The following is a 70,646-nucleotide window of genomic DNA, read 5'->3' as shown; positions in this document are numbered from 1 at the left end:
TTGTTGACCTATGCCCTGCGCTCTCATCTCTCCCCCTCTCGTTGTTCTCTCGCTCGAGTGAAAGGCAGAGCGCCGCCGCCCCAGGCCGGCCCCCCCCCCCCCCCCCCCGTGCACTGCGCCCTCGGGCCGAGCCTCCCCGCCGCCATCCACCCCCAAGACGGCTCCCTGGCCTAGGCGAAGGCTAGCCCGCCGGCGCCGCCACGAGCAGGTCCCCGCTCTCCTCGTCGCTGGATCTGTGGCCGCTGCTCCTGGCTGTCTGGGTTCTCTTCCCCAGGCGAAGGCGACCCCAGCCAGGCCGCCCGTCTATGCCAGGCCGCCGTCGCCCGACCGCGCGTCACCAGGCGCATCGCGCCAGACCAACCCTGCAGAACTAAGGTGAGGCTTCAAGGCGCCCATATTTAGGATTGACTTGTGAATTCAATGGGTATAGTGTTAACTTAGGGTTTTACAGGAGTAGGAAACAGTGACTCTCTTATGTGCTTGTGCTATGGATTGCAATCGGAGTGATGTAGTTACCGGGTATGCATCATTATTTACTCTTTGTTGTATGGTATGCGTGGATCTTGTATGCGTGTAGTGTTCTAACTCTGTAATTGGTGTTTTTTAGGATCGATGCGGAGCCTGAGCTTAGTTTAGTGCCTGAAGATGGTGGCATTCTAGAACATCCACAGGGACATGTCGTTAATTAGGATGAATTACGGATTGAGGAAAAGCAAGATGATGAAGGGGAAGGAAGGTTAGAAATTTTCGATGAGGATGAGCTCTATCGTTTGCTGGGCCTGAGAACCGAGGATCATCATGGCTAGGGTGCTGCTGATGGTACTTCAAATGATAATCAGGCTACCGCAAACAATGGTAGTACAGTCCCTGATGTTGACACTAGTGGTGCAGCTATCCCTGTTGATGATGCAATACCGGAGGAGAGGGTGATGGTGTATGACCCTAACAAACCATGCATAGATATTGGCACTATGTATCCCAACATGGTTCAGTTTAGATTGACGATGAGGCAGTTTGTCATTAATAAAGAGTTTGCACTACACACTGTGAAAATAGACATAGAGAGGTTTATTGGGAAGTGCATGGCACCAGATTGCCCTTGGCATATTAATGGTTGAAAACAACATCATTCAAAAACTGTTATGGTATATAGAATTTTTTTTGTTATATGAATATGACTTCTTTTTTTAGTCATGGCAATGTTCTAATTTATGTAATAATGTAGGTTACAGCTCTGATTGATCAACATAATTGTTCATCCAGTGTAAGGAGACTTACTACTACACCCACTGCTGCCTGGGTTGCTTCAAGGGTATCAAGCACCTCAGGAAGGACCCAAATATGGGCCCAAAAGAATTGAAGAAGCAGCTGCAAGACGACCACAAATGTGAAATTCACTATGACACCGTTTGGAAGGGGAGACAGATTGTAATGAAAGAGTTGTTTGGTAGCTGGGAGAAAAGCTTCCAAATGCTCTACAATTGGAGGGCAAAGGTTCTGAAGCACTCACCAAACAGTGTCATTGAGATTAACATAAAGATGGTTGATGGCAAGGTACACTTTCACAGGTTCTTTTGTGCTTTAAGTCCTTGTATTGAGGGTTTTCTAGAGGGATGCAGGCCTTATCTTAGTATAGACTCTGCGTTGAATGGTAGATGCTGTGGACACTTAGCAGTAGCCACTGCTCTAGATGGACACAATTGGATGTATCTTGTTGCATTTGGCTTCATAGATGGTGAGACAACAGAAATTTGGGAATGGTTTATGACTCACTTGCATAAGGCCATAGGAGACCTACCTGTTCTTGCTATTTGAACTGATGCATGCAAAGGTCTAGAGAAAGCTGTTAAAAATGTGTTTCCTCATGCTGAACATAGAGAGTGTTTTAGGCATCTTATACAAAATTTTATTAAGAAGTTTGGGGGTGATGATTTTTCGAAGATGTATCCTGCAGCTTGAGCATATAGAGTTGAAGTATTTCAATATTTCTTCAAATTTGTTAGAGAGGCTAGCGATCAATTGACAATCATCATAAATTGTTGTGGATGAGAAGTGCATTTAACCCTGAAATCAAGTGTGATTATATAACCAACAACCTAGCTGAATATTTTAATAATTGGATCAAGGACTGGAATGACCTTCCTGTAGTTGAGCTTGCTGATAAAATTAGGGAGATGCTAATGGTATTGTGGAGGAATAGAAGACAGACTGGACAAAAGCTTAATGGGACAATTTTACCTACAGTCATACATCAGCTAAAAATGAGAACCAGAGGCTTGGGTCACTTGACTGTTATCACCTCTGATAGTGTGGCTGCAGAGATATGGAAAATCAATAGCATTCATAACAGGCATGTAGTGAAGACTTATCTCCGTGAGTGCACATGCCTTGAGTGGCAATATATTGGTAAGCCCTGTCAGCATGCTTTGGCTTTGATTACAGCCCAACAAACTATGGATGTGGATCTTGAAGGATTTGTCCATGAATACTATTCAGTGGAAAAATTCAGGAATGTCTATAAGAGATTAATAGAGCCACTCTCAGATAAAACTCAGTGGCCACATGTGCCACCCCATTTACAGTTGGGGCACCATTGGACAAAAAGGGTGCTGGGAGGTATAGGAAGTTACGGATAAAAGGATGTCTTGAGGGAGAAAGTGGTGGAAAAGGGAAAAGACTGCCAAAGAGGCTGCCAAGGAGGCTGATAAAGCTACTGAAGAGGAGGCTATGCAAGCTGCTAAACCTAAAAGGCAATTGGTAAAAGGGAAAAAGAATGTGCAAGGGATGTGGAGAATTGGGTCATGAAGAAACAAGCTACAAGTGCCGTCTAAATGGGACGAAGAAAATGTACTGATTTCTTTAGTTTTGTAACTTACATCTACTAAATGGGACAAACAAGCTACAAGTGCCTAAATTATTCTAACTTGCAAGAAAAGGAAGCCCAGGACAAATACAACCAAGTATGGGAAGAATGGTAAAAAAGCTGCTGAAAAAAATCCTATACAGTCTAATAATGCTGCTGTACAGGCTAAAAATGGTGATGTACAGTCTGATAATACTCCTGTGCAGCCAGAAAATGGTGCTGAAAATACTCCTGTACAGCCTCAAGATGTTGTCGTCCAAGCTGAACTTACTCGTGTACATGCTGAAAATGTTGCCACAGCTACGGCCAATCTTTTGTCAACAAGTCCATAAAGATTGATTAGAAGGTACTACGATTCTTTATTGAACCCATTATAATTCTTTCCTAAAGAAGCTGCCGTCCATTACAATTCTTTCATGCTGCAGCCGACTAACTGTACTACTTGGAGAAGGGCCAAGTACGTTGCTAAATAATTTATCGCCAAACAAGCAGGCTACAACTTTACCAAAACCAAAAAAGGAAATAGCGAAGAAGTTGATTCCAAAGAAGTTGAAGACAAACTGAGATGTGAATTTGAAAAACTCTATTGTAATGCCTATGTATGAGCTGGCATTCGAAAAACTCTACTGTAATGTATGTGGACATGTATCTCAATCATGAAATTATAATGTATACTGTTGTAACGTAAATGATACCTATGTATTGTGTGAACCTTTATAAAATCTACTATATTTTCTGGAATGTTATTGGTCCTTTATGAAATCTACTATAGAAAATGCATACCTGGAACATAAGTGGTCTGATGCATGCAAGTGATTTTTATAGATAGAGATTTTGATGCCCGCAAGTGTTTTTTATGTATCTCTGTAATGATTTGGATGCCTGAATTGTGTAAGTCTACATATTTATGCAAGTCTACAGATTGTTCAGTAAGGCTATAACTTCACCATTTATTCAAGTCTACAGATTTAAAGATCATCCTGATCTGAACTACTGGTTTGACATCTATGATCATTTTGATATGCACAGGTTCTAAATTGTGTGTGAATTTTAGGTCTTAAAATCTAGAACTGAATGTCTTGTGGTTAAAAATTAGTAGCTACTGTTTGTGTTCAATAGCAACAGCAACTTCATGTATCTCGATCAGTAGTCGCTGCTTTTGTTCAGCGGCATGATGTGCGCCAGGCTTATAGATCCAGTTCAAACACACTTACCGATTTTCCCCATTTCTGTGTTCCAGAGCCCAGCAACAAGATCGACAGAAAGTTGCAAGGTGAGCTAGGTTGCCAGAACATGTGTAGATTCAGTACCATTGTTAACTCAGATAACAAGGCTAGACAACAGGCTGAAAATGGTGCTGTACAAAATCATCTGTGCATATTGGTATCAAACTAGCAGCAACAGCTAACTAATCAGTGTTGATACAATATAGTTCTAGAACACAATCTTGCTTCACTTGCTAATAAGCACTACCACGCCTAAAAGAACTATGACAGTCATGACTAAACAGAGCATCACCAACAACTGGACCAGATTGATAAGCTTGTTTATCTTGAGATAGATTCTATCTTCATCAAAAATCCTGCTTTTAAGCTTCATTTATTTTTGACATTTAGTTTCACCATGACCTTCTAATGGCACTGCAGCTAGCAAATCTTCTTTAAGCTTCTTTGCGACTACTTTCTTGTACTCTTCCGACTATATAAAGAATGGACATTTTTTCACTGCATGTGGAAATGACAATACATAACACAGCTTATGATGTGACCACGCCAATGTCGGGGACCTCGGTGATCACTCCGACCACCTCGGCGATCTTTCCGACCACCTCGGCGAGCTCACCGACCACCTCGGCGATCTCTCCGACCACCTCGGCGAGTTCACCGACCACCTCGGCGACCTCTCCGACAATTTCACTGTCCTCTCCGACCACCTCGGCGACCTCTCCAACCACTTTACCGAAGTCGGTGACCTCTCCGACCACCTCACCGACTGATACACCACTCCAAGTCCCTTCTGGACCAATCACTCGTAGCCGTGCCAAAAAGATACAACAAGAGGTGCACGCGCTACTTTGTGAATTTCAATTAAACATTGATGGTAATTTCGAGCTACCTAAGTCGTGCATGTTGTTATTACTCAGGTTCTCCGAGAAGGAAGACAAGGATACATCAAGGATGAATTAGAGAGAAGAGCTACGTTCAAGTCAATCCAGCATGGCGTCCGACCAGTTTTAGTGTAGACTGCTTTGAAGCTCAACAGTCTGCATAAAGCTAAAGATCCCGTGCAAAACTGAAGGAGTTATGACTAAAATAATAAAGACTGCACAGAAGCCCAGAAGACACGCGGAAACTAAAGGCCACTTCATAAAAGCTCTAACCTGTTGACCTTCCACTTCTCCAACGTGGTTTCTTTAGTTCACATCTTTCTTAAGAGACTTCTCGTAGTATAAATACCACCTCTAGGCTACTAGAAAATGACTTTTTGATAATTTGATAATCCCAGTGATATTGCAGCCGAGCTGCCGAGTGCTTACTCGAACCCTTGTTCTTCCTAGACTTGTGAAGAGATTCCTTTGGAATCCACTAGTTCGTGCTCTGCGGGTACCAGTACGGCTGCCCTGCCTTGTGTGGATTAGCTCCGGTTGTGGTTCTGCGGTCGTTCGGAGAGCGAGTCGAAGTCTTTGTGGTTTTAGTGTCTCTCTCTCCGTCACTTGGTCGCATCCAACCTTGGTCAGGTATAAAGCTAGTTACTCCGCTATTCTTCAGCAAGTTATCCTTTTATCTCTGCTGCCTTATTGCAAGTTATCTTGATCGTGACCTACTGTCGTAAAGATCGGGCTAACTCCCGTACTGGAATAGTTCAGTACCTATCATCTGGTATCAGAGCCTTCAGATTGACACGGTAGGTCTTGCCGTCATCCACATCGTTATCCTTGTTTAATCTACTTCATATATTTGTGTTTATTCATATCCTATAGCCCAAGACCACACAAAAATACCTATAACCATTTCGCGGTACTGTTACGTTGTGTTTTGTGTTCATCGAGTTGCTAGACACCACTGTTTATATATATAATTTGAGTTGTTTCGTTCGTTTTTGCTGTCAGTGTTTAAAAAAATAGATCAAAAAAAGGAAGAAAGAAAGATGAGTTTCAAAAAAAAGAGAGAGAAGTAAAAAGAATTTGAAGGATCTGTGTGCGGTGTATTGCTGAAAATTTCAGTTTACATATTTGAGTTGGTGGTGATCTTGTTAGCAGCAACGTCGTATCTTTGAGCACATCAAACCACTCGGTTGGCAGTACCGTAGCCCTCCTTGTTAGCCACCTATAGCTCCACCAAAAACCTGAATCGGGACGTTCGATTCGTAATCCTTACGACCTCTCTACCACCTCCATTGAAGCTGCCACACCAGCACTGTCACGGTCCTTGAGATCAGGAAAGAACTTGGGTAAGTAAAAGGTGAGATCGAGTGTTTTCACAAATTTACCTATTCCACTTTTTTCTTGCAACTAGTCTAACATGGCAGAATCCAATTCGAGTATTCATAGCGGAAACCATGGAGATGGGGAGCCCCCTGTCACACGGGCTGAGGTGCGCCACATGGCAAACTCGCTGGTGGAGGCGATGGAGAGGATGCTTGACGCTCGTCTTCCCGCGAAGGGAGGCCGAGGACCACATCGTCGTCATGAAGAAAACCACCGGAAGGAGTCTGGTGATGAGAATTCTGGTTTTGGCCATGGATTTGATCGCTTCGGCGATGGCTATGGAGGACATGGTGATGGTCGCCGTGCTGGTTTTGATAATCAGCGTGGAGGCCGTCGTGCACATGGGCGTCGTGTACGATTTGAAGATGAAGATGAGGTTCATGATGAGTATGAGGCAGGATTTGATGATAATGAAAATCCTTTTGGTCACCGTGGGTGTTTTGGACAGCCACATGAACATCGTCGTGGTGCTGGTCCTGATGGGGAAAATCATCATGGTCGATGCAATAGAGATGATCCAGATAGCATTGCTCGTGTAAAGTTGAGTGTTCCAAACTTTTCAGGGAAAGAAAATGCTGATGCTTATCTTGAATGGGAGGAGCAATGTGATCAGATTTTTAGAGTGCATAATCTTTCTGATCAGAGGCGTATCAACCTTGCTTCTGTTGAGTTTTCAGGTTACGCTCTCATATGGTGGAACCAAGTTCAAGAAAATCAACGTGTGTTGGGACGTCATCATATCAACACATGGGCTGAGATGAAGAGGGTGATGAGAAGATGCTTTGTGCCATCAAGCTATCAGTGTGACCTCCACAATAGGTTACAAACATTGAGACAAGGATCAAAATCTATTGATGACTACTTCAAGGAGATGGAGTTACTCTTGGTGAGATCTGGAATTAGAGAAGATGAAGAGTCAAAAATGGCAAGATTTTTGAATGGTCTCAATGAAGAAATTTTAGGTTTTGTTGATATGTTTCCATATCATAATTTGCAAGACCTTGTTGATCAAGCTATGCGCACCGAGAGAAAAATTCAGCAAGAGGGACAAAGAAGGTCTTATGGGAACCAATCAATTTCAGCCCCATGACATCGGCAACAGTTCGGTACCTTTATTGGTGGGGGAAGATCACAAGGAGTCGCTACTAGGCCTTCTCCATCCATTGGTGCTGCAAAGACCACGGTCTCTACTACTTCTTCACCTACAGTTCAGCAAGAACAGTGACGTCCTGCTGCAAGCACAACAACCCCTTCTGTTGCATCAGCTACTACCTCTTCTTCCCATACCCGAGGCATTATTTGTCACAAGTGGCAAGGTCGAGGACATATTGCTGCTCAATGTCCTAGTCGAAGGACCATGATTATAAATGAGCAAGGTGAATGGGAATCTGAAAGCGAATCTGAGGAAGAAGCTCCAATATATGATGAAGAAATTATGCAAGATAAATGTGATGAAATTCAACCTGACGATGGAGACAACAATTGCTTCATTTCTCGCCGAGTGCTTAGTGTTACTACTGTCCAAGAAGAGAATAACCAGCAGCACAATCTTTTTCACACCCGGGGCATGATCAAGGACAAGTTGTGCAAATCATTGTTGACAATGGCAGCTGCAATAATATTGCAAGTCAAGAATTAGTTGAAAGATTGGGACTGAAACAGCGACGCCATCTTTCTCCTTACAAGATGCAATGGTTAAATGATTGTGGTGCGCTACGTGTAACAAATATTGTGACCGTTCCCTTCTCCATTGGGCGGTACAATGATCAAGTGGAGTGTGATGTCGTTCCAATGGAAGCATGCCAATTGCTGTTAGGAAGACCTTGGTTATATGACCGAGATGCTCAGATTTGCGGTCGCGCCAACAGATTATTCTCATGTACAAAGGAGAGCGCATCACTTTGCTTCCCTTGTCACCGGAGGAGATTGTGAGAGATGATTTAAAAAGAAAATAGCGAGAGAGCGAGAACCACCTACGAGTGACCCACAAAAATAGTGAGGGAGAGATTTCAAAGCCAAATAAAACTCCACAGCCTCAAAGAACCAAGACACCGAGAAACGAGGGTTTAGTTATGATGGCTAGGAAAGGGGATTTAAAAAAATTGAGTGAACCCAATGCTGTGTTCTATGTACTCCTGTACAAGGACAGTTTTCTTGTCACTAACGACTTGCCCTCTACTTTGCCTAGTGTTGTTTTTGATGTGTTATAGGAATATGAAGACGTGTTTTCAGATGAAGTGCCACCAGGACTACCACCTAAGAGAGGAATCGAACATCAAATTGATCTTGTGACTGGTGCTTCACTTCCAAACAGTGCTGCCTACCACGCCAACCCAGAAGAAACCAAGGAGATTCAGCGACAAGTGGAAGAATTGATGAAAAAAGGGTACGTACAAGAAAGTCTGTCACCTTGTGCTGTTCCTGTCCTTCTAGTGCCTAAGAAAGATGGGTCTTGGCGGATATGTATGGATTGCCGAGCAATAAATAACATTACCATAAGGTATAGACACCCCATCCCTCGATTGGATGATATGCTTGATGAACTTAGTGGTGCTATCATATTCACTAAAATTGATTTAAGAAGTGGTTACCACCAGATTCGCATGAGAGGAGATGAATGGAAAACAGCCTTTAAAATAAAATTTGGGTTGTATGAATGGTTGGTAATGCCTTTCGGGTTAACCAATGCACCAAGTACATTTATGAGATTGATGAATCATGTACTTAGAGCTTTCATTGGCAAGTTTGTTGTCGTTTACTTTGATGACATCTTAATTTACAGCAAGTCTCTTGATGAACATATTGAACATATCCAATGTGTGCTTGCTGTCCTACGTGAACATAAATTGTATGCTAACCTTGAGAAGTGCACCTTTTGCACCGACAAGGTAGTCTTTCTTGGATTTGTTGTTATAGGACAAGGAGTGGAGGTAGGTGAAGAAAAGATCAAGGCTGTCCGGGACTGGGCGCCTCCACAGAACGTGAGCCAAGTAAGAAGCTTCCTTGGAGTTGCTGGTTTCTATCGGCGGTTCGTGAAGGATTTCAGCACTATTGCTGCACCAATCAATGAGCTGACAAAAAAAGAAGTGCTCTTCAAGTGGGAAGAAGCACAACAGAAGGCATTTGAAGAATTGAAGATGAAGTTAACAACAGCCCCAGTCCTTGCACTCCCAGATTTTGGTAAGTCATTTGAAATAGAATGTGATGCAAGTGGAGTTGGGATTGGAGGTGTGCTTATGCAAGGACGAAGACCAATTGCATACTTCAATGAAAAGCTAAGTGGTCCAACTCTAAATTATTCAGTTTATGATAAAGAATTATATGCTCTTATTCGGAGTTTGGAAACTTGGCAACATTACCTTTTTCCTAAAGAATTTGTGATACATTCAGATCATGAATCATTGAAACACTTTAAAGGACAACTGAAACTGAATAGAAGACATGCAAAATGGTGTGAATTCATTGAATCATTTCACTATATTGTCAAGTATAAGAAAGGAAAGGAGAATATTGTAGCAGATGCGTTGTCTCGACGTCACACTTTGCTAACCCAACTTGACACTAAGATTCTTGGATTAGAAAACATAAAATGTTTATATACAACTGATTCATATTTTGCTGAACCATATTCCAAGTGTCGAGATGGCAAAGGATGGAAAAACTTTCATGTGCATAACGGGTTTTTGTTTTGAGCTAACAAACTATGTATTCCAGAGTGCTCTATTCGAATTTTACTTGTGCAGGAAGCCTACATAGGAAGACTCATGGGCCATTTTGGCGCCAAGAAGACAGAACAAGTCCTTACCGACCACTTTTTTTGGCCAAAGATGAGAAGAGATGTGGAGAGACATGTTCTTCGCTGCGAATCATGCCACAAAGCTAAGTCTCGTGTGAATCCTCATGGATTATACACTCCTCTGCCTATCCCTAGTGTGCCTTGGGAAGATATCTCCATGGATTTTGTTCTTGGTTTACCTCGAACCAAGCGGGGAAGGGATTCCATCTTTGTTGTGGTTGATCGTTTTAGCAAAATGGCACATTTTATTCCATGCCACAAGAGCGATGATGCTTCACATATCGCTGAACTGTTTTTCAAAGAAATTGTGCGACTACATGGGGTGCCACAAACCATTGTTTCTGATCATGACACCAAATTTTTGAGTTACTTTTGGAAAACTTTATGGGGAAAACTAGGAACACGGTTGCTGTTCTCTAAGACGTGTCATCCACAAACGGATGGACAAACTAAAGTTGTGAACCATACTCTATCAATGCTACTACGAGCTATCCTCAAGAAAAACTTGAAACTTTGGGAAGAAAGTTTGTCACATGTCGAGTTTGCATACAACAGGGCAGTACACTCGACCACTAAATTTTGTCCATTTGAAATTGTATATGGGTTCAAACCCACTGCTCTCATAGATCTTTTGCCTTTACCTATGCAGGAACGTGTAAACTTCGATGCAAGCAAGCGAGCCGAGTTTGTCAAGAACCTTCATGATCGAGCTCGGACAAACATTGAAAAGATGACAAGGATGCATGAGAAGCACGCCAATAAAGGTCGAAGGAAGGTGTTATTTGAACCAGGAGACCTGGTTTGGGTGCATCTACGCAAGGACAGATTTCCTGAACAACGCAAAAGCAAGTTGCAAGCCTGAGCTGATGGTCCATTCAAAGTGCTACGCAAGATCAACGACAATGCTTATGAAATTGATCTGCCTAGTACTTATGGTGTGAGTACCAGTTTTAATGTGGCCGACCTATCTCTATTCTTTGGATTGGAAGAGTCGAGGACGACTCTTTTTCAAGGGGGGAGGATGATGTGACCACGCCAACGTCGGGGACCTCAGCGATCACTCTGACCACCTCGGCGATCTTTCCGACCACCTCGGCGAGCTCACCGACCACCTCGGCGAGTTCACCGACCACCTCGGCGACCTCTCCGACCACTTCACTGTCCTCTCCGACCACCTCGGCGATCTCTCCGACCACTTCACCGACCTCGATGACCTCTCCGACCACCTCACCGGCTGATACACCACTCCAAGTCCCTTCTGGACCAATCACTCATAGCCGTGCCAAAAATATACAACAAGAGGTGCACGCGCTACTTTGTGAATTTCAATTAAACATTGATGGTAATTTCGAGCTACCTAAGTCGTGCATGTTGTTATTACTTAGGTTCTCTGAGAAGGAAGACAAGGATACATCAAGGATGGATCAGAGAGAAGAGCTACGTTCGAGTCAATCCAGCGTGGCGTCCGACCAGTTTTAGTGTAGACTGCTTCGAAGCTCAACAGTCTGCATGAAGCTAAAGATCCCGTGCAAAACTGAAGGAGTTATCATCAAAATAATGAAGACTGCACAGAAGCCCAGAAGACGCGCGGAAACTAAAGGCCACTTCATAAAAGCTCTAACCTGTTGACCTTCCACTTCTCCAACGTGGTTTCTTCAGTTTACATCTTTCTTAAGAGACTTCTCGTAGTATAAATACCACCTCTAGGCTACTAGAAAATGACTTTTTGATAATTTGATAATTCCAGTGATATTGCAGCCAAGCTGCCGAGTGCTTACTCGAACCCTTGTTCTTCCTGGACTTGTAAAGAGATTCCTCTGGAATCCACTAGTTCGTGCTCTGCGGGTACTAGTACGGCTGCCCCGCCTTATGTGGATTAGCTCCGGTTGTGGTTCTGCGGTCGTTCGGAGATCGAGTCGAAATCTTCGTGGTTTCGGTGTCTCTCTCCCCGTCGCTTGGTCGCATCCAACCTTGGTCAGGTATAAAGCTAGTTACTCCGCTGTTCTTCAGCAAGTTATCCTTTTATCCCCGTTGCCTTATTGCAAGTTATCTTGATCGTGACCTACTATCGTGAAGATCGGGCCAACTCCTGTACTGGAATAGTTCAGTACATATCAGCTTATTTATCTAAATCTTGACACACTACCTAGTTCATCCAGTTGTATATGACAATAAACAACATAGCAATATATACTCACAAATTCATTGTAGTTTACGCATTTAAAGAAAATTCTGTCGTTGTTCTTCCAGGATTTGCATTTTACTACTTTATCACCACATTCAGGGCATGGAATTAGAGGGATCCCACTAGGGCAAGTGGATACAGAGAAATGACACCTGTTGGGATGAACGACGAACTAGACGAACCCTCACCCATAGTCTGGCGTGACGCAGGGAGGCGCGGCGCGCCTGGTGACGCACGGTCGGGCGACGGCGGCCTGGCGCGGACGGGCGGCTTGGCTGGGCCGCCTTCGCCTGGGGAAGAGCACCCGGACGCCCAGGAGTAGCGCCCGCAGATCCAGCGACGGGGAGAGCGGGGACCTGCTCGTGGCGGCGCCGGCGGGCTAGCCTTCACCTGGGGCAGGGAGCCGTCTTGGGGGGCGGATGACGGCGGGGAGGCTCGGCCCGGGGGCGCGGCGCAGGGGTGGGGGCGGCCTAGGGCGGCGGCGCTCTGCCTTTCACTCGAGCGAGAGAACAACGAGAGGGGGAGAGATGAGAGCGCAGGGCATAGGTCAACAAGCTCAGGGGCAAAATGGTCACTGAAGGCTAAAATTTTGACTGAGTTTTTTTAAAGTAGACTTAAAGCTCAAAATGACATTATAACGTGTTGTACTCGTTTCATAAGGGCATTTCAGTAAAGCCCACAAAATTGATGACATTTGGACGAATCCCACTCCCGTAAGGACAAAATTTCTGATTTTCTGTCACTGGTCAGCCTAATAAAATTACACCGGTTTTGAGCCATTACAACCGGAAAAATAAAAACGTGTGAGCAGGTCACACTTTTTTTCCGACAAATATCGGGCCGGAGGTCTCGATCCGTATCTCACCCATGCGTCATCTTCTTCCAAGGCTGTTGAGATCTCATCCACACGGCGCAACGCCGCCGTAGGGGGCTCGACCCCGTCGGCCCCTGCAACCGAGTCCCGCCAAACCTCCTCCGCCTCCGAGACTCTGTCGGCACTCCAGCGACTGCCGATGGGGGAACACTGTCTACGGCCTCGTCACATACCTCTCAGGCGCCGAGATGTGGAACTGCGCTGCTTGCATCGCGCGTCGCGGCAGTGGAGATGCCCAGGACAAGGTGCGGAGCTGCAGGGACGTGGTCCTCGCCTCCTCTGGTGCGCACAACTTCAGGTGCGATACGGTAACGCCGCCTTTCTTCGGAGTTCCGGAGTGGTGGACATGTCGCCGACTCCTTGACGTGCTCAGCGCCATGGCCGGATGGCCCCTAACAACTTCTCCAGCTAGTCGAGTCTGGGTAGTCGATTGCTCGGCGCGGCGGCAAAATCACCACTCTGGTTCGCGCCGCTGATTAACTCCAAGACGAGTCCACGGAGCTCCCGTGGCCAACGCCGGCTCAACGGGACCGGGAGGTACCGAATAGAAGAGCATCCATTGACGAAGCTCAGCTTTGCTCATTCGAATTATGTTCAGATCTGGACACAAGATACTAGCAAATGGTGGCTGATTTTTGGCGTCTACTACTTGCGTTTGGATTTTGATTTCTCAGATCCCTTCTCGCAAAGTAGAGAATATAATTCTTTTTTTCAGGGTTGAGAAATAATTTATGCAAACCAAACACAAATTTCCAATGGAAAAGATTTACAAGGGTTTTGTTGTGCACAACAGAATACATTCGGAAGTCACTTCCAGGTGAAAAAAAATCACTAGACATCTAAACATGCCCTTATATGATTGCCTGAGTAATGCTAGGCCTGATTCTAGGGAAACTAATCATGCCTTTACGTGTTATTGTTTGTACAGAGAGTATATTCAAACAGAAGAGCTTTGTTCTACGTTTCGTATTTATTATGCAGATTAGTGTTTCAGAATTAAAGCAACCCTTATATGATTTACAATAATTTGGCAAAGCTTTTTTTTTTTGTTTTAGACAGAGAAAATTATTCCGGTTTCAACCTTAGGAAATACGAGATACCCATATTACAAAGAGGTACCCATAATTACAAAACTCACTCAAGTCACAATTTATTTTTACAAAACTCACTCGCAATAATTCTAAAAACATCATGAAAAAGGGTTTAACATTATTGACCAATTATGAATATAAGCGGCCATCGTAGAATGCAAAAAACTACATAGCTATTGACTCCAAGTTCTAATAGGCCAAAACTTGTAGCTCTTGTTATGGCCTGTTTGGCAGGGCTCTGATTCCTCTGAAAATGGCTTTGGCTCTGGCTCATCTGAAGGAGCAGCTCCTCTAGAGGAGCTGAAGCCGTTCTGGAAAACGTTTGGCAAAACGGCTCCTTCATACTAGACGACGTGAACCCATAACAAGGAGCCGCGCAAAGCTCGTTTTTTAGGCTTCTTCTGCGCAGACAAAAAATGGCTCTGGCTCTTGACCGGCTCCCCCATGCGGAGCCTTTTTTCAAAACAGGCGTTTGACACAGCTTCTGCAGGAGCCGGAGCTGAAGCCCCTGCAGGAGCTAAGAGGCTCTTAATCCTCAGGTTGTTGTAATGGTGTCCAGAGCCATACTCAGTACACACTCCTGTATAAACTTGCAACAAAGTTTTTGGTCAACGCCTGTCAAAAACAATATTGTTTCTTGATAGCCATGCATAGCACCTAATAAATTTGCTAAAGCATCTGTCACTAACTTTAGGACATTATCTTGACCCGCCGATACATTCCACTGGTTAAATAAATCATATAGGTGGTCTAATTTCAAAAGTGAACAAACGGCATGCTAAATAAATTTAGTATGATGAAATTAAAAGGCATTGGATGTTTTTTCTGATTAAAAACACATGTTTTACTTCCAAACCAATTTCTTCTCGTTAGACTATCCTTCATGAGGACAACATCTTTCGTCAGATACAACATAAAGATTTTATTGTTTACCACAGAATGTTTCAAATTAAGGAAAAAAAACTAATTTTCTTAAACTAAAAACATGTTCTAGCACCGTAAATAAAAAAATTTCTTGACCAAAAAGTGTCATGTTTATGAGGAACTTATTCCAACATCATGAGGAGAAAATGTCCCCATATCACAAGAAGAATGTTCAGATTTGGGAGACAAATATTCATGGCCTTGTTCGTTTCGCTGAAAAGCCAAACTGAAAAATACTATTGGTTGATTTGTTGTGAGAGGAAAACACTGTACCATGACTGATAAGTTCGAGCGAACAGGGCCCATGATGTTTATATGAAATAAAATATTATAAAAATAATTAGAACACAAATTTCAAAAGATCGTAACAGTTTTTACCCTATGCTAATGGAAAAAAAGGAGAAAAGACTTATAAGGAGAAGAAAAAGAACCAAGGTGTCATGGTACAATAAGAAATAAGAAAGAAGAAAAAGGAAAATGGAAATGGAAACCGAGAAATAATAATGGATCATTTTCATGGGCCGCACTCCCTACACCGCCGCTACCTGCTGGCACTGCGAACGCACCGTCGGCCTCACATCTACGGATCCACCGGCCGGCCACCCTCCGGCTCAGTGCGTTCCAACAGAAGGAGTCCAGCACGGTGCTAGGGCGCGCCGGCCTGGCTCGGCAGCACATTAGCAAGCCCAGCCGGAGGGCAGTGCAGCGTTGCGGAAGCCCACACACCCCGAGCCCCCGAGGCCGCGACGCAAGACGCCGCCGCCCCGAGCGGCGAGTCCCCGAGGCCTAGCCGCTCGCCCGCCCGACCGCCCGAGAGGCACCCTGCCGGCCGTCACCCCGTGCCCCCGCCTCGGCCTGGGCGCCTGGCGCTGGTCGCCGAGCCGGGCTGTGCGCGTGGCCGAGGTGCCGAGCAGCCGAGCAAGCTGCACGCCGCCGGCACCGCCCGCCGCCCACCTAGTGCGCCAAGCTGCAGAGCAGCGCGCCAGCGCCCTAGACCGGTGAGTGTGCTTCTGATTTCTGAAGTTCTGAGCTCTCCCAAATGGCCAAATCTCATACTCTAGGGTTTGGGCAGTGAGCACTGGGCAGTAAATTTGGGCTTGGGGATTGTGTTTATGTGAATTTGGTGTGTGATTCATTGTTATTGGGCAGTGAATTTATGGAATGAAATTTCTTGTCATTTTTCAGGAAGAAAGCAAAATCCTCGAACTAGAACTAGTATTGTAGTCTCTTATTTATGTAAAGGCCTTATTTTATGTATGATCTATGTAAGTTTCGGACCTATTTATGCAAGTTTTGAACCTTTTAAATGTATTATTACAATTTGGTTAATTTAAGTCATGTATACTGAACTTCATTTTTTGGATTCTACCGTATTGTTTTTAAATTTTTTGATTAGGACTACCCTTGTTTTAAATCCTGGGTCCACCACTGGAGTTGTGGCACTATGAGTTTGGCATTGGTGTTATGTTTCTCACCTAGCATACTCCCTATTGCAAATTATCAAGATCTGCCACTGACTAATGGAACCAATTTATAGGGTGTCTTAGACTGAAGAAGATCTCAGGAAAGCTTGAAAAGGTCTGAGAGATGTCACTGGGCTATGCTGAGAAGCTGTCCTACAGGGAGGATGTGGGTACTGTGGGAATGCCTGAGATCTTTGAGCCCCCTGAGCTAGTCCAGAATAAGGTTAATCTCTCTGGCCTATTTATTTGGATTTATTATTAGATACAAATGCTTCAATATGCCTTGAAGCCAGCAAAATACTTGTGAGATGTTTGCACTTAATTATGATATTAACTTTGAAACATTTGTTTCCTTAGGCTGTAAATGAGCTACACAAGTGTTTTGGTCGTGTCAGGTCGTGGTTTAATCATGTATTTAAGTGCTTGCTTAAGATTATGTGATATTTTTTTTTTGGATCAAGCATGTGCATGTTGCTTGGAATATATTTGGAAAATGATGATGCTCATAACACAAATGAATGGTAGGTTGTGTGTCCCCCTCCTCTTTAGAGTTGCTGTCCTTTTTATAAAATTAGTTTTGTGAGATATGGTGAGGTTAGATATGTTCTAGCAAAGAATGTCCTAAGTCGAGAATAACGATGCTACAAAGGGAGATTTACTGTGTTACTGTTATATTGGCTTTGGGGAAGATTAAATGGAGCATTTTTTTTTTTGGGATGTATCATCATGAGATTTTGTTGGCCCATGGTTTGATCAGTGTGACATCCAAGTCCAATTTGAATTAGGCACTTGGTGGCCCATGTGTGTGTTGATGTGAGATTAGCTGTGGGAAAGATTAAATGAAGCAAAGACAATTTTTGGGATGTATCATTGGTGCTTTCATGAGATTTTGTTGGCTCACAGTTTGATCAGTGTGACATCCCGTCCAATTTGAATTAGACACTTGGTGGCCCATGTGTGTGTTGATGTGAGATTGTGGGGTTTAGTCCCGCCTTGCTAGTTGAGGGTGGGTTAGACCATCATATAAGGTTTATAGAGCACATGTCACTAACCCTGGATACACGAAGCGAGAATGAAGGCTTAAGTGGGTTGATGGGCACTCATTTGAGCTGTTTGGATTTGGACTCTAGGGCGTTACAGTTGGTGTGGCTGAGTTCTAGCTTGATCCTCAGTTTGATTGATGGCACATGAGGCATAAATTACGTCCTTCACGCCAAGTAATTCCTTATACGTAGAAACCTGGTTCAGAGGCTGATCTGCTAGCTGTTAAAGGGAACTGAAATTTGGAAAGAACAGTAGGGAACTTCAGTCCTCCTATGTGAGAATTTCTGGTAAGGTAGTTGACCATGCACCAGGGTGCTGGGGGAACATATATTGCCATCAGTGATCAGTGGCGGATCCAGAAACGGGGTGCGAGGGGGGCTAACAACGGAAGACTATAGATTTTACTGTAGTTAAACTAAATGGTGCAATAGGTATAACAAGAAAAATAAGTAACAAGTAACAATATTAATTTAAAATGCATGTAGGCCTCTATACTAGTAGTCTTTCATGCGGGAAACTTTAGCTTGCTTCGCCTGACTCGCATCTACAACATGGAAAACATCCGAGTACAGAACATGTTTTGTCATTTGAAATTACGGTAACACTCATTTTTGACGGTTGAAGCCTTGAAGGCGTATAACAATATTGTCTCTAGTACTAAAAAACATATGCTGGGGCTAATCTTCAAGACATAATAGTGCTCATAGAGTCATACTCCCTCCAGGTCTTAAAAACGTGCCGCTGGGAGGGAAGAGCAAAAGGATCCTAAAACTAGTCGTTTTGTAGTTGTGGCATCAATTTGGAGCAAAAGGATCCTAAAACTAGTCGTTTTGTAGTTGTGGCATCAATTTGGACTAAACTAACCCTGCTGCCCATTAACTGCACATGGACTGCATTAACCGCAGGCGGCTCTCTTCCTCTCCTGTGCGCATATATGGCCGCATGCGCTTCCAACTTCCAAATTCACATGCAGCCGCAAACTGGCGCGGTAGCTTTGCATGGTGCTTTGCTACAGCACGCGACTGAAAATTTCATATGCGCGGCTGGCCGAAAAAAATTACAAAATCGCAGCAGCAAAAGAACTGGTTGCCAGGAGTCGAACTCAGCTCATCAACTTGAAAAGTAGTGCCCTTTACCACCTGAGCGGAGAGTTTGTTTTGTTTCAAGGTACTAACGAGACCCTATTTAATATGGGCAAAGCAGGAAATAGGCACCCTAATTAAACACTCCTTGGTATTGGAGATTATGTCCAAAACGACATGTTTTTGAGACCTGGAGGGAGTAGTAGTTTAGAAAGAGAGAACACGACACTAATACTTGAGGCATATGAGTACGGAGTACCGCTAGTCGGCTAGTTTGTACAAGGCCTCTGGCGGTCTGGCCACAAGCACTGCCTGTTTGATGAACAGGAGCGATGCTGGTGCCTCCATGCCTACAGGCCGCCAGCTGCAGCCGTGCCAGCCGGATTGGGATGGAGGACCAGCGGCTGCATGCCTGGGGCCTGGGCTTGGTCGGCTGGTTGGCCGGCCAGCTGGCTTGCGGCGGATCTACTGGAGGCGCCGGCTGTCTATGGTTGGGTGCAAGGATGCTGGGAGCAGCAGGACGGCCAAGTCGTGATGGGGATTGGTGAACGCAGGCTGCAAGCCCGCTAGGATGAAACGGAGCATGGGAGTCTCGGAATGGTGTGAGTTTGGCTGGTACTGGGCCAAGTTTACTGTGTTAACCTGGGCTGGACCTTGTTGGCTTCTTCTATGGGCTGGTATTGCTACATGGGGTCTTGGCTTCTACTTGGGCTGGACCCGGGCTGCAGCCCCCCCAGCCCGGGCTCTAAGATCCATCCCCGTCAGTGATGACAATGTCATGGTGACAACCAGAGCACTTCTGTTCATATGCCATATTATGGTACCTTTTTGGAAAATGTACTAAAATGAAACTTATAGCTGTGCAAATCCATGTTGTGGTTAATGTTTTTTTTGAAGCAACATGTTGTGGTTAATGTTTTGTAGACCAATAGAGGCACATTAAATAATCTCTGTATTTTGACATTCTATTTTTTCTTCCTGGATTATTGATGCAGATAGAAGAGCTTGCTGCCATGGTGCAAAAGGTTGTGCTACCATGTTGGTACCCATTTCAACTCTTAATCATGATTTCCTTATACTGATGGCATTAATTGGCCTTTACAATGCAGAGCAAGCATTTGGTGGTGTTTACTGGGGCCGGGATATCAACTTCGTCAGGCATACCTGATTTTCGAGGGCCCAAGGGTGTCTGGACCTTGCAGGTAGTACTGGTGTCTGTGTTACTTGCCTTGAGTACGGACCCCTTTAGCACGTGAATGTATTTATTTTAAGTGATTTTTGATGCTTGGTTGCATGCTAGACATCCTTGCATGTACTTGCATGGCATGCAATCCACATTTGAGTGTATGTTTGATAGAAGGGGGATATAATGACAGAAATGTGCTCCCATACGGTTATAATATTGGACTTTGGGGCCCACCAAAAAGTTATTTTCCTTCACAAATACTTGATGTTTTGGATAAGATCTAGTCAAACTTCAGAAACTTTTTTCAGTAACTACCAACTATTTAGTTTGGAAACAAAAAAGTTACATTCATAGATTTATTTTTTAAAAAAGTACATTCTATAAGTTTGTTGGATTTTATAACTATATCCTAACAGAAGGTAGTGGTCAAATTTTCACATTGGAGACCATGTCATGTCCAAGTGTCAGGTATTTTTGACTGTAGGATGATATTATGAAATTCTTCCATTTTTTTTATTATTTTTGAAAAAAATAGTTTTCAATAATCAATACCTGCTATTCCCCGTAGGAAGAAACTACTTTCCTGATGAACAGTTATTTGAATAAACACTTTCAGTTTTATAATTTTACATGTTATATATAGCGTGCAGGAAAAGGTGTTCCTAATGCATCACTTCCCTTCCATCGTGCTGTTCCAAGTTTGACTCATATGGCACTAGTCGAACTGGAAAGAGCAGGATTTCTAAAGTTCGTCATAAGCCAGGTGTGCTCTAGGTGCAGTACCTGCAGATATTCTCCATTCTATTCATCTTACTGCTAAGGAGTTTAACATATCAAAATATGAAATAATTTATCAAAGTACAAAATCTTAAATATGTAAAATTAAAATATACATAATGCAATCTTTTATTTATTATTAGTTATTACAGTATTCTTCTGTGTGATTAATGGATTGCTTCTGACACCCATTTAATTTGAGTAGTCTGTATTTTCCAGAATGTTGACAGCCTACATCTCCGTTCTGGTTTCCCAAGGGAGAAGCTGGCTGAATTACATGGCAATTCTTTCAAGGAGATCTGCCCATGCTGTAAAACTGAGTATGATTTACTTATATTACATCTTATTCAGGAGTATGTATCAGTTATCCATATAGTTCCTTTTTCTCGTCTTAGTTTATTCAAGAGGCTGTTCTCTGTTTGAAGGTACCTTCGTGATTTTGAGATTGAGACAATAGGACTGAAGGATACTCCAAGGCGTTGTTCTGATAAGAATTGTGGAGCTAGATTAAAAGATACGGTTCTTGACTGGGATGTAAGTACCTGCATCTTCAACATGTTAAGCTACAAATTTTTTTTTTCCGAAATATTTTCATTTGGCAATAGGAAGTACTGTGAAATATTACCTTCGGCAAATGGAAGTTCTATGAAACACTACAGATTTTCATATTCCATAGTGTTGCGGGCGGGCGTGAAGGGCGGGCCTGGTGCAAGCGGTAGTCTTACCGCCTGTGACCGGAAGGTCCCGGGTTCAAGTTTCGGTCTCCTCGCATTGCACAGGCGAGGGTAAGGCTTGCCACTAACACCCTTCCCCAGACCCGCACAGAGCGGGAGCTCTCTGCACTGGGTATGCCCCCTTTTATAGTGTTGTGGGCGTGTTTGTTGAAGAGCCAAGCAGAATTGCCTGCCAGGCAGCTTTCCCAAGCTGTCGGATTTGGTCGCCTGGTGGTCAGGATTGCTGCCTGGCAGCTGACCTGCCGGTCAGGTATCAAACCAAACACGCCTATTAGTCCCTGCTACAGAAATTTTATATCCTTTTTGTTGTGTACCTTATGGTATAGTTGGATTAATGCCCATTTTGAACCCTAGTTATCGCTGAAGTCAGTAGTACCTCAGAAGTTATTTTAATAATCCATAGCCAACACAATATTTGATGAGGTCACTTGAACTCTTGACATACTTGCTATTCTTTCTTGCAAACCATTTGTGTTGTAATAGATTTTTTTAGTAGTGCTTCAGCTTCTATAATTTTATGCCTCTAAGGCCCTGTTTGGGAGTAACGTATTGTTTTTCAGATGTAAATCACTTCCGCCTGTAATATACTGTGCACAAGAATACAACCGAATTTTCTTACACTTGGAAAACGCTGTTTGGGTAACAGCTAGCTTCCGGCTTGTGTCAGCTACCGAGTCGCTTGCTTCTCTGATGTGCTTTGTATCTCAAAGGCACAAATAGCAATTTCTCAGCAAATTACATTACAAATCTCACCAAGTTTAAAAATTTAACAAATATGGAAATGCACAATCACATAAACCACAAGGACAAGATCGATATAAGATTCTATCATCAGTAACTAGGCACACCATTCTGATGATCAAATTCAGAAACATGATTATACAAGCCATCCCCCATTTCTTCAAACCAAGTGACACTTCTCATATCAGTTCACTGTTCACAGCTGCTGCAAGACTGAACCTCGAAGTTCAGATACAAGTGTATAGCCAACAAACACATCTTGGGAAAAGAAGAGCAATGCAGCAATTTGAGTATCTCGTCAGTGTCTAGAATAAACACATCAAGGTCTAGAATATATCAATAGATACTAACACATCATCCTAGGAACAAAATCATTCGCATGAAACCTCCTCCGGCGATCACATAGAAAGGACGAGATACATCCAACATCATAATTTAAGCACTAGCAGAGACACGAACAAGATACCAATCTGATTAACACAAAAAGAACTTCAGAACTCACACTAGGCCATAACCTTTCAAGATCTTCACATATTTGCAGCCTCTAACCTGCAGCACAACGTTATAAATTTGAGCATGAAACATTGTTAAAATTACAAAGAAATAAGCGCTTTTAGAAATATAAGCAACGAGCTTGTCTACTTGTTCTAAAAAATATGGACAAATTAAAATGCAACACGCCAAAGGGTGCCTAGTCCTAACGGTTAGGTGACCCAACGACACTCCTCAGGTCCTGAGTTCGACTCCCCGTGGGAGCGGATTTCAGGCTGAGGTTAAAAAAATCCCCTCGCCCGTCCCCATGTGCCAAAGCGCAGTGGTAGGCTCCGGCCCGGTTCTCACAGGGTTACGGCACCTCCTGCGTCAAGATGTGGGACGGGGGTTCGGGGGTTTTCTCGATCTGTGTGAGAAGATCTTCTTAAAGGGAAACCCGGGGGCCGTCATAACCCCCCGCAGGTCGAGTTTTTAAAATGCAACACTTTCTGAAAATAAATTGGACTCTCTGGTGAACAAAATGAGGTGGAGCAGCAAGCATAATCTCATGGATACAAAATTAAAGTACATTAACCACATGATCTAGAGGTGCAGCCTTTGTTATCTCATTGTATATTGTGTACCTCAAAGCCGATTAACACAATAAGTAAAGCTGAGGTACACTGGTCAAGAAACCACAGGTCCTAGTCTACAGAGACATAAATAACAGTCAGTACACTTACAGTTCATTGAGTTCCAAGTTTGCTGACTTCCTTCATCAACCACATAGCACGGAGTCTTGACTCATAACCAAGAAATATCTCTCGGTTCATGGAATCCTTAAAAACCTCAGATGCAAGAATCTTGACATCATCTGGCACATCATCCATTTCCTTTAACACGGCTAAGCATCTTGTAATTGAAAACTCTTGTCCTTGACTTATGTTTTGTGCTTTCACAGCAGCTTGTTCTCTTTTGAAACGCATGAAGTCTGACATGGTTTCTTCGATGCGTGGCACCACCTTTTCATCAGTTTTTCTCTTTGGTCTTCCTTTGGCTGGTCCTGTTGTCCCTGATCTTGAGCTCGTACAGTCTTCACTCTGCTGCTCTTGTTCATCGTCATCATTGTCTAAAAGATTAATTGTCTTGTCATGATCATGTTGTTGCTGTTTAGTGACCAAACCTTGCCTATCAAAAATTTTCAGCATATGATCTGATGATCTTTTCTTCTGGTGATGAGTAGATTGTTTCTCCATTCCTTGAGTTTCTACTGACTCATTTCCCAACCATGAGGTCCAGTCTCATCAAATCTTAATGGAGACTCTCTCTCACCATCTGATGAATAAGAGTGACTTCCTACATTCATTGGTACAGTCCATGGATTTCTCTGTCTGAAGTCTATGACTGTCTTCTCTGATAATCCAACTTCAGAACTTTTACATGGTGTAGGTTTAGGCTTACTAGAAGTAAAGCAAAGCTTCCCTTCAGCAAGTTGTCCTATTAGGACATCAAAGTTAGCCTAACAAATCTCTCTCATGATAATATGAAAATGTGTGTAGCTTTTACCTTCATACAGCAGGTCCAGGGAATCAAATAGCGGAAAGCTCTTCTTTTCATACCTCCTTAACTTTGAATCCTCGTGATAATAAATTTATTTACAGCCAGGTTAAGTAATCTCATTAAACAGATTGTTTACTGCAGTTTTTAACAAGCTGTACAGTACAATCTTTATTTAACAACGCAACTATTTTAGAACTCATCTCACAAGCTGTACAGTACCAAACTAGTTGTTAGAACAACTTCTGAATTAATTGCATTAATTCAACTTCTATTATCTCATCCCAAATCTCAGCTGTTGTGTTAATTATTGATGCATCATTATTCCAAGAGACACCACTGTGCTTCAGGATGCTTTTGATTGCTTTGTAATCTTTCTTCAGCTGAGTCTCTTTGTCTTGAATCTTAGTTTTACTGAACATTGCTTCAGGAAATTTGTCATTGAAGTCCTTCACGATTCTATTCCATCCATCCGTACACCAACCATTTTGCCCACGGTAGTGAGAAGTTCTATACTCATTAAGTATATCAACCAACCCCTTTTCATATTTAGAGGTCCATTTTGCTCTGTGTCAACGAATCTGAGATGAAAAGAACAATTATGATAGCTACAGAATAAATAATGAGATGAAAATCAAATCTGAGATGGAAATAAAATATGGAAAGTTAAACATTATGCATCTACAAATAAACATAAATATCACCATTAAACCAGGAACAAGTCAAGGAACATAAATATCTAACTTAGAAACTTGCATGTCTGTGTTATTACAGTGATTCTACAAAACAAGACAACATAAATATTCAAATTTCCATCTCTCACTGAAGCATCAGCACATAAATATGCCCTATGAACTAAACAATTGTCCTCATCCTCTTCGCCTCCTATTTCTTTCATAATCTGTCCACATCCTCTTCGCAATGTCGTCTCTCATAGCATTGGCCTCATTTCTTTGACTGTTTAGTTGTGTAACATCATCTCTGTACCCCTCACTGTCACTAGGAAGAACCACAAACTTACGAGGGTCAATTAGAGGTTCTTGGCTGCTTAGCCACTCATCATCACCATTGTGGAGTCTGATAACGTTATGCAACACAACTGCAGCTGCTGGAATTTTCACTTGGGTTTCAATGGGATAGTGCGTGGCTACTTTTAAGATAGGAAATCTCATCTTTAAGATGCCAATGGCTCGCTCTATGTGATTCCTGATGCGAGTGTGGCGAAGATTGAACAATTCTTTATAGTCCCTCGGTCGGCAATTTGCTTGGCCTTGGTCTTGAAGATGATATCTTAACTCGATAAGGGGCAAGGAAGCATGTTGTGTTTGCATATCCCCCATCAACTAGATAATACTTGCCAATAGGTACGTGAAACCTAGACCTAATGGCAGAACGCAGAAACGAAGTTCAGGTCAAAGTCAGTGGAAACATAAACGAAGTTCAGGTCAAAGTCACACGCGAGCATCACATTTTGAGAAAGAGTTCCTTTTCTATTCCTATATGGTGCTGCTTTACTTGCACTGATTGTGATTGGAACATGAGTCCCATCTATCGCTCCTAAGCAGTTCTGCAAGGGAGAGAAGAGGTGGTATTTCTAATTAGTATATACGTAAGAAAAATGTAAGAATTTTGAAACAGTACATCTATTTGTTACATGTACCTGAAAGTAAGGTGCAAAATGTGGGTTGGTCGATATTTTCCAATGGGTCTCAGATGATGGGGGCTTCACAAAATCAAAAGCCAATGAAGAGATTGCATCAAAGGCTGCTGTGATATGCCTATGTATTGTCTCCACTGTGCTGAAACCTATCACACAATGCAGTAAAACTTGCATTTCGCGCAAGCATGTACATGAACATTGCTAGTTGTTCTTCTACAGTAACCCCTCTTGTACTCTGCAAAAGCCCTCTTGAACTAAGGTAATCTGCAAGTGCTTTGAAAATCCGTGGCTCCATACGCAAATTATGATAAGAACGATGTGGATGGCCCTCAAGAAGTTCAAGTGTATATTCTGAACCACTAAGCTTTGAAGTGTAACATGGAGTTCTTGTTTTGGTTTTGATAAGCTAAATATAGCGCCGGAAAAACAAGCATCATCATTTCATTTTCTTCTTCTTCTTCCTGAGATTCAGTTTCTTCAAACCTTTTATTGTAATCCATATCCACTGACTGGACATATCTATCTGAATTACCTAACGAACCAGGCCATGAGAATCGAGAAAAGGGAACATTGCAAAGCAAAGCATGACCAAACAGCCTATATGTAGCACACTTCCTCTGAAGTTATACATGTGAATGCAAAAACAACAAGAATGCAGGCTGCAGTGTTATACTGTTATCCTAGGCTAATGCGGCTTTACACAAAATGCACAAGTACTCCCTCCGTTTGCGTTTTCAAATATATGACATTTATAACAAGCTAATTACTTCATAATATATATATCTGAAACTGAAAATGGAGGGCAAGAAATGAGGGTGTTAGCCTAGTACTGAACCTCAATGTATCCAGTTACCTACTACAGCTATTTACTATTCACTGTCATGTAATTTTCAGGTTCCTTGGCAACCAAGTTGATCATGGTGCCTTGGCAACCAAGTAGGAATCATAGCATCTGCTTTATGCAGTTAGAATATGCTAAGGAGTAGGTACACCACTTGCCTATATATGCAGTGGTTAGCATCTTCTTGTATCTAAGTTGTCATTGCAATTCAATACAATCCAAGCGGCCTTTTGGCCAAGCTGCCCTCTGGCAGCCTCAATTCTACTTGTGTTCTAGTTTGTTTAGCAACAGGAGGGACAGGGGTGCTACTCATCGAGAATGAATTTTAGCAAAGCAGTCCAAGCATTTGTCACAAAGGACAGATATTCTGCTCTCGTGTGCACTTGCACTCTAGCTCAGTTTCTTTCCCTTCCACCTCTTCTAATCGCATATACGTATATGCAGTCATGCACGCACACTGCAGATGGCTTGCACACATGTTGCTTCAATTTGTTCTTCTCATGAGAAGCTGCATGCTTCTGTCCGGACCAAAATACTTGGCATCCATGCGAATACCTACCGAAGTCGACAATGTTTGATCGGAGTTCACATGTTCTTAATGCAGCAGCTACAAATCCAACATACGGCTACAATGCCATGGGAGCAGCTTCAGCATACAGATCATCTACCAAACATATCTAACATACATGTCTAATGCATAATCAGCAAAATCGATTGGTCCCAATTATTCAACCGTGCATTGGGGAAACATACAGAGCTGCCGTGGAAACATACAGAGCTGAATTACTCAATTTCAACCGTGCCATTTCACTCCTCATTCAAATAGGTTTCACACATAATCAGCAAGTGCAGGCAAAGAAGCATGTGCAACACATCCAAATTCGCTCCTCATTCAGATAGGTTTCACACATTTAGCATCCAATGTAAGAAGAGATGGGGATTAGGAGAGGAAGGCACCTGCGGAGAATCGAGGAACAGGTGCGCTTGCCATGGTCGCCATCGCCGCAGATGCACTTCTCTTCCCAGCCGCTGCCGTGGATTTGGACACCATCGCGGATTCGCTCCTCATCGCTGCGGATGCCACCGTCAGTCTCCCTGATGCAGTCGTTGAGCCCATTCTCCCTGATGCCGCCGCTCTCCCCTGATCCCGTCGCTCTCCCTGATGCCGCCGCTTGGTGTTGCGCTCGCTGCGCCGCCGCTTCAAGCGAGAGCGAGCCCAATAGCTGTCGTATTTCTTTTCGGGCCTCCAGGGACGTTTATTTTTTTTTCCGGCGGTTTCAGCCCAAAACACCTGTAATTTTAGTAGGCTGACCGGTCATCCAAACAGCAAATTTTGTTGTGGGCTGGAAAAAAATTACGGGCTGTAATTTACAGATGTTTTGGACTGATTACAGGGCTTCCAAACAGGGCCTAAAAGGTGTTGGTGGCTTAAATTGGAACAGTCCACTGCACCAATGCTCAAAAGTACTGTTTTTGGGGGTTGTTTTTTCGGTTTTCATGTATGCGTAGCAGCAATGCAGCACTACTTTAGTGTTTTCCTGTGGCAAAAGATTATGCATCACTGTTAAGTTCTACTTGTCGTTGACTGATTGACTCCATTGCTTCTTAAGGATCAGAATCCTAGAATAGTGGCATGCATAGCAAAATATTTATTGAGAAGTGTTAATGGTTTTCAGGGATGAGTAGCAGCATTACTTGAGTGTTTTTCCTGTGGCTTAAGATTATGCATTAGTATAAGTTCTGTTTGTAGTTGACTATGTTGCTCCTTAAGGATCAGAACCTAGAATACCGTGCGCTTAGTAAATATTTTTTTGAGAAGTGTCAATCTATTTTCTTAGGACACTGTATATGTTCCCTTTTAAGAAGCGATGCTTTTTGTGAGAACTGGTATGTTGCGCCTAGCAGTAGATGGACTTATATCAGTTTAGTGATGGTTGCTGAATGCCATCTTGTATATTATTTGAAGTTATGCAAGTTTCATCAATGATATCAGATTATTAAACACATTTTTTCAGGATGCTTTACCCCCTGAGGAGATGAATTCGGCCAAGGAGCATTGTCGATCAGCTGATCTTGTCTTATGTCTAGGAACTAGGTATTGGCCATATTATTCTCTTGTTATAGCGGGAATTGTTTTTGCAAGTTCCTTCACTGAAATTAGTATTTTATACTTTTTTGACCTTTAATACTTTGGTGATACATTTCTCATATCTGTCTAAACCAGAAGCAAACAAAGAGTGGTGGGTGCTATATCTGCCCAATTGCTTTTGTCAATGGACATCGAAAATTTTCTTATTCTTTAATAAAGTTACACATGTCACCTGCATATTCGTGAGAAAAAGTTCATATACAACTCAGTTTGAACCATTTGCAAACCTACTGCTCAAACTTTGGGTCCACAGATATTATGAGGAAACATTGTAGTGTGTTCAACTGACCATTGCCATATTTCTGAGACTGCATGCTGGCAAGAAAGAAAACCTCTGTGGACCTCTGATACTATATGGATTCAATGCTGCCTTGCTGACCCCCATAACATCACACACTTCGTTTCCTCAAGACCTCAACCATTAGATACAGCTGGTCTCTCCCCTCTTGAATGTCCTTTCCCTCAACCTGTTCCCTTCTCTGCGTAGGCTCCTACCTTCGTAGCCCCAGTGCCTAACTCTTTTCTTCTGCACTAACTGAACTAAATTCCTAATTTTGTGTCTCTTGGTGATTTGTGCTGCATGATTGTGCGTTATCCATTGCCAAGCTACTGTCTTGATATCTCTACCACCGGCTTGCTAACCCTAGGCAAAGGGGTATGAAGCGGATTTCGGATGGTGGCACTGGCAGCGAGTAGGGTTGGCAAAGTTTGGTTATGAGCTGTGGGTGTGAGGGGGTGTCTTCAGCAGTGCTATTCTGTGGATTATTGAGATTGCTGGAGTTATGGTAGAAAGTTGTGGACGGTGAGATATCTGGAGTTGTAATTGCCATTGTCGAGGCAGCCGTTGATGGTAACAAAGCTGTAATGATGTATTTTCTTTACTGATTTTGGACATATTGTCAGGAAGTTGACCAGTGGACAATAGAAATTCCTAGTGTACAAGGGTAGAATAGAAATATTTTATATATATGCAGGATTTAAAGCTAGTCAAGCTGGTGCAAGATCTGAGGGACAATAATACATGCATGCATGTCCGTTTCCAGATAGCATAGTAACTAAGAAATTTCTGAAAACATGAGATGTTCAGCGTTTATTATTTTCAAGAGAAATATGGAAAAGAATGATTTTAGAATCACCTACAAAGCTACAATGCTAGGTCAGTCACCCCCTTTTTTTTCACCGTTTAGACAGTGTTTGAACGGAGTTAAACGGCCTAAACGGTTTTGTATAGTACTACTACATATACATATTTGTGTACATGAAAGCCAAATATGCTGGAAAATATACATATTTATGCATGGAAAGTTCATTATTCTAGCAAATACAAATTTTTGGAATGGAAACTAAATCCCACTCCACATCATATATTTAAGATGTTAATTAGTTGGGTGCTAATGTGGTAGTTGTAATCCTCTTATATCAACTAAATGGTGAATTAAATGGCAGTTTAGCCCGTTTAATCACATTTAACTCCATTCTGTTTAGGCCGTCTTTGATGGTTTAAATGGTTCAATCATTTAATGTACCGTTTAGGGCCTAAACAACATGGATGGCCTTCGTTTATTGTTTAAATGCTGTTTAAACTGTCTAAACAGGACCGTAGTGTGGTTGTTCTGGTCGTTTTTCTTGCAGTCTTTATTTTTCAGTTTTATTCTAGTCTTCTAGAGTGCTGTGGATGTTTGTGTGTGTGTGTCAATGTTGTTGGGGATTTCTTTCCCTATGTTTCAGACTTTCTTCTTATAATGAAATGATACACAGCTCACCTGTGTGTTCGAGAAAAAAAAGGCAAACAGTGTGCAGCTTTGATTGGTCTGAACAGCTGTTTACGCGAACAATGACCATTTCCCTGGTCAATGGTAAGTCAGTTAATTGTTGGACCTGGCAACGTCACATTTTCCAAAATGCTATGGTGTCACTTTATTAAATAAGTGGTGCAGTGGTGAGAGCTCTCACTGAGTCACCAGGTCACGGGTTCGAAGCAGCCTCTCCACAGATTTTGCGGGGGGAAGGCTTGCCTCGGTTTTGCCCTTCCCCAGACCCCACTCATGTGGGAGCCTCCGGCACTGGGTCTGCCCTTTTGACAAGATAAGTAAGAAGAGGACAGCGACTCAATCAGCATGATCCTAGCTGGTTACATGAGAGGCATTGTAAAGGCTTGCCTATAGGGCGGATGTGCATTTTGCAATTCTGGTACTAGTTACTGTCTCCTAGCGTCCTAGGGAAACTGCAAGCAGCTGAACCCGTGCTAAGTCTTTTCTTAGGTAACATGAAAAGGATGATGACTGAAAGCTCCTGTTGGACCTCTGATTGGTTGATTAATACCAATTTCAGCATCCTAATTCTATTGCTTGAGGTTTCAGAATGTATATACGTTTGTTTTTTTAAAATTCTGGCCCTTAGCCAGGAGCCAATGTCCATCTTTCTCATGTGATATTTCTCTCCTTTTCCTCCATTTTTTGAATATCTAACTGTAAACAACTATGCTAAAAACAGCCCAAAAATGATAAGTTCTCACTGGGAGCTACACTGCTCCTGATAACTTACTAGGTTCCATTTTTTTCTCGAACACACAGGAGAGCTGCATATCATTGTATTAAGGAGAAAACATAAGAATACAACCCACACACACTGTGTAACTATAAAAGGATTGATTTGGGAACTGTTAAAGTTTTCATTATGAGTAAGAAAACTGTTTGTTTCCACTAAAAAGTACGCGGGCCCTTTTTTTTAGCATCTGATTGAAGGCATCATGTATCATCACTCTTCGGCCAATTTTATTAATTTTGCTCACGTCAAGTCGTCAATTCGTTATGTTACTTTAGCTTCGTTTTTAGCTTTCTAAATATCCGATTTGCTTTTATTTGTTGAATTACTTTATGCCAATATGCCCCTTGTTCTTGTTTTCATTCCTAATATCGAATACTACGCAGCTTGCAGATTACTCCTGCATGTAATATGCCTCTGATGTCAATCAAGAATGGGGGGAGGGTGGCTATTGTAAATCTTCAGGTACATGCTGCTTAATAGAAGTGTATTCTTTCTTATCTTGCGGTACATGGATATTGTAAATAAACACTAGATTACATGTCTAACTAAATATAATATATATTATACTCAAATTTAAACTTGCCTTAAAGTAAGATAATTTCTTTGTATCACTCTTAGATGCCCCTATTTACCATTGATCAATTGTTATCATTAAAACTGTTCATTTCTGAATTCTGATTGTTGCTCCTTTTGGCTGTTTCTTTATGTATTAAGAAAACCCTGGCAATCTAATGCTTAAATCTGTAATTTTCCCCTTCACTTTCAGGCAACTCCAAAGGATAAAAAGGCAAGCCTTGTCATCCATGGACTTGTTGATAAGGTAGCTAGTATTACTTAGTCATTGAGGACCTGAGGTTTCCATTGTTCCTGTTATCTTTGTTTTTCTTCCATGAGGGTAAACACCACACTGAGGGCCAAGGGATGCAGTATGCATATTAAGAGAGTAATGAGGCCATATTTGATATATAACCTTTGGATCGAGAAAATGACTAACCCTTGTTTTACTTTATGATAATAGCCTACCACCCCTCAGCAGTATGGTGTAAACCTCAGAAATCTGGACCAAATTTTATTCTTGACTAATCCTAACATCTCAAATGCTATTATAATCATACTCATATATGTGACAGCGATCTATTTGACAATGTGTTAAAAACAGGTCATTGCTGGAGTCATGAGCAAGTTGAGTCTACGAATTCCTCCATATATACGTACTGACTTTGTTCAGCTCACTCTCAGGCACTCAGTGAAAAGTGAGCTCATTTTACAATTTCTCATAACATTGTTCTTATCTAGCTTTCGAAATTTCTTATACTTTTGCATGCAAGAAATCAGTTAAGTTCATGAGTGTTTGGGAGGAGCTTCTTTAGCACGCACCCCTTTGTGTACTTTTTCTCTCTTAAATGAAAGGACGCGCTACTGTCCTGTGTTGTTTGAGAAAAAGAAATCAATTAAGTGAATCACATTAAATGGCTAGCATGGTCAAAGTTGCCTGTCGATATGATTTTATCAGGAAAAGATTTTTATAATTTTGCAAACATTGTGACATGGTCACAGTTATGCTGTAAAAGCAATAATAACTTGTATAATTTATTCAACCATGTTTCGAAATGATTTTTTGTTTCACCAGCTGTTCATGTAACAATGTCTTCTGAATAATGTACTGTGAGAATTAAATGTTTGTTTCCTTTATCTTATGCAAATGTGTTCCAGTCCCCCTTATATTGTATTATCACTTTTGTTTTTTCAGAGAAATGTGTTAGATGGACTCTTCGAGTAACAAGTATTCATGGCCTCCGAGCACCGTTGCCATTTCTTCAATCTGTCAAGGTTGTGCCATTATGACACATACAATTTGTGAACATTCTTATGTTACCGTGTTCTTTGTGTGCTTTGTTGTCATTAAAAGATTGAGTCCTTGCATACAATGTTATATGAAGCAAAAAATTGAATATGAACTAGTGACTAATAGTGTAACTGCACTGCCATAGCTTTCTATGCAATGTCAGGGAGATGCTACTTTTCTTTTTCTCGTACAGACGAACACACAGGAGAACTACATGTCATTGCATTAAGATGGAACTATAGAGATGCTACTGGTCAACCAACTTAAAAGTTATACTTTAAAAGAAGTTTCTTGAGACCTCGTCCTATAGGATTTGTCAACATATCTTTATGTGCTCTAACGAAATACACTTCCACAGATATCTGATTAAAAAATTCTAATAATCTATTAACAGGTTTCCTTTCCAGAAAGACCTGACATGAAATCTGTAGTGCTTAAAGAGCAACCATTCTCTTTGCAGAGGTAAAGTAGAAGGGAAAGATTTCCAATCTATTTATTGATCTAGTATTGTTTATATTATAGTTTTCCTGGTGTGGCTCTTCCCCTTTTATCTTATTAATATAGTGATACACAACTCTCTCGCGCGTTCGAGGGAAAAAATGTGATTAACAGAGGCAAATTGTCTACTTTTGTAGGGAAACATCAATGAATAAACCATTTTTCATGCTGTTGACATTAAATTTCAGTGATGGTTGCAGCTGCTTGAGCTCATCAATCGGATGGCCTGTTGATTTTCAGGTGAGTACCTACTGGATACCCTTCCAGTTTTCATTGGCCACACTTGATCTTGTAATTAGTGTATGATTTACCTTGTAATTAGTGTATGATTTACCTTAATTGGTAAGGCTCTTGCATAGATGGCAGTTATTGCCTGCAACCAGCCTTACCAGTAGGATCCAAAATTTTTGAACACTAAGCCGTAAATCCCTCTCCTGAAGTTCCTTTCTGTTCAGTTGTTGCTGTGTGGCCCTCTGATGTATATTAAGACTCAAGGCCATTATGGTCCAGCTTTTATTGAAAGCTTAACTTAGTCTTACAACTTGGGAGACCAGTTTACAGTTCAAGCACTCTGCTGCAGCAAGCTTGCTGAGCAACTCAATCTCCACCCCGAGCCAACCAAAAAGGCTAGAAAAGACAAAAGAGGATCAACGAAACTCAAAAGCTAACTCCAGCAAAACTACGAACACACTGAACTTCTCTGCATTCAGACAGTCATCAACACAAAAATGTTAAAGCCCTGTACCTTTAGAGGCACTTTACTTTTCCATATTTCTGCCATCTGCTGATCAATAGCTCCTCCAAACGTTAAAGCCATGTACAAAGATCTCATTGAGAAATTGACTTATCTTTCTTAGGCCCAAACTGTTTGATACGGCGCCGGCGGTGAGGTGAGTGGAGAGGAGAGTGGAGGAGTCTGGACTGGGAATTGGAACGCAGAGGGTAGCGAGGAACCTTGGCGGTGGGAGCTTCTCCGGTGATGGCGGCTGAAACGCCAGACGCCACCGTCGAAGGGTAAAACCCCACCCCGATGCACAGGGAGGTTTATTCCTTCTTCGATACCTATTACAATCTCCTAAGGTGCCCCTTTATAGTCCAGGTGCACTTCCATAATTAAACCAATCTACTAATAGAAACCAATCTACTAAAACTCCTCCCTGCCTTATCTAAACAGCCAGCAGCTTATTAGCCACGGGCTGGGCTGAGGCCTTGTTTGGGGCGACGCCTATACTGGCGGCCCACAAACGAGTCCACAACACTTCCCTCCCCCCGGACAAACAGCTCGTCCGCGAGCTGGAACTCTGGATAGCGGTCTTTGAAATCTTCTACAGCTTCCCAAGTAGCATCAGCATGAGTGCGGCCATCCCAATGAACCAGAAGCTGCCAGCGTCTGCGGTTGAGGCGAGTACGGATCACAGCTGCTGGAGTAGGAACCACCCGACCATGAAGAATTGAAGGCAATGGAACCAACGCAGTTAGCGGCTCCCCCACGAACTTCTTCAAGAGAGCAACATGGAAGACGTCATGAATGCGTGCCTTGGGAGGAAGGCGCAGACGATATGCCACTGCTCCAATGCGCTCAAGCACCTGATATGGCCCGAAGAAGCGAGGCCCAAGCTTGGACGGCGAAGTAGTAGTAATGCCCACAACCGTGCGGTGATGAAGGCGTAACAAAACCCAATCACCCACAGCAAATTCCACTGACCGACGCGTCTTGTTTTGATGATCTTTCATCACATCCTGAGCCAACTGCAGCCTGTCACGGATCTCAGCCAAGAAAACATCACGATCAAGAAGCTGCTGATCCACCGCGGCCACCTTGGCCGAACCAGGAATATAAGACACAAGAGGCGGCGGTGGCCTGCCATAGACGACCTCAAAGGGAGTGGCACGAAGAGCAGACTGGAAGGAGGTATTGTAACAGAACTCTGCCCATGGTAACCACCGAAGCCAAGAACGCGGTCGATCACCTGCTAAACACCGCAAGTACATCACGATGATGCGGTTAGTCACCTCAGACTGTCCATCAGTTTGGGGATGAAATGCCGAGCTGCGCAGTAATCGGACATTGGCCAACTTAAAGAGTTCTTCCCAAAAACTGCTGGTAAACACCGTGTCACGGTCACTAACAATGGAGCAGGGAAATCCATGAAGGTGCACAATAAAAAAAGGGCGTACCCAGTGCAGAGAGCTCCCGCTCTGTGCGGGGTCTGGGGAAGGGTGTTAGTGGCAAGCCTTACCCTCGCCTGTGCAATGCGAGGAGACTGCGACTCGAACCCGGGACCTTCCGGTCACAGGCGGTAAGACTCTACCGCTTGCACCAGGCCCGCCCTTCCCATGAAGGCGCACAATATTATCGAAAAAGGCACGGGCCACTGAACTTGCTGAATATGGATGACTTAAAGCAATGAAATGAGCCATCTTGGAAAACCGATCCACCACAGTAAGGACCACTGATTTCCCGCCAACCCGTGGGAAGCCCTCAACAAAATCCATGGCGATGTCACTCCACACATGTTCTGGAATGGGCAAAAGCTGCAGCAACCCAGCCGGATGTAGATGCTCCGTCTTATTCCGTCGACAAATAGCACAGCCACGAACGAATCACGGACCCGTCGGTGTGCACGAGCATTATAAAAGGATGCCCGAAAACGGTGAAGAGTCTTCTGCGCTCCTTCATGGCTGCCATGCGCCTCCAGCAGTAGACGCGGCCAAAGGGCTGAGGCGTCCGGAATGAAAAGACGCCCGCGGTGCAGCAGCATGTCATCCACTAGCACCCAGCCATCAGGCGCTGTACCAGCAGCCAACTGTGCCCGCAGCTCCTGTGCCTGTGGATCACGTTGGTGCTCCACCCGAAGGTCATCGTAGAGGGCGAATGTTGGGCCTGAAACCGCCCGGACAGCAAGCGCATCCGAATCACGGCGGGACAAGGCATCCGCCACTGTATTCAGCTTCCCTGCACGATACTCGACCGTGAGATCATAACCAAAGAGTTTGGTGACCCATGTGTGCTGCGGAATGGTTGTAAGGCGCTGGTCGAGGATGTACTTGAGACTCCAATGGTCCGTGCGAACCGTGAAAGCACGACCCCGTAAATATGGCCGCCAATGACGTATAGCTTTGACCAAGCCAATGAGCTCCCTTTCGTAAGCCGGTAGCTTGGCATGATGGGCTGCCACTGCCCTACTGAAAAAGGCCACTGCGCCATCTCCTTGATGAAGTACTGCGCCAAACCTAGCCCGAAACGCTTGCTGAAGTCAGGTAGCTGCAGCAGTGGAGCAGACACAAGCGTCGCCTTGAGCTGGAGGAAGGCCGCCTCCGCCTCATCGGTCCAGGAGAAGACCTCCCTCTTGGAGGGCTGTCAATGGTGCAGCCACACCGCCATAACCGGCGATGAACTTGCGGTAGTGGCCGGTGAGCCCCATAAAACCGCGCAAGGCCCGAGCCGAACGGGGACGCGGCCAGGCCTCCACCGCAGCCACTTTATCGCTGTCCATGGAGACTCCATCAGCCGATATGATATGGCCAAGGTATGCGACCGTCGGCTCACCGAAGAAGCATTTGGAGCGCTTGGCGAAGAGGTGGTGATCACAGAGTTGCTGCAGCATAGTTCGTACATGTTGTAAATGTTCAGCCCACGTGAGACCAAAGATTAGTATATCATCAAAGAAAACAAGTACGAAACGCCGGAGGAAGGGCTTCAACACATCATTCATCAAGGCCTGAAAAGTTGCTGGAGCGTTGGACGAGACGAACGACATGACCAAGAACTCGAAGTGGCCGCGATGCGTCCGGAACGTGGTCTTGGCGACGTCCTCGGGGTGCATGCGCACCTGATGATACCCGCTACAGAGATCAATCTTGGTGAAGAAGCGGGCACCTTTAAGTTCGTCGAGAAGCTCATCAACAACTGGAATAGGGAACTTGTCCTTGATTGTGCAATCGTTGAGCGCCCGGTAGTCGACACAAACGCCAAGTGTTGTCCTGCTTGCGGACCAGGAGCACCGGGGAGGAAAAGGGCGATGTCGACTCCCGGATGATCCCCTGGGCCAGCATATCATCACATTGGCGCTCAATTTCATCCTTGAGTAGCTGCGGATACCGGTACGGCCACACCGCCACTGGAGGGGCTCCCGGCAACAAGTGTATGCGGTGGTCATGGCGCCGAACCGGTGGCAGACCATGGGGCTCGTCGAAGATGTCCTTGTAGGACAGCAACAACTCTTCCAGGACTGTGCGGGGATCGGCAACGGCGTTTGCAGCCATGCCACGGCTGCCCAAGCCGCTCCAGTGATGGGAGCGACCATTGAACCAAAAGGCCATCGAAAGGGCGTCGAAGTCCCAGACGATGGGCCCCAAGGTTGGTAGCCAGTGGACGCCGAGGACGAGATCAAACCCGCCCAAATCAAGAGCGAAGCAGTCGATGGAGAAGCGTAAATCGTGGATGAAGACGTCCGTAGCGAGACATACGCCGGGGCTGTGCAACCGATCGCCGTTGGCCACCATCACTGAGAGCCCAGCGCGCTCGGTGACCACCAATCCCAAACGAGCAGCCACCTCAGAGTGGATGAAACTGTGAGTTGAGCCCGTGTCAACCAAAGTTTTGAGCTGAACACCCCCGATCACCACCTGCAACATCATGGAATTAGCAGGCCCAAGGCCGGTGAGGGCGTGTAAGGATATCTCCAGGTTGGTGACGTCTTCACCGAGCGGGTCCTCCTCGCCTTCGCAAGCTCCATGAGGAAGACGCCCTTCGCGGCGCATTTGTGATCTTTGGAATAAGGCTCCAGGCAGAAAAAAACACTGCTCATTCTGCCGCTTCTCTTGCATCTCAGGTTGCGTGAGGCGGCGAAAGCGAGAGCGCGCCACGTCCGTCTTGCCGTCCTGCAGACTGGCACCAGAGCCTGCAGCACTAGATGAAACAGTGGCGTGGTGTGTAGAAGACTTGGGTGCCGCCGAACTGTTGACGGTGCAAGCCTCCACTTGGCGTTGCTCATAAGCCCGTGCCAAGCTCATAGCGTGTTGCAGGTCGACGGGATGCTACAGTTCCACGTCGGAAGCCAGTGGCTGACCCAAGCCACCAGTGTACAGATCGATCTTAGTTCGCGTACTGAGGTGGTCGCAGCGAGAGCATGGCGAGGTAGCGCCGCGAGTACTCCTCGACCGTGCCCGTGCGAAACAGGGCCTTAATCTCCCCGACGGAGTTGGAACAGATGGGTGGCCCAAAGCGGAAGTTAACGAATTCGACAAAGCGCGACCAAGAGACCATGCCGAAGTCGCGCTCCATCTGGTAATACCACTCCGCAGCGGTGCCGTCCAGATGTAGAGAAGCCATCCACACCTTCTCATCCTCTGGAACGCGATGGCCTCGAAAGTAGTTGTCGCACTTGTTGAGCCAAGTCAGAGGGTCTGTTTCGCCGTTGAAGGTGGGAAACGGGATCTTAGGTGGCTGGTGGGGCTCTCGTTGGCCGTCGGGTTCACCGCGGAAGCGGCCACCACGAACGAAGGCGTGGCCTCCGAAGTCAGAATCGCGGCCACCGCGCCGGTAGTCGCGGCCGCGGTCAGTCGCGACCCCCGCGGCCTTCGTAGTCGCGACCGGTAGCGGGTGTCGTAGTCGCGGTCGTGGCGGGCCTCGTAGTCATGGTCGTAGCAGGCCTCGTAGTCGCGGTCAGCGTAGTGGTCGCGACGATCAGAGCGACCGTGCGAGTGTAGATAGCACTCGCGATCGCGTAGAGCCCGGTCGCAGAACTCGGCCCAGGCGCGATCCCGCTCGGTGTCGCGCCTGTCGTAGTCCTCGCGGTCCTCACGGTGGACGCCCCCGTCGTCGCGGTGGACATCCCCGCCGCCGTGCGTGTCTTCCTCGCCCTTGCTGGAATCGGGCTTGCCCTTCTCCACGGGTGCGAGCCTGGAATCGTAGGAGTTGAGGCGGTTGGTGATGGTGGTGAGTTGGCCGAAGATGCGATCCAGCTTTGCCTCGAGGGCCGCATAATCGAAGGGAGTGCCAGACATGGCTGTCGATGCACTCGTGATGGTCTCCGATACCAAATTGATATGGCGCCGGCGGTGAGGTGAGCGGAGAGGAGAGTGGAGGAGGCTGGACTGGGAATTGGAACGCTGAGGGTAGCGAGGAACCTCGGCGGTGGGAGCTTCTCTGGTGACGGCGGCTGAAACGCCAGACGCCACCGTCGAAGGGTAAAACCCCACCCCGATGCACAGGGAGGTTTATTCCTTCTTTGATACCTATTACAATCTCCTAAGGTGCCCCTTTATAGTCCAGGTGCACTTCCATAATTAAACCAATCTACTAATAGAAACCAATCTACTAAAACTCCTCCCTGCCTTATCTAAACAGCCAGCAGCTTATTAGCCACGGGCTGGGCTGAGGCCTTGTTTGGGGCGACGCCTATGCTGGCGGCCCACAAACGAGTCCACAACACTGTTTTATCTTGCCCATCTGCAAGCTGAACAGTAGATAACCTCTCAATCAGTTCTTCCATTATTCCGATGTCTGCTGAGTTGAAGCTTCTTCTGAACTGCAAGTGAACCCTACCACCCTCTAGGGCATCCTCAATGGAGATTTCAGGATTTGCTGCAGATATTGTATAGCTCATAGAATCTGACTTTCAGTGGACAATCATCTAGCCATGTGTCCTCCCAGTATCTAGTTTGCTTGCCACTTGAAACAACCATTCTCCTTCCTCTACTGTGTAATACTCCCACACATCTAGAACACCAGTCCAAAATTGAGACCCCCCTTTCCTTGATTTTAACTGAAAAATACTTTTGTCCCCAAGATACTTCTTCCTAAACAAATTGCAGACTAGACTGCCTTCACCAGTTACAAGTCTATGTATCAATTTACAAAGCAAACAAATATTCATTTGTCTCACATCAGTGAACCCCAGTCCCCAGTCCACCAAAATCTTTGGGTTTGGCTAACCTTCCCACTGACCATGTGGTACTTCCTTTTTTTTCATTTCCTTGCCAAAAGAATCTGGCTCTAACAGAGTCCAGCTGTTGATAATTTCCCTCATAGAGCATATAGACTCCTATTGAATATACTAGAGACAAGATTCTATCAAAATCATCTTTCCACCAGAAGATAGCGTGTCACTTTTCCATGTCCTGACTTCTGAGCCTCCTGACCATTTTTTCATTGACAAAACTTAGTTGAGCCTTTGTAAGCTTGATGTTGCTAACGGGCAAACCAAGGTACTTGATTGGGAGCTGACCAATTTTACAATGTGGTAGGTCTACTAATCTCTGCTTCTCCTCTACATCAACTTCCATGACAAAAACTTCGCTTTTCCCATAATTAATTTTCATGCCAGACATAGCCTCATAGCACACCAAAATTGTTTTGATCACTCTGATATTACCATCCTCCAACGCTAGAAACAACAAAGTGTCATCTGCATATTGGAGACGAGTCACTCCACCGGGGACTAGGTTTGGCACCAAACCAGTTATTTCACAATTTCTCTGAGCAGTTATCAGCATAGTAGATAGAGCTTTCCCTACTAGATTAAACAAGATCGGGGAAAGGGATCCCTTTGCCTTAAGCCTATGTAACTTCTAAAGAACTCTCCTCCCTCTCTCTCTCCATTTACATCCACCGCCACTCTTCCTCCTGAAACCCACTTTCATCACCCACTCAATCCATTTTGAGTCAAAACCTTTCTTCATTACCTCTAAGAACTTCCAGCTCACCTTGTCGTAAGCCTTGTCAAAGTCCAATTTCAGAATGACTTCGGATATTTTCAACTCATGCAAGACCTCGTGTAAGATGACAACCCCATCTAAAATTTTTCTGCCAGGAAGAAAGGGAGTCTGCTGTTTGCCCACCATCTTTCCTGCCACTCTTGTGATTCTTAACATGTGCACCTTTGTAATGATTTTGTAAACAACATTTCCCTTATGGTTGAAGGATCCAAACATAAGAATGTGGCCTTTTGTACTTGGACACTGTTTCTTTGCAATTAGAAAATGCTTGTGGCTTGTGGAAGCATTTATTATTTTGTTGAAAAATTGAAATTCCTGTTTAAACGGAAAATATTTGGATGGTTTTCTTCCCAAGGTTTCTGCTTACTGGCATTAACTTGAAATCTAGGTACCCCAAGTGCTTGCCGTATACGATGTGCCTCTTTCTTTTGTGTGTGTGTGCTTTGACATCTTATATATGTGTTGGCACCATTATTTCATGTGATAAACCTAAAGTGCCTCGTTCCTGTGCCGCTAGTGAAACCCCTGTCCAGATTTGAAGGACCAGTGTGTACACTACACAGCAAAACAAATAATTGTATTGTAGTGCAAATTTAATGACCCAACTTGCATAAGAATAGATGAAATAAAATAGGCTGGGTGCGTTCATTAGGACTGCATATCTTAGTTATTCTGGCACAGGGGCAAACTATAGTTATGTGGGTAGCAATTTGACCTATTTGGGTAGCAATTCTGTTATTCCTTCCATCCTTGATAGTATGGTACCTTCTTCGGTTTACCTTTTAGACTCGTTCTTTATGACTCTTTTGAAGGTGTTGATTATCACCATGTCGATCTGTTGTTTTACATCACATATATTTAATGAGAAATCTTATCAATGCAGAAGCAAAAAGACAGCTTCGTCAGAGATAGAGCTCTAGTCCTACGGGAGTTGCACTCTGCTGCAGAGCAGGAATCTTGCGCTGGGCAACAAGAAATTCTGGAAAGAGAGAGCCTGCCAAGAGCTGAGACATCTATTCATGGAATTGTAACAAACATCGTCAGGTATGACATTGAAGATGAAAAGTTGGCTCCACCCAAGGATGATTTGATGAATCACAGCCACAGCAACCCTGCAAAACGGCACATGGAAGGCACTGATTGCCACTCGCCACTGCCAAAGAAACCGAAGTACTTTTTGAAAGACGAGAAGCTGAACTGTTAAAAGGGTAAAACAGTAGAAGGTAGATAGAGAATGCTGTAGGTTTGTTTATTTTGGTTATTAGGTGAGTTACATAGCATAGATGCATGGGAGGTTCGCATGCTAAAGTTGAACTGTTCTGCTGCATAGGAAAGTTGGCCGACTTTTTGTATGATACGAGCATAGCATAGGTACCTCCTAGGGGAAAAAACTGGTTGCAATACTTGGTAGCATGTTGTAGAGCTCCTTACCCCAGTGAGGCAATGACTGATGATGCTATCCTCTTACCAGTCGGTCTGGTATTTACTGAAGGCATTATTTGTTCACTTTGAGGTCGAGGAAGTATCGCCTCCGATCAAAAAAAAAATTACGCTTTTGACATTCTTTGCCCACCAAAGTCTGATTTAGACGGCTATATTTTGTCCACCGAGTAATATCTAATAAATGTACTTTTTAGGACAAACCTTATGATTTTTATTTGTTCAAACAAAATATTTTGAAAGCTGTTGAAGGTCGAGTTTCAAAATTTTGACTAGAGTTTCTTGAAGAGGTAGTATTTGTGATAGGAATGGATGGAGTTCCACTACCCTTAAGGAAACGTTTCCAATTCAACTGGTAGGTATTGATTATGCATATAACTAGAAAGGTTTTTTAGTCCTATCCTAGATTGGTGGTCTTATTTTTTCTTGAGCTTGACATACCAGCGGCCCTGAACTTGTATTTGTATCTATAGTGAACAACGTAATCTGATCTGAAATGCAATTTGAACATTCACGAACCCTATCTATGCACTTAGCCCAAGGTGAATTTTGCCATTTTTATTTTCATCCCGCCATCATGTCTCCCAAATCTTCTTTGATTCCCCTTCTTCGCATAGCTCTCTATCGACATCAACCCCCTCCCCGCCTCCCCATGGCAGTCGAGTTCATTCTTACTTCAAATCTTGCTGTGGTTCTGGCAGACCTTTCCGGCCCCGAACTTTCGGCGGGGCCACAGCTAGGCATCCAGCCAAAAAAAAAACTCGGCCTACGGTGGGCAAATAGCCCTTGCAGTTTTGCGTTAGGAAGAAAACCTCTCACGCAGGCTGAGGAAACCCTCGAACCGCATGCCCCGCCCTCACACAGGGGCCCGTAACCCTGTGAGTGGGCCGAAACCTTTTTACCTGTGCTTGGAGACGTAGGACAGGCGAGGAGGTTTTTTTTTTCTATACAAACAACACATTACCGCAGCTGTGCCCGCGGCAGCCGGGAGTTAAACTCCCGACCAGGGCCTTTTCACGACAGGGACGGAACCACTTGAGCTAACTCTCGCTCGCTAGGCATCCAGCCAGACCCTCCTTTCAACTCCTATACCAGCGCATGGGCAGTCCTAGTTAATGATAGGTAGCACACGCCTGACTGTTATGGTGGATTCTGCTGCTGCTACAGTTCTTAGCAGCGTAGCTCAATTTGCAAGCATTTTACAGCAACAACTCAAATCTTTTGCACAATAGGTGACAACCCCAGCATGACATTTGGCAAGAGCGTAAAGCGGGCAACTTAACTACCACTACTCCATCAAAGCAAACCAACAAAATAAAATAGAAATGCTATACAACACACATATGTTTTAGCAAAAAAAACACATGGATTTTCTCTCTCTTTCCCTCCGTTATGCTGACGCCGCGCAACGCACGCACGCGTCCAATCCCGCCCTGTCGGTGTAGAAAGTGACCAACTAGTAAATATTTGTAGTTTTGCTGTACGTTGTGATCGGAGGTAGCCTAGCACTCAATGACACAGGATTTATACTGGTTCAGGCAATGTGCCCTACGTCCAGTCGGGGTCGGTCGGTGAGTTTATTCTTGAGCCCAGGTGCTCGAAGTCTGTAGTGGGATTACAAACGAGAAGGAGAAAGGAGGGGGTATACAAGAGGTTCGGAAGGCTCCGACCGGAAGGGTTGCGGCCAAAACTCGGTGGTATTGCGGTTGTAAGGGGTTGGTGTCGATCTAGTGAGTCTGAGCTTGAAGAAGTCGATCTCTCTTGGTTGGAGAGAACGCATCCCCTTTTATAGATGAAGGGGATGGCTTTATAGGTGAGAGGGGGGAGTACATATATTTCTAAGCCTTGCTGCCTACGGTGATGAAAACTGGATAATGGTTGAAGCCTCCCAATACTGTCGATATCGCTGTAGGATGTCAGATGTGTAGGGGGGTCGAGATATCTTCTTTAGGAAGGATGGACGCCGGTACCTGCAAACACTTCTGGATGCCTGGTGGCATGTGAGGAGCCGTGCTATGTTCACTCGGTATGGCAGATCCTAGAGCCCATACCGCAATCGGTGTCCAGAGACACGCGGAGGGGGCTTACCATATGGGAGTTTCTAGCGACCCCTACAATACTTTGTGTTAGGGTGGCTGCAGAGCACTGCTTTGTGCAGGGTATGGTCCCTGGTACAGTGGTTTTGACTTGTGAGCCATGCCTTGCCTTTCTTCGCACGCCTTCTGGTTCTTTCTGAGCGGGCGTCCCCGGTCGGATGGTCCCCAGTCGGAGAATAGCGATGAGCATGGTTTTCTATGAATCCTGGTCGAAGACACGGGGTCAGAGTCGGAGGCGGTCCTCGGATCAGGCTTTCCGAGTGGAGGCCATGTGGCGGCGGCCGGGGTCTGACGCTAGCGCTCCGATCGGAGAGGCCGTTCGGAGCTGGCCTGAGCCTGAGCTAGTGCTCCGGTCGGAGAGATGGGCCAAAGGCGGCCTGGGCCTGAAGCGAGTGCTCCGGTCTATTGAGTTCAGATTCTTGGGCCGGTCCAAAAGAAGAAAAGGTCGTTCTTCTGGGCCGAGCCCTGGCGTGGAAGCCGGTCCCCGAGGGACCCTGGGTTTATGAACCCGACAGGAGCCCCCGAGCCCCTAGGCGATTCAGACAGAATCATCTGGGGGATTTTTGTCTTGCAGGTGGGTGTGCGTGAGCGCACCCGCGGGTGTAGCCCCCGAGCCCCAGGCGGTTCGGGCCGAACCGATTGGGGGTGTTGTCTCAGCAGGCGTGTATGCATGTTTTTTAGTTTGAGATGGAATTTTGTTTAACCATGGCGTCGTTGTGCAGCCGAGGTGTTTTTAAGCACGAGGATTGGATTGAGATAGAACTTAATGATCCCGGTGTCGGTGCGCGCCGGGGATCGGACGAGGAAGTTTTTAGTTTTTGAAACAAGCCCTGGCGTCGGTGCGTGGCGTGAACAGAAATAACTTAGTTTCGGATGCAACAGAGTTTGATCTTTGGTGTCGGTGCGAGCCGTGGGATCGGGTAAGGTGGAGTCGCGAGTAGACCCAGGCGTCGGTGGTCGCCGTGGATTGAAAGAGTTAGTTTTAGTTAGTGAAGCCGTCTGAAGCCGTTACGCGAGTTAAGGAGTCGCGGTCCCAAGCCGTAGCCGGATGTCGCCTATCCCGTCGACGCAAATTAAGGAGTCACGGACCCAAGCCGTAGCCAGATGTCGCCTATCCTATCGACGCGAGTTAAGGAGTCATGGTCCCAAGCCGTAGCCGGATGTCGCCTATCCCGTCGACGCGAGTTAAGGAGTCGCGGTCCCAATCCATAGCCGGATGTCGCCTATTCTGTCGACGCGAGTTAAGGAGTCGTGGTCCCAAGCCGTAGCCGGATGTCACCTATCCTGTCGACGCGATTTAAGAAGTCACGGTCCCAAGCCATAGCCAGATGTCGCCTATCCCGTCGATGCGAGTTAAGGAGTCACGGTCCCAAGCCATAGCCGGATGTCGCCTATCCCATCGACGCGAATTTGGAGTCGTGGTCCCATGGCGTTTAAACCCCCGAGCCTTGTTGGGCCTTCGTGGGGGCTGTGAGTCATTTTTGCGCTACCCCATCCGGTTCCTCACAACCGGAGGGGCTGAGTTTCGTCGCCTATCCCGATCGCTCGGGCTCGAAGACTAGCTCGGTGAGCTCGCTAACGGGTGTGATCGAGTGGAATTCGGGTCCGTCGTTCGTGATGGGGTCGGCATAGCCCTCTTGTGGCATTCCACTACTCCTTTACCTGTAGCCCAACAGATGCCTAGGTCGTTCCATAGACCGACCCAGGTGGCCTGACGGCCTCTCCCTCGATGGAGATTCTGTGGGCTTGGCGAGAGGTTCAGGATCGAACGAGAAGGTTGAGATGACCCGGTTTGCCAGACCGGGCGAAGGCCGCATGATGCTCATCTACGGTTTTCTCCCTTGGCTCTGTTTGGTTGCTCATGTTGAATGAGGCAAGCCACCGCTTCGTGGCGCAACACGGAGCGTTTTGGTGCATTTCGCTGCACGTGCGATGCTTAGTTCTCGAGCCCCCGGGCGGTTCATGCCCTAACCGTCCGGGGGGTTCAGACGTATGAGATGAATGCGCGTATGGATGTATGAATGATTTGTAATGAAATAGAGGGGCTTTGATGGTGTTTTACCTTGAAGACTGGAGCGACGGGGTTCGTCGGGCTCCAGTCGGAAACGTCCGTCCGGGACCTGCGCTTGTCAATCGTGGGTTAGCCCTTGCGTGAATAGTTTTTATGTTTAATGAACATATGCTTACCTTGATGACCTGAGAGACGGGGTTCGAAGAGCTTCAGTCAGAAATGTCCGACCAGGACCCATGCTCGTCATTCGAGATGGAGTCAGCATGGCTCACACGGGGCGCCCCTTCGCTTCCTACCTGTATCTCAGGTGCTTATCCTGAGTGAATCGATCGACTCAGGAGGGTCTGGTTGTCTCCCGGCGGAGATTTCGTGTGGTGGGGCCTACACGACTGGAGTGACGGAGTTCGGAGAGCTCCAGTCGGAAACGTCCGACTGGTACCTACGCTTGTCAATCGTGGGTTAGCCCTTGTGTGAACTATTTGTATTAATGAACACATGCTCACCTTGGCGTCCTGAGAGACGGGGTTCGAAGAGCTCTAGTCGGAGACGCCCGACTGGGACCTGTATCTCAGGTGTTTATTCTGAGTGAATCGATCGACTTAGAGGCCGGTTGATCTCTCCCGACGGAGATTTCGCTGTTGGGTCTCTCTAGATCTAGCCTGGGGAGACGGGGAGTCGTTCGTGTGTGGTGGTGCTTTGGTTTTCGTGCCCGGCGCACGGTAGTGGTTGATCGTGCGGTAGTGGTGGGCCATGGCCAGGCCACGTCCTACCTGATTAGGAGCTGTTTCATCGTGCTGGGCATGTCCCGTCGGTCAAGGGGTGTCCCATCTGCATTAAATGAAAAGAGAGAGAGTTTCTCACCCCGCCGCTTTGCCTTCCTGATCGGCACGCCCTTTCCTAACCACCGCTCCCTTTCCTTTAAGTAGGAGAAGAGAGAGGGTGTTCGCCTCGTTCTTTTACCTGTTCGTCGTCTGCCATCGCCACCTTTCTTTTTCCTCCTCGTCGAGAGTGTTCCTGAGAGCTGTGGAGGTTTCTAGGAAAGGAAGGGGGAGAGAGCGAGGGAGAAGAGGAGAACTCACTGGAATGTCAGACTGGAGGTCGTCCACCGTGAGGGCGTCGGTGCTAGAGGTGTTCGTCGCGAAGGGGTTCCTGCCGCCACGGGAGGTGGTGCACTGGAGGGTCCCCGGGAAGGAGGAGGAGTTCCCACAACCTTGTCCCAATGAGGTGGTGTCTTTCCTTACCTTCCACGAGCGCGGGTGAGGATACCCCGCGCATTGGTTCCTGCATAGGCTCCTCAACGAGTGGGGTCTAGAACTACAGCACCTCAATCCAACGGGGGTGCTGCACATCGCTGGCTTCATCACTGTTTGTGAGGCTTTCCTCGAGATGGAGCCACACGTGGACCTCTTCTGGCTCTTCTTCTCCGGGAGAGCGATGGCGGACTAGAGTTCGGCCGAGATCGCTCCGGTCGGAGGCTTCGCCCTGTAGAGGAAGCCACGCATGGGAGGCTCGTATCCTGTGTACTCCCCATGTGATTCCAACCGAAGATGGCATGGGGAGTGGTTCTACATTAGGAATCCGGCGGGGGCGTCGTTTCCGGCGTTTACCAGCGGGAGGCCGGTGCAGCAGAAGAGTTGGTCATGGGGCTGCGCCCACACGGAGAGGCACAAGTTGGAGGTCATCGAGGAGGAGCTACGGAAGCTCATAAGGGATAGCCTTGATGGGGTGTGGGTGTTCCACACCCTTTACCGCCGCTGGGTCGCGCCGTTGGTGGAGAGGACGCACCCGATGTGGAAGTATGATGGCCGGTCGGACCTCTACCGCGCGTTGCCGGAGGAGCTACCGGACGATGAGATCTGGAGTCACATCGGCCGAGTGCTGCAGCTGAGGCCTAACAAGATGGTGGTGGAAAAACCCATACCGTTTAATGCCTCGATCATGCCCTCACCGGTATTCTCCCTCACTTTGCTCATGCTTTTTCCTCTTCCCCTCTTCCTTTTTGATTTTGGTTCATTTGTTCCATAGGGGCTTGGGTGGTACAAGTCCCGGCCACACCTTCCCAAGGAGGCGATGGGTCGGGACCGGCAGGCTACCCAGAAGGAGGCGGTAGACGCTCGGAAGAAGAAGAGAACCAAGGAGGTTCAGCGGAAAGAAGAGAAGAAGAAGGAGGTCGCCTGGCGCGTGAAGGCCGGGAAACATAGGAGCGATGTCGAGTCAGAACTCACATCGGATGATCCTACGGATCTAGACGACACGGTCTTCTCTGACGAGGAGGAGAGTCGGGAGGTCGTCGTGACCTCGGTGGTGCGTTGCGACCCCGTGGCAACGTCTGCTGGTGGGGAGCAGGAGGCCACACGGCGCGCCAAGGTTCCTACGTTGAAGAAGCGTGCGGCTAGCGCGAACGCCGTTGGCGAGCGAGCGGCAAAGTGGATGCGGTCACCGCGCCCCTCGGCAGTGTTGCCAGCTCCACCGTTGCCTATGGCGGATGTGGCTGGACGAGCCGGGCGGTCCGAGGAGCGGCCCGGTGAATGTGCGGCGACGGGACCGGTGCCGACGCTGAACTTGTGGCCGGAGGAGGCCCCGCCCGCCGTGAATGCGGCCGAACAGTTCAGGCGGTCTGAGGGGCAGACTGGCGCCCAGTCGATGTGTGACTCACAGTCGGGGGACGCCCTGGCCGCTGCTCTGGTCGAGGAGCCTCGAGCAAGAGGTCATGGCGATCCACAGGCCGGGCAGGAGCAGGTTGGGTCGGCTCCGACCCCATCTGAAGTGAGGGGGCGCAGGTCGCAGTCCAGGAGCGGTCCTCATCCTGTGGGCGCATCAAGGTCGGGGTCAGCCTTTAGAGTTGTGCCGCTCACCACCCGGTATGTCTTTCTCCGTTTTCTTTTGGTTTTTTTCTAGCTGAGCTTTTTGTTGGAGTGTGAATGACCCATACCTTCCGTCAGTGGCTTGGGAATGTCAGGGATGAGTATTGCCCCAACTGCCGTGTAGGAGACCTAGAAGCCTGTTCTGCAGCGTGTTGCGGCGGCAAGACCTTCCGTTCTAGGGATGGTGCCCTCTGACTCGGCTGTCGAGGAGGCAGCGGCTGTGGCATTAGTGTTAGCGGCGATCCCGGTGCCGATGGTAGCGGTGGCGTCAGAGGTGACTCTCGCGGCGGAGGTAAGGGAAACCGAGCTTCCTACCTTGTCGGGTAGAGGGTCGCGTGGCTCGCCCTTGCCGTCGGAGCCGAAGGTGCCGAGGGAAGACGTGGCCGGACCAGGGTTAGGACGCTCGGCGGCGGCCCAGGTCGATGAGGTGGTGGAGATCCCGTCTGATGACGAGGCGGATGTCCCAGCAGAGCCGTCGGTGCCGTTGCAGCAACCCGCCGGTGATGTCACGGCGGAGCCGTTGGTGCCGTCGCGGAGCCTGGCAGTGGTCCGGTCGGTGGCTGGGACCTCTGGCGGGCTGATGGTGTCACCGTGGGACTTGGCGATGGCACAGTTGGAGGCTGGGCCCTCCGGCAAAGTGCCGGAGGGTGACTTAGAATGGCCCTGCCCTGAGCACCTAGTGAGCACGCGGTTCGTCCTTCGGGACTCTCGAGAGCATCAGCACTAGGACATCTTCGGAGGGCAAGGGCATGTCATGGTATCAAAACTCACCAAGCTGACCGTGCAGCTTGAAAGCGCCCGAAAGCAGGCTTTGTTTGCCCGGCAGTTGGTTGAGGGCGACATGCAGCTCATGGCGGAGGTGAGTTTCTAGTACTAGTCTTTTACCCCTGAATCCCTTGTCGGTTGTTTTTAGCATGCTTACCTTTCATAGGAGATAAGGAAGACGTCGTCCCGCAAGTCCCACTTCCTCTGGTCGGAGTACGCTCGGATGGCTGAGCTCGAGTGTCGGGTGGAGTCCGCTTGCCGTGAGTCCCGGGACCAGGTGGCCGGGGCGGCCGCGGCGTGGGCAGAGGAGCAGTGTGCGGAGGAGCAGGCGACTATGGCCGAGCAAGGGCTCGAGGCGGCAAGGGCCCGCCAGGCGGAGACTGAGGCGGAGTTGCGGGCGTCCCTGGCAAACACCGAGGTGGCGCTTCAGGAGGCCTTGGCGGCCCTTGATCCGGAGTGCGCCGCCCTAAAGTCAGCGGAGAAGGCCTTGGAGGTGGAGCGGAGGGCTCGGTTGAAGGCGGATCGAGAGATGCGCGTGCTCCGGGGCCGGGTGATGGAGACGGAGGACGTGAGTGCCCGGCTACATGAGCAGGTGGCCCAGCTGCGCGAGCAGGTGGCTCAGCAAGCGGAGGATCTCTCCACCCTTGAGGCTTCTCACGTCGGTATGTCCCCTTTTTGTTTTTTCTTGTGTTGGCTTTTCCCTTAGCCTGTTTCTGAGCTCGTTGCTCTTCTCGCAGAGCTGGGCAGAAAAGTGGAGGTGCTAGAGCGGGACCTAGAGACGACCAAGGCGATGCTTGGCCAGCGTATGGAGGAGCTGGCCAAGTCCCATGAGGAGCGTCGTGCTCTTGAGGGGGATCTCGACCAGATCCACAACGTTGCCCAGCACGTCGTTTCGGAGATCTTTGGGTCAGCGCCGAGCACCAGCGCACCCACCGTCCAGTTAGCAGAGGTCTCAGGGGAGGTCTAGGATCTTATCAGATCCGGGCTGTTCTATGGAGCATCGTGGGTGCTGACCACGGTGGGGACGCACCATCCGCACCTGGACTTCGCCACCATATGTAGCGGATACGCTGAAGGCATGAGCATGGCGGACATCCAGTCGATCAGGGAGCGCTTGCTGCTGCACGCGTGGTCGGTGGCAGATCAAGTCTCCGCCGAGTGGGTGATGGACGTCCATCGTGAAGACCTAGGCAAAAGCTAGAGAGGATGCTGCAGAGCTCTCAGATGGCGAGGAGCCTGGGCCGAAGGTGAATGTCGCCTCGGTTTTGGTCGAGCCAGATGCCGTGCCGTCGGGAAGTGAGCAGCTCACGCCTTCATCGGTTGCACCATCGTCGGATGTCGCCGGGTCAGCCCAGTAGCATGTCAAAATATAATAGTAGTTAGTAAATGTAGGAAGTTTTAAGTTCGTGGGGAAGCCCCCGTGTAAGACGTTTCGTGGTGTGTTTTAATGACTGCAATCGGTTTTTTGCTTTTGTAATGGAGTTGCTCCGTTCGGGGAAGCTTGTTCCCTTTCGTTCCTTAGTTCTCCCTTGGCATAATTTTGTTTTAAATTTCTTTCTCTCTCGTACCTACCCGTTTGTTCCATGGGCTGCAACTTTACAAGCCCGAGGCATGGCCCACGAGGCTCGGTCGGTCGTAGCCGTAGGAAAAGGCGGGGTGCGATCAGTCAGAATGTTCTAAAGCAAAGTTACGTAAGGTAAAACAAAGAAACGAACTACCCTTTTACTCAGGTAGGAAGGAGTTTCTTTATACAAAAGCAAAAGAGTACTTAAGGTAAAAAACAACAAAGGGGTAGTAGAGCCCCCTGGTGGAGCCCCCAAGCGCTCTGAGCCGAACAGTGTTCGGGTCGGGGTGCTCTTGTAGGAGCGTTCGCTAAGTAAGGTAAGACTGAAACTTAGGAAAAGAAGAGACATAGCTGTTCCAAGGTCCACGGAGAGGGCGTCGTCATCGTCGTCCTTCAGTTGGTGCTTCCCCGTCTTCTTCCTCCTTTGGCCTGCCGGCCTACCTCAGCAGGCGCCTGAGGAGCTGGCAGTCCTTGTAGAGATGGTTGATGAGATAGTTGTGGTTGGTGCACTGGCTCTCCATGAGATCGTGGAAGTGGCCCGGAGGGTCTTGCTGGGGCTGAGTGCCCGCGTAATCTATCGCGGCGGCCAACGCGGAGTTGGCCGGTTGGTGGTGATCCTTTCTGTTCTTTTTTCCCCTCTGCGTGGAGGGGCCCTCGTCTTGATACTGGCGCCTGGCCTTACCTTTGTCGCGGCCCCCGTTGAAGCACGGCGAAAAAGGCGCTTGCTGGGGGTGTTGGACAAAGGTCCATGGTTCTAGGCTGTCAGGGCTGGGACTCCGGTCGACGCTGCGTGCATCTTGGTTCGGCCCGAGCCACGCATAGATGGGCGGTCGGCACGGGGCAGTCGTCAAGTCAAGATGAGGAGCGGTTGTGGCTTCTTGTGCCGCAATCGGTGGTTGTGGCGATGACAAGGTGTAGTGCCCCATCTGCTGCGTCCCTGTTCCCCGGACGGGGAGCAAGGTCGCGAGTCGGCGTCGCGACATAGAGCACTCTGCTTGTTGAATGGCGGCGGTCTCCAACAGTGCCCGGAGGTTCTAGTGGATTGCTCGTCCACGAGGGTCGTTCGGCTCGGGCAGGTCACACAGGAGCATTGCCGCGGCGGCAACGTTCTGACTGGCCCGAGCGAACTGCAGGGGGTTGGTCCCCCGAACTAGGGCATTGCACTGGGGCTGACGGGCGCGACCCCGAGCGTCGCTCGCCGGTTTATGCGCATGGGACGCAGTGTGGTGTGCCGAGCGCGTTGGTGTAGTTGGTGGCTGATGCGGCCACTGTCGTCGTAGATCCTCCTCGTGCTCACGTGTGAGCTCGGGGGTCCCTGCGTGGGGGCCCGGCGGGGCGTGGGTCCGGAAGGACTCCGTTACCTCCAGCGACTGTTCCGGGACGTCCGCCACAGCGTACTCCCGGGACCGACGGTGGCTAGGCGCCACGTCGCCGATGCTGGAGCCGTCACTCCCAACGTCGTCGTCCATGATGTCGAGGAAATAGGTGGGAGCATAGCTCACCATCCCCACGAACTCAGACGTGAGGGGGTGCGGTGCCAGCACCTTTTGGAGTCCCTGGGCGTATGCGTCCGCGGAAGACGCAAGGCCATAGGGGAACCGGCCGTATGGCGGCTGCGATGGGGACAACGGTAACCCACCGGGTATTTGGCGGAAGATAGAGCGCAGTAAGTAAATAACAGCATGTATATTACTCACAACATGGTTTGAGCAGAGAGTTTGCTTGGAATGAAGCACAGATGCCGCGCCGTCGAAGTCGCGCGTCCCAGAGTCGATGGAGGACGTCCCTCCGACGGGTGCCGGGTCACGAGCCTCCTCGCGGAGGTGGAGTACGCCGAGCCGGTTGACGACGAAGTCCAGGCTCCCAAAGCGGAAGACCTAGAATGGCTCGAAGATGGGTGGAACCCGCATCCCGGCGGGCGAGAGTGCGGGGAACTCCAGCGAGCCAAAGCGAATCGTATCGCCCGAGCCCGCCACGGTGGGGGTGGCGGAGAAATGGGCCATCCGATTACCAAAAAAGTGTTGAACGTACAGCGTCTTCCCCACGGACGGCGCCAACTGTCGGTGCAGAAAGTGGCCAACTAGTAAATATTTATAGTTTTGCTGTACGTTGTGATCGGAGGTGGCCTAGCACTCAATGACACAGGATTTATACTGGTTCAGGCAACGTGCCCTACGTCCAGTCGAGGTCGGTCGGCGACTTTATTCCTGAGCCTAGGTGCTCGAAGTCTGTAGTGGGGTTACAAACGAGAATGAGAAAGGAGGGGGTATACAAGAGGTTCGGAAAGCTCCGACCGGAAGGGTTGCGGCCGGAACTCGATGGTACTGCGGTTGTAAGGGGTTGGTGTCGATCTAGTGAGTCTGAGCTTGAAGAAGTCGATCTCTCTTGGTTGGAGGGAGCGCATCCCCTTTTATAGATGAAGGGGATGGCTTTACAGGTGAGAGGGGGAGAGTACAGATATTTCTAAGCCTTGCTGCCTACGGTGATGAAAACTGGATAATGGTTGAAGCCTTCCAATACTGTCGATGTCGCTGTAGGATGTCAGATGTGTACGGGGGGTCGAGATATCTTTTTCAGGAAGAATGGACGTCGATAACTGCAAACACTTCTGGATGCCTGGTGGCATGTGAGGAGTCGCGCTATGTTCACTCGATATGGCAGATCCTAGAGCCCATACCGCAATCGGTGTCTAGAGACACGCGGAGGGGGCTTACCATATGGGAGTTTCTAACGGCCCCTACAATACTTTGTGTCAGGGTGGCTCTAGAGCACTGCTTCGTGCAGGGTATGGTCCCTGGTACAGTAGTTTTGACTTGTGAGCCATGTCTTGCCTTTCTTCGCATGCCTTCTGGTTCTTTCCGAGCGGGCGTCCCCGGTCGGATGGTCCCCAGTCGGAGAATAGCGATGAGCATGGTTTTCTATGAATCCCGGTCGGAGACACGGGGTCGGAGTCGGAGGCGGTCCTCGGATCAGGCTTTCCGAGTGGAGGCCGTGTGGAGGCGGCCGGGGTCTGACGCTAGCGCTCCGATTGGAGAGGCCGTTTGGAGCTGGCCTGAGCCTGAGCTAATGCTCCGGTCGGAGAGATGGGCCGAAGGCGGCCTGGGCCTGAAGCGAGTGCTCCGGTCTGTTGAGTTCAGATTTTTGGGCCGGTCCAGAAGAAGAAAATGCCGTTCTTCTGGGCCGAGCCCTGGCGTGGAAGCCGGTCCCCGAGGGACCCCGGGTTTATGAACCCGACACGCCCGCTCCGTCGCTATTTGCCAACTGCCATCTGATTGCCAACTGCCAACTGCGATCTGACTGCCAACTGCGATCGAGTGGCCAGTCGAAGCAAAGCGATCGAAGCGAATCCGGCTCCAGTAGGCCTCTCCTCCTCCTCTGCGATCTATGATTTGTCCTTTCATAGAAAAAAAATTGTTTCTTGTGATCTGTGGATCTGTGATATTGTGATTTGTGATTGTCTGGAGGTAGAAGAAGACCGGAGGTTAGAGTTAGAATAAGGGTGGAGGCTGTTGGATCTTAATTCTATGGTGCAAAAAAAATTCATAAAACTGCATAAAACAAATGGTTGTTCAGTAGACATACTCAAATAAAAACGCTACTTTAACTACAAGACATTCCATCGTCCATCCCTCGCTCCTCAGGAATCAGGATTACTGTATGTCACCAAAAAGCTCCTCAGTAGCATTCTTCAAAGTCGACTGCCGGTCAGTTTCTCTCCGCGAAGGCCACTGCTCAATTGGACGAATTACCAGATTCCTTGGGTTCTCTCAATGGAACCTATATTGGAATAAAAGAAGAAACTGAGCAATGTTTCAATGGTTTCACAATGGCTTCCAAAAGCTCCATTAACAAATCATAAAAAAAAAACTTTGAAGTTATTCTATTCTTACAGGTCCGGTCATTCATTACCTTGCCATCAGATATTGTATTATATTTTCTTGGCAGAAGTTTTATCCTTCTCTGTGACAAATGCCTAGGAACCGCCATGGACAATGCTCTACTTTGAAGAGGCTTCTCAGCAACCTGCAAAACTGTAAGAAGTTGCAATCAATCACCCCTTCATATGTGGTACCTGGCTACCTGCTTATGGCACCTTTAGTACCACACCTTCCTAATTAACAACCACGATCTTGCTACTATCTCTACTGTCCACCTACTTCTACATAAAAGGGGCAGACTCAGTGCCAGAGGCTTCCACATAAGTGGGGTCTGGGGAAGGGAAAAACCGAGGCAAGCCTTCCCCCGCAAAATCTACGGAGAGGCTACTTTGAACCTACGACCTGGTGACTCAGTGAGATAGCTCTCACCACTCCACCTACTTCTACATAAACAATTGAAAATGCTTAAAACTAACCGGCAAACTTGATATCCCATATTGAACTGATGGTGAAGATCCACCATTCCCAATAGACATCTGAGGCATTGCTGGAAGCGTCCCAAACGGATTTGAAACAGGAGCAGGCTGCATGACCATACTGGACTGGCCAGTTCTGTGAAAAATGCAACAGGACACACCATGTTAAACTGAATAATGTATTACTTTAGTAAAAAAAAAAAACATAAGGTCACCAAAACTCATTTGTGAATTGTGGGATAATTATGATCTCTGCCAAAACCATGCTCTTAGACTATACAGATATAAAATAACAATCTGGCAGTCCCATGGCATCAAATATAAGCTAGTCTCCATGAACCATCAAGTTTTTTTCATTCTTTGACTACACCGTACTCCACATTAGACTGATCGTAATATTGTTTTACCTTCACCTTGTTATAACTAATCAGTGTTTTAATCCATCAAAAAGAAATTACTAAATAGGAAAAGAATAATCAAGCGCATTTGAGAAATAGCAGTAGATCATACGGCCGTCCAATCAAGGCCTGATTCGTAGTGTTGGAAAAACCAGGGAATCCACCTGTAGAAACTGCTGTATCCATGCAGGCATGCATTTGAACATAAGTTAAGCCCAAATTAGTCTTTGAAGACAAATTATAAAAAGAAGAGAAAGGTGTAAATATAAAATACTGACCTGGTTGAATCGGAGGTTGGAAGGGGAACATGTTTGAAGATTGAGCAGCGGCAGATGGCTGAAATGTTGGCTGAATCATTAGAAGCAAAATAAATTAAGTACTAATAAATAAGAAATGATAACAAGAATCTAGTAAGCATGGTTATTAAGGTGGTAAGGCAAGGCGTGGCGAGCCACCCTTTTCAGTCGCCTAGTTGTCGTCTAAGGCGAGGCAAGGCGACACCATATGAATATGAAGAACTTCAGAGCTGCAGTATGGAGAAGGTAGGAAAAGGAAATTAAAAAAGAAAAGAAAGGGGAAAAACTAAGAAAGCCCAGCCCAAGAGACCACCAAAAAGCCCATGCAACCTTCCCTGAGCAAGGCCTAGAGCGCCAATCCCCCTCCCGAGACCCCTTCCATCAGGCGGCGAATCGATCTCTCCCTCCCTCCCCCTCCCGTTCACATCTGTTGCTGCCTCCGTGGCACCTCTACTCCGGTCCTCCCCGCCTCTTCCCCTCACCTTCTCCAATGCTGGTGCCGCCCCCTTCCAGATCCCTCTCCACTCTGTGCAGATCGAGAGCTGCTGGCCTGCTGCTGCCCCCCTCATATCCCTGATGCTGCAGTTGGCCCGTGAGGAAAGCTAACATGGCCAAGGGAGCCGATGCGGATGGGGCGGAGATAGCCTTCCCTGAATCATGCTGGTCCTCCTCTAGTTCTTCCTCTTTCTTCTCCCTCCCCTACTCTCTTGTTTTGCTGGATTTTGGTCGTGGCGACGGGAACGCCCACGATTTTTTACCGCCTGGATGCCTAGGCAACGCCTTAAAAACCATGCTAGTAATAAAATATGAGGACAAAATGACAAAGGATGCGTACTGTTGAAAAAAGTGAAGGCCCGCTGCTGCTAAACAGATTGCCAGGATTAGTTGAACCGAATAGGCTCCCAGAGGAGAAAGCCGGTGTACTTGATATTGGTTGAGCAAATGATGAGGAAAATAGTGGGGCTGATTGAGTGTTAGCTAACGATGAACCAGTGCCGAATGGACTTGGATCATTCGTCATTGATGTGCCAAATAACGACGATGTACCAGAAGCAGGATTGGTATTTCCAAATAATGATGGCGAAGTACTTGCTGGAAATGTAGAAACACCTGTTTGCCCAAACATTGTGGTACTAGTGGATGATGTGAATGGGCTCGAAGATGCATTGTTAAATGAGGTGTTGAATGGTGAAGTACTAGTTGGAGCAGGCTTAGGAGCAAATGGATTGATTGTTGAAAATGGGTTTGTGGCAGGCGGGTTAAATGGATTGCTTGTCGGAGCAAAAGCATTCTGTTGTGATGATGGAAAGCTAGGTGCCGCTGCTGGAGTTCCAGAAGGGTTTGGTCCACCTGCAAGTACAAATATTAAGAGTGTTGCATATGTTTCAAAAGAAAAAATTACAATTTACATGGACCAAAGAAATCCAGCAATAATATAATAAACAATTAATAAAGGGAATAGCAGCATGTTTTATTTGTCAATTCTATTCAGATTTCAAGGTGTATCATAAGCCAGGGTATAACACACTGGTCAGTCCAGCTCATGCAAAAACAAGCATGACAACACAATACATGGAAGTAAAGTATGGTTTAAAGGGGGTTTGCAAATCAAGCAAAATCCTTGACCCCCAAACAAACAATTTTCCTCACCCTTGTCTCCACGCTGATAGTCTTCCAACCTCAATTCTTCGTGACTCTTGTCTTTGTATTCAGGCATCGCTGAGATTTTGCTGTGCACGGTTAAAGCGTTCGAAACCCCTAATCATTTGCTCCAATCCCCAAACCCACTTCGCTACGCCTTAGGGGGTCCATTAGGCTACTAAAACAAGCCATAATACTTCACTATTCCTTAACCCAATCTCTCGCGATAAATTGTTAAACATAGCAGTGTCTAACTGTCGACAGATTTGAAATTTTCTGAGTGTTAGAGCTGAATTGGATTTCCAATTGCGATCTCTAAGCTAATGGAAATATTAGCTAGCAATATCATTTTTCGACCGTGAGTATTTCATTGTCATCTATAAAGTTTGCACTTCAAACCCACATACATGTCCTATGGCCTTTTTGCTTAATAAAAATTGGTTTTAAACCCTAAGTGATATAACATGACTAATGAATTAACTTTTGTTTTGCACTTCCATTGATCGTTTTGAGTTACGGAAATTGATCTACACTCTTTATTACATGCATTAACACATAAACATGATGCTTATAACATGTTTTAGTAAATGATTTATAGTGTAACACCGAGGGTGTTACAGTTCACGCGCTAATTGGCATCACACGTCAAACCCGCAACCGGGTGCCGCACAACCAACACAAGATGAGGATCACACAAGCACGAGCAATCCATTAGAGTATCTTTTGGCTCTCCGTCGGGGAAAGGTCAAAAACCCCTCACAATCACTATGATCAGAGCCGGAGACAAGCACCTTCCTCCGCTCGACGATTCTCGCTGCTCCAAGCCATCTAGGTGGCGGCAATCACCAAGAGTAACAAGCGAATCCCACAGCGAAACACGAACACCAAGTGTCTCTAGATGCAATCACTCAAGAAATACACTTGGATTCTCTCACAATCTCACAAAGATAATGAATCAATGATGGAGATAAGTGGGAAAACTTTGGCTAAGCTCACAAGGTTGCTATGTCAATGCAAATGGCCAAAAGGGTGAGCTTGAGCCGGCCAAACACCTTATATAGAGGTTCCATCGAAATAGAGTCATTGGGCTCATAGAGCAGTCCACTGCGCATTGACCGGACGCGCAGGTCAGGGTGATCGGACGCACCTAGGCCTGCGTCTAGTCCTCGGATGCTTGCCACGTGTCACTATGGTTAAACCGCGACCGCCTGATTCCAACGGTCGACTTCTACCACGCCAGCGCCTAAGAGACGACCGAACGCGCCGATCGCGCCAGTTCTTCTTCGCACGCGCCAAGGCCAAGCCTTGGCCGGACGCGCTGCTCCCCGTGGCTGCCCGGCGTCAGATCACTTCCAGAGAGCTCCCTGAGCGGCAAAACAGTGACCGGACGCGTCCGGTTTCCCGCGAGCGGACACACGACAGCGTCAGGTCTTCACCGCTCTCTCTCAGCTGCTTACGTCACCGTACGTCAGCCTCGACCGAACGCACAAGTGTCGCGTCAGGTCACATTTTGACCCAGCATTCGGTCATTTACTGAGCTGAGCAGTTCACTGTCCAGAGCTGACCGGACGCACCCGGCTGAGTCTGGTCACACAGAAACCAGCGTCCGATCAGTGAAAGACAGCTCCTCTACTTCACCAACTTCTCCACCCTTGCTCAAATATACCAACCATTGAGTGTATCACCTTGTGTATGTGTGTTAGCATATTTTCACAAACATTATCAAGGGTGTTAGTTCTCCACTAGATCTAAATACATATGCAATGAGTTAGAGCATCTAGTGGCACTTTGATAACCGCATTTCGATATAAGTTTCACCCATCTTAATAGTACAACTATCGATTCTAAATGTGATCATACTCGCTAAGTGTCTCAATCACTAAACCGAAAAGCTCCTATGGATATCACCTTTGCCTTGAGCTCTTTGTTTTTCTCTTTCTTCTTTTCCAAGTTCAAGCACTTGATCATCACCATAGTCACACCATCATCATGATCTTTACCACTTAGAATAGTGCTACCTATCTCATGATCACTTTGATAAACTAGGTTAGCACCAAAGGTTTTATCAATTAATCAAAACCAAACTAGAGCTTTCATAAAGGTAGACCAATTAATTGATGTATCATGTATAGTCTATTTGCATATCTGTTAGCTCTCGCACAAATATCCTCTGTGCGGGTATCTTGACCTTTTCTTTGTCTTGCAGCACAAAATATGTCGATATGATCCATCTAGTCAACAAGTTAGTAACACCAAGTTATTCGTCTGCTACATTGCCCATCATACCTGGCAAACTGACATTGAGAACCTATTCAGTAAATATGGGAGGTGAGTAAATTAGTTATGAACTTTTTTTAATGCAACAAATTAATTCTGATTTTGGATATAACATAGGTGCACATCAGTTTGTTTTATTTCCACCCAGCAACTGATCAATGTGGGATGTTCTTCCCATCCTTGCTTGATTTCTTAGATATTAAATTTTGTTCTTGTTGGTCCTGAGCAAATGATAAGAGTTGGGATGAGAAATAATAGCTCATATATTCACTGATAGGAACCAGAAGAAATATTGCCATTGATGGGTTAAGTTGCAGGTGGTATAGGTCATCTCATGCTTGCTAGCTGCAGAGAAGATTTTGGTAGAATCTTAAACATACCACATCTACGCTTTGTTACCTTATCTTATCGTGCGATCCATGTTTTTAGTACAAAAGTTTTGTTGTCCCGTAGCAATGCACGGGCACGCTACCTATATAAATTATAAGAAAGAGAGATTTGTTGTAGCAGTTTTTTCCATCCTATTCCAGTACTCCTCTATATGACAGTTTTAGGAAAGGGAATTGTTTTTCTCCTCTGGTTGCTCGAGTGCTCTAAGTTTCCAAACGCGCGCTTGAAGATTACTAGTTGTAGTGCTTCACGTCACGGTTGCAGGCTTGCAACCAGCAAGAGAATCATTGCTCATTACGCTTGAACATCCGGCGTTCGATCAAACACTTACGCTTATACATATATACTTATGGATGAAAACGGATCGGATACGAACGGATATCACTGATATTATATTTGTTTTCATATTTCTGTTCGGATTCGGATTCGAATACGGATATTGTCAACCATGACAGATATGATACGATTGGATATCGATATCATAAATATGCGATTTGATTATTCGGATACGGATACGGTATCGGATGTTGAATATCCGGACTCGGATACGGACAGATTTGAACTCTTGTAATCGAATTCAGTCTCGAATACGGTCAAAAAAAAATATCCGTACCGTTTTCACCCGTATATATATATATACTACATATAATATATCCGAGCCGGCAAGATATTGATGCGGCAACATAGTTTAAGGATGGAGGTGCAACTCGCCGCCGCGCCGCCTCATCTCTCCGATGACATCTGCGCAGAGATCCTCGTCCGCCTGCCGGTCAAGTCCGTCCTCCGCTTCCGCGTCGTCTGCAAGGCGTGGCGCGACATCACAACCCGCCCGCTCTTCCTCGCCGCCAACGCGCGCCGACAGCCTTCTAAGGTTGTCTTGTACACGTACCTGGACTCGGTGCAACGCGGCTATGCTGTCGACATCGCGCTGGACGTGCTCCCTGTCTCCGGCGAGACGGCGGACCAGCGGCGTCTCATCCGGTACCCCAGGTCCGTGCCTTTGTCTTCCATGGATCCCCTCCTACTCGACTCGTGCAACGGCGTCCTCCTATTCAGGAAGGATGCGGCGGGCATCTACTTCCTCTGCAACCCCGTCACGAGGCAGTGGGCCGAGCTCCCCAAGCTCACTGATGAAAGCTATGGCCGCCGCCGCATCACCGTCAACGTTAGAGAGTATGCTTTCTACTTCCACCAGCAGTCCGGCGAGTACCGGCTCTTGTGCGGCCGCCTTACGTCCGCCGGCCGGACGTGGTGCATCCTCTCCACCGGTGCCGCCGAGCCTCGGCATGTAGACACACACGCCGCGGACGATGGCCTGGAGCCGGACACACCGTCGGAGACGACACCAGTGGCCCTTCACGACAGCATGCACTGGCCGCCACGTCGTCCTCGGGACTTGTCGTCCAAACAAGAGACGACGACGGAGATGGTGGCGTTCGACGTGCAGTCAGAGAAGTTCCGCCTGATGGCGGGGCCGCGGACAATCACCCACCCGCTGATGAAGCTGTTCGTCATGCACGGGCTGCTCGTGGCGGCCAACTTCGGGGCTGTGAAGCACGTCGACCTCTGGTTCCTCGTCGACTACGGCGCCGGGAGGTGGGAACGCCGCCACCAAGTTCCGACGCCGTGGCAATCAATATCGCATCACTCATCGAATTTGTGGTCTACGGCCGCGGCGTCTGACGACCAAGGGAACATCATGCTGGGCAGCCACTGCGGTTTGTTGGTGTACAACGTGAGGATGAAGACGATTAGGGCTGTCCACTCCGTGGCCACGCCGAGGAACAACGTTCTCGTGTCACGGCATGTGTTCAGGGAGAGCCTGGTGGAGAACCCTAACTTCAAGAGGTCCTCCGGCGCCGACTTGCCGTTCATCCACTTCTGGTGCTAAGTTATTCGACACTTTTTTTTTATCTGTGTTATTGTTTCGGGTGTTGTTGGCCCATCAATGTTTAAGTGTTCACTTTTGATGCACCCGTCAATATTTAGGTTTCTGTTAGTGTTAGGTTGTTCTCTTTGGTTTTTGGCTACGCACAACGATTCTCCATCTTTCTCCATCTTGTTGATACACTAGGCTTAGAAAACACCCCTCGTCAGCTGTGTTTCTGAGCTACCTGTCATTCAGTTGTTTTGTAGACTTCCAACAACCCATGTGATTCCAGCACAGGAAAACAACCAATGCAGCATAGCAAAAGATTCGAGTGTTTCAACACGTTGCAGCACACAAATTTTGAACCATTGAATTTTAATCTGGCGCCTTCTTATCTTTTGTAGTTTTGTTGCTTTTGTGGGCCGGTTGCCTAGGTGGAAAGGTCAAGTTCGCAGGCTTCATGAAGCCTAATTGGTCTGTCTAAATATGTATCGCGCTGTTGTTTTTATTGTTGTCTAACAAGCATGATGACCAACAATAACTGGGCTCCACTCAAAAAAAATCAACAACAACTGGGCAAGACAGGATTGTTTGAAAACTAAAAGACATTAAATTTAGAAAGGCCAAAAATTACAAATCTCATAGCCCATTCTGCAAGTGCGGGTTTAGGTACATGTGGTAACCATAATAGGCAAAAACACAACATCAGGCCACACCACGACCAACCATGTCAGGCCAGAGAGATCTGCAATGAACTCTGAAAACATACAAGGTTCATCGCTGGCATCTGGCAAGCTGCAAACGTATCATATATGCAAAGATCATTACTCCATAATTATAGCCATAGATGCTATAGTTCAAGCTACAGTTGAGATACCGTAGGGCAGCCATAGATGCTATAGTTCAAGCTATTAGCCTGCAGGACCATATACAGGGTCGCATACTATGACAGGGGATTGACCATCCTATAATGCAGATCACTAATCGAACAAACATCAACAAGGATAGAAACCAAAGCAGCAAATCAAACACAAATCTGACCTCCACATCCGTGCGAAATGCCTGCTCGAACCCTGCGCACAAAGCCGATGCGCCTCGCACCCCCAAGCCACCGCCCATGCCACAACCAAACCCAAGGCATCCTCAAGTTCCTTCTCATCAGTGCAGTTGTAACCCAACATAATCACTCGTGTTGTTCATTGTATCAAAAGCATGATCAAGGTCAATAACTCAATGTAATAAAACAATGCAAACAAAATTAATAATACAGACTTTCTATTACGTTGCATTACTAGAAGAGCAATGTTCAAAGAAAAGAAAAACACAATGAATATAGTACTCCTTGAACTCTGTAGCGGTATTCCTCACAAATTCAACCATATCCTCTCTATCTTTCTAGAGATTAAACAACCCAAACAACAACAACAAAAACTACCAACTGGAGGCCAAATTATATAAAAAACACTAACAACATAAAAAAGGGCTACCAATTAAGGGTCAAACTTAATAAAAACAACAACAAAAATCTGCTACTAGGCACCAAATTATAAAAACAACCCTAAAACAAAACAAGCTATGAACTAGGGATCAAATTTAAAAGCATACCCCAATAATTAAACAACAATACAATACTAGCTTCCAATTGGGAGCACAAATTATAAAAAAGAACCCCAAAACAACAACAAAACAATACAACAAGCTTCCAATTGGGAGGATAAATTAAAAAAAGAACCCCCAAAAGAACAATAATACAATAAAACAAGCTGCCAAGTGGGGGGAAATTTTAAAAATAAACACAAAAAACAGCAATAAAACAAAATAAGCTGCCAACCAGGGGCAAAATTTTCAAACAACCCTAAAGCAAAAACAATGACAACCCCCAATAATCAAACAACAATACAATACAACAAGCTTCAAATTGAGAGGATAAATTTTAAAAAAAAGAACCCCAAAGCAACAACAAAACAATACAACAAGCTTCCAATTGGGAGGATAAATTAAAAAAACCAAAAAGAAATTGAAAATAAGCTTCTAACAAGGGGCAAAATATTCAAACAACCCTAAAGCGAAAACAATGACAACCCTAAACTGGCTGAGATGCGATTAAGTTGGTCTGGTTGCTTGTTGCCTGTAGTATTCACTTGTGCATCATACATAATAGCTGAGCTACCCGAAGAGCTATGGTTTGTTCGCAAACAGCTCTTATAACATATAAATGAACAAAAACGCTAGAGGGGATGCCCAAAGTAGCAAAAGGATGTCACTACTTTCCAATTCGCTGAAAGTGCAAGTGTACAGAAAAATGAAACATCTATCATTCTAACAGCAATTCTAATGGACAAATTGCAAAAAAAGAAACCATGCAGAACAGAAAAAAGGGAATAGTCCGCTGAAATGGATGCCACTTGCAGCCAACAGTACCAAATGGATGTCACTTGCTATTTTACAGAAGAAAGAGCATTACAACAGCTAAATTAAGAACCTTTCAGTCTAAGCTCGTTTCTAACACACAAACAGCGCTAGCGGGAAAGATTGTTCTAGCAGCTAATAAAACAGAAAAAACATGCACCGCTCATGCTAACCACATTTCTAATACTCAAAATCACCAAACAGGAAACCAAGACATCATGATAAAACAAAGACAACGTAATACTACGTTTTTGCAGAAATTGATGCCACTTGCACCTAATAATAGCAAATGGATGCCACTTGCTATTTCATGGAAAAGGAAGAGCATTGTAACACCTAAGAAAGAACATTCCAGTCTGCTCACTTCTAATACACAAACAACGCTAATGTAACTGTAAAACCAATCAACTACCATTCTAACCACATTTCTAATAGTCAAAATCACCAAAACAGGAACCCATGAAAAATAGAAAGAAAAAGAAACAATACTACGGTTTTGGTGAAATCGATGCCACTCCACCTAATAATAGCAAATGGAACCCACTTACTATTTCGCTGAAAGGCAGAGCATGATAACAGCTAAATTAAGAACATTCCCATCTAAGCTCACTTCTAATACACAAATAGAGCTAGCAGGAAAGGCTTTTCTAGCAGCTAGTGAACACAAGCAGTAGAGAGGAATCCCAAAAATACCAAAATGATGTCAATATTTTCTAGTTCACTCTAAGTGTGTGTTCTAATAGCAAACCCGAATAACTTCTTAAATAGTTAAATTACGATAATAGAAGCCATTGACAAAACAAACAGATAAGTAATACTACATTTAGCTCGATTCTATGTGGCAGCAATCCTTGCGCCTAAAAGTAGAAAAAGGATGCCACTTGCTATTTTGCTGAAAGAAGAGTATTCCAACACCTAAACTGAGCACCTCCACTCTAAGCTCACCTCGAATACTAAAGAATGCTTGTAAACAAAAGAAAAAACAATAAGCTCTGCTCTAAGTGGCAGTGTGGCACAGACCCATCCTTGCAGCCAAATCAAATTGTTGTGAAACAAATTGAGAGCAAAGCACATGAGATAAGGTACCACCGATCAGTTCCTGCTAAAACATGTAGCACTCGGTTTCAAGGACAAAACCAGATACACACCATATATGAGCCCAGAAAGTCAAATCTCACATATAGCTACAAATAAGGGTAATATCAATAGACAATGCTTAAATACATAACGTATTAGTATAAAGAATATAACCTCAGAGTATAGACAGCAGAAAGACAACTCCGATCTTCGGGTGAAGACTCTAAATCCACAGGGACAACTGACTGGTTGATCACAAGCCTAATTTCTCCAAACTCTAGTAATCTGGTACCCATCCGGGATTTTTATCCAAATAATTGAAAAATAAAGCAAGTGTAAGTACATGTCGTACTCAACAAATATAACATGGGGTTCATGAGGCTCAAAAGGCTGACACTGGTTTACTGTGATTAGCTTAATTTTAGCAATTGAGTAGCAACAAATTTATCCACAAGCCCAGGTAAACACATGATTAGGTAATCATGAATAATGAATAGCATAAATAGCAATCGTTAATGAGCATCTTTATCATCCATATCATTAGTGTTCATCATCTATTCCGTAAATGTTCCAAGGCCGCTCATGACCGTGAGCACATGAAAGGTCCTTGTTTGGTTTTGGTAATTGAGTGACAACTTAGGTGGACTAATTGTGTTTATGTGAGATACACAGGTGATTAGTCCACATGTACATATGTGTGAGCAACATATGCCATGAAGGTAAAAATGGCTTGGAGATGTTGCAAAGCTCACACATGTGATGACGAAGGAGCTTAAATGCACATGAGACATGACATTGAGTCATGTGATCAAGGTGGAGAAGATCAAGACAAGACTTGGCTTGATGGACCGGTTGCAAGCATAAAGGGCAAGTCGAAGGCTTTGGAGTGATGGACCGCGTGGCGATGAAGCTTGAGCAAGACTTGGCGCCGATGGACGATGGCAACGGTGAAGAGCAAGTAAAGTCAAGATCGATGAACCAATATGATCATGTGATGATATGAAGTGGATCATATCATTGTTGATCGTGTTGGTGCATGTGTTGCATCAACATTGAAGGAGATGGAATGGAATGCGCAAGGCAAAGGTATAACCTAGGGCATTTCATTTCACCGGTCATAGGTGTGTAGAGAAGTTTATGATCGGGTTTAGGATAGATGGCCGTACTATCAAGAGGGGCAAACTTGTTTGCATATCGGTCATCTAGTGCCACTCGAGTGATCTAACTTTGTATGGTCGCTAGGATCGAGCGGCGTGGCAAGTTGAGTGGCTAACATCCTTTGGAAAATGATTGTGAAAATGCTAACACACTTATACATGGTGGTGTACACTTGGTGGTGTTGGCACATTTACAAAGGAAGTGGTGTTTTACACATGGTGGTGTATACTTGGTGGTGTTGGCGCTTTCGAGAAAATGGAATGCCGATTTTCTATTGCGCCGGATGCAAATTCTTGGTGGTTAGCTCATTGGAGCAAGGGTGAAGAAGTTAGAAGTGAAAACGCGTTGGTTGTGAAGACGCTGGCGTCGGTCAACTGACCGGACGCTGGGTCTAAAAGCACCAGACACTGGCAGGCTGCGTCCGGTCAGGCTAATGTACGATGACGCAGAAGGTGGAGTGTGACCGGACGCTGGCTGTGTCCGATCAAGTGTGACCGGACGCGTCCGGTCGAGGTCGGTACCTTACTGGAAACGACTGGACACTGGGGGTTCAGCGTCCGATTAGTTGAAAGCTGCTGCGTCCGGTCAAGTCAAGTGACCGTTGGAATCGAGACACGTGGTCGTCTATAGGCGACCGGACGCTGAGGTCCAGCATCCAGTCAACACGACCGGAGCGTCCGGTCGGCCCGACCGTTGCCTAGTGAAGGGATAACGACTAGTTTAGCCCTTGGGGCTATAAATAGAAGTGGCCTTCGGCCATGGCTGGTGCTGAGCACCTCAAGGGACTTAGTGTCCATGCTTGTGAGTGCTTGGGAGCCCTCCATCACGCATATACTTGATAGTGATCATTCGATTGTGTGAGTGAGCGATTCTAGTACGATTGCATCATGAGGTTGCATCGAGTGGCACTAGGTGATCGAGTTGCAAGCCGATGGTGCTTGTTACTCTTGGAGGTTGCCACCTCCTAGATGGCTTGGTGGTGGTCCCCGTCGAAGCGCGCAAGAAGCTTGTGCGGCGCTCCGGAAAAGTGCTTGTGAGGGGCATTGTGCTCGCCCTGTGGGAGCCGCGAAGAGCAACTCTAGTAAAGCGTGTCATTGAGCTACCCTCACTCAAGGGGTAGGTTCTTACGGCGCCCGACGTGCGGGCTTAGCGGGTGATGCTAATTAGCCGCCGAACCACCAAGTGAGAGGTCGACACAACGGGGACTAGCGTGTTGGCAAACACGTGAACCTCGAGAGAAAAATCATCATGTCAACCTTGTTCTTCCTATTGGTTTGCATCCCCATTACACAAGCTTGCCATTGCTTTTATACATATTAAGCTTGTGTAGTTGCTCTTATAATTAGATAGCTTGTGTAGCTTGCTAATTACCTTCTTGCTTGTGTAGCATAGAAGTAGCTCCCTTGCGTGGCTAATTTGGTTTTAGTAACCTTGTTAGTCACATTGCTTAGTTTGTGTAGCTAAGTATTTGCGCTTTCTAATTAGGCATTGGTTGCCTTGTTATTGAGCATTGCTAGTTAGCTTAGTTAGCTTTGTGCTTTTGCTTACTAGCATGTGTAGGAGTTCCCTTATTGCTTAAAGTACTAGAGGCATAGGTTTGTGTGACCTTGCTTCTAGCATTGGTTAGGTGAGCTCTAATTAGCCCAGCACCTTTGTTGCATAATTGTTATCTTTGCAAGGTGCTAGTGAACATATATAGTGGGGTATAGTCTTGGCTAGACCGATAGTTTTAATTCCGTATTTGTATCGGTTAGCCGATGCGATTAAGTTTTAGAAAAGACTATTCACCCCCCCTCTAGTCGCCATCTCGACCCTTCAGCATGGCTAATATACCAGTTTTACACTCTGCAGATGTTGTACACTTTCACTGTGAGTCGTGATTTATCCTTTCACCCGAGGCGGTCAACCTCTTGACCCACTACCAAGGAAGGTTGGTAGGGTTCACTATGAAGCCTTTCAAAGGTTCGTCTAATAAGTTAGGGCCATTAAATTCACTCGGCAAATAGATATAGGAACCCCCTATTGAATGACATAATTCCATCACAGCTATACACATAAGAGTAGAGGTTGTCCTATACCCGATTCGTCAAGCCATTCTTACACCAATAAAGATAACCTCTAACAAGTTAGAAAAGGTCCTCATACTGAGCTAAAGCCAAAGCCATATAGCCCTCACAGTTGTACTGTAAGTCCCGGATAATCACTTACAGATAAGTCCTTAGGGAGAGGAATCTAGAGCACCTTAAAAACAGCCCAATGCTCTAGCCCTCTTGTTACATGTTGCTAAAAAGTATCTTTTAGTGTTTATTGCATATACCATTAGTCAAGTTACAAGATCATGGTTGTAGTTGAGCACTAGCATCACACTACCCAATGCAATACCACATAGGTAACAAGGCACAGGTACAAAAGACTAGAGAATCCATAGTGGCAGTCAAGGTAGACACATGCAGCATGAATTAACTGATTAAATGTGTATAGGACAACAAGGAAGATCC

At 46.2% G+C, this 70,646-nt stretch overlaps 4 protein-coding genes and 2 pseudogenes across 6 annotated transcripts; 4 read left to right on the top strand and 2 right to left on the bottom strand.

Annotated features, from left to right (window-relative positions):
• Positions 1-487: 487 nt before the first annotated feature.
• LOC136491996 (uncharacterized) lies at positions 488-3,195 on the top strand (annotated as a pseudogene).
• Positions 3,196-15,850: 12,655 nt separating this feature from the next.
• On the top strand, positions 15,851-43,033 carry LOC136490819 (NAD-dependent protein deacetylase SRT1-like). Of its 3 annotated transcripts, none has more exons than XM_066487007.1 (15): positions 15,855-16,218; positions 16,768-16,906; positions 19,805-19,834; positions 19,919-20,011; positions 20,639-20,758; positions 20,992-21,092; positions 21,198-21,306; positions 28,792-28,871; positions 31,856-31,934; positions 32,239-32,292; positions 32,632-32,725; positions 33,223-33,302; positions 33,713-33,780; positions 33,954-34,056; positions 42,422-43,033. In XM_066487007.1, exons 2-15 carry the CDS (start codon positions 16,808-16,810, stop codon positions 42,740-42,742), a joined length of 1,431 nt encoding a protein of 476 aa, XP_066343104.1. In that variant the 5' UTR covers positions 15,855-16,218; positions 16,768-16,807; the 3' UTR covers positions 42,743-43,033. The 3 variants fall into 3 exon arrangements, with proteins under 3 accessions (XP_066343105.1, XP_066343104.1, XP_066343103.1); XM_066487006.1 differs by having other exon boundaries at positions 15,856-16,218; positions 16,758-16,906; XM_066487008.1 differs by lacking the exon at positions 19,919-20,011 and having other exon boundaries at positions 15,851-16,218; positions 16,758-16,906.
• Positions 25,011-26,669, bottom strand: LOC136490820 (uncharacterized; annotated as a pseudogene).
• A 7,670-nt stretch (positions 43,034-50,703) lies between the features above and the next one.
• On the top strand, positions 50,704-51,681 carry LOC136491995 (uncharacterized). Its single transcript, XM_066488171.1, has 3 exons — positions 50,704-50,808; positions 50,881-51,376; positions 51,452-51,681. Exons 1-3 carry the CDS (start codon positions 50,704-50,706, stop codon positions 51,679-51,681), a joined length of 831 nt encoding a protein of 276 aa, XP_066344268.1.
• A 4,309-nt stretch (positions 51,682-55,990) lies between these two features.
• On the bottom strand, positions 55,991-57,895 carry LOC136491994 (nuclear pore complex protein NUP98B-like). Its single transcript, XM_066488170.1, has 6 exons — positions 57,809-57,895; positions 57,309-57,366; positions 57,143-57,203; positions 56,633-56,768; positions 56,188-56,301; positions 55,991-56,055 (listed from the first exon to the last, which is right to left on the bottom strand). The coding sequence occupies exons 1-6, from the start codon at positions 57,893-57,895 to the stop codon at positions 56,011-56,013; spliced, it is 501 nt and encodes a 166-aa protein (XP_066344267.1). The 3' UTR covers positions 55,991-56,010.
• A 4,433-nt stretch (positions 57,896-62,328) lies between these two features.
• LOC136494628 (F-box protein At3g07870-like) lies at positions 62,329-63,525 on the top strand. Its single transcript, XM_066490802.1, has one exon. It carries the CDS (start codon positions 62,329-62,331, stop codon positions 63,523-63,525), a length of 1,197 nt encoding a protein of 398 aa, XP_066346899.1.
• Positions 63,526-70,646: the final 7,121 nt, after the last annotated feature.

The sequence above is a fragment of the Miscanthus floridulus genome, chromosome 11 (genome assembly GCF_019320115.1).
Source record: "Miscanthus floridulus cultivar M001 chromosome 11, ASM1932011v1, whole genome shotgun sequence".
NCBI classification, from domain to species: Eukaryota; Viridiplantae; Streptophyta; class Magnoliopsida; order Poales; family Poaceae; genus Miscanthus; species Miscanthus floridulus.
The sequence above is the reverse complement of the archived record's forward strand: the minus strand, read 5'-3'. Positions and strand labels throughout refer to the sequence as shown.

Bases quoted from the DNA above. Each gene is read 5' to 3' on its own strand.
- LOC136490819 (XM_066487007.1), top strand. From the start codon at position 16,808: ATGTCACTGGGCTATGCTGAGAAGCTGTCCTACAGGGAGGATGTGGGT. The intron at 20,012-20,638 runs GTAGTACTGGTG...TGTTATATATAG, and splicing joins AGGGTGTCTGGACCTTGCAG to CGTGCAGGAAAAGGTGTTCC. The intron at 21,307-28,791 runs GTAAGTACCTGC...ACATTTTTTCAG, and splicing joins ATACGGTTCTTGACTGGGAT to GATGCTTTACCCCCTGAGGA.
- LOC136491994 (XM_066488170.1), bottom strand. From the start codon at position 57,895: ATGAGGGGGGCAGCAGCAGGCCAGCAGCTCTCGATCTGCACAGAGTGG. The intron at 57,367-57,808 runs GTGAGGGGAAGA...CCAACATTTCAG, and splicing joins CGGCACCAGCATTGGAGAAG to CCATCTGCCGCTGCTCAATC. The intron at 56,056-56,187 runs GTAATGAATGAC...ATTCCAATATAG, and splicing joins ATACAATATCTGATGGCAAG to GTTCCATTGAGAGAACCCAA.
- LOC136494628 (XM_066490802.1), top strand. From the start codon at position 62,329: ATGGAGGTGCAACTCGCCGCCGCGCCGCCTCATCTCTCCGATGACATC.
- LOC136491995 (XM_066488171.1), top strand. From the start codon at position 50,704: ATGGTATCAAAACTCACCAAGCTGACCGTGCAGCTTGAAAGCGCCCGA. The intron at 50,809-50,880 runs GTGAGTTTCTAG...TACCTTTCATAG, and splicing joins ACATGCAGCTCATGGCGGAG to GAGATAAGGAAGACGTCGTC. The intron at 51,377-51,451 runs GTATGTCCCCTT...CTCTTCTCGCAG, and splicing joins CCTTGAGGCTTCTCACGTCG to AGCTGGGCAGAAAAGTGGAG.